The sequence below is a fragment of the Panulirus ornatus genome, chromosome 68 (genome assembly GCF_036320965.1).
Source record: "Panulirus ornatus isolate Po-2019 chromosome 68, ASM3632096v1, whole genome shotgun sequence".
Lineage (NCBI taxonomy): Eukaryota > Metazoa > Arthropoda > Malacostraca > Decapoda > Palinuridae > Panulirus > Panulirus ornatus.
The window spans coordinates 21,906,777-21,978,865 of record NC_092291.1 but is presented as its reverse complement, the minus strand read 5'-3'; the positions used below and the strand labels follow the sequence as shown (position 1 = coordinate 21,978,865).

General features: G+C 44.3%; 2 protein-coding genes across 3 annotated transcripts in view; both read left to right on the top strand.

Moving 5' to 3' along the window:
* Window positions 1-15,795, top strand: part of LOC139747472 (thrombospondin type-1 domain-containing protein 7B-like) — a 752,245-nt gene extending 736,450 nt beyond the window's left edge. For both annotated transcript variants that reach the window (XM_071659834.1, XM_071659835.1), the window contains 2 exons: window positions 6,032-6,135; window positions 15,551-15,795. In XM_071659834.1, the coding sequence (XP_071515935.1) occupies window positions 6,032-6,135; window positions 15,551-15,786 (340 nt within the window). In that variant the 3' untranslated portion in view covers window positions 15,787-15,795. The remainder of the gene's footprint in view (window positions 1-6,031; window positions 6,136-15,550) is intronic.
* Window positions 15,796-31,358: 15,563 nt separating this feature from the next.
* On the top strand, window positions 31,359-48,253 carry LOC139747358 (thrombospondin type-1 domain-containing protein 7B-like). Its single transcript, XM_071659565.1, has 16 exons — window positions 31,359-31,432; window positions 31,984-32,097; window positions 32,434-32,634; window positions 33,319-33,540; window positions 33,798-33,933; window positions 34,260-34,423; window positions 34,785-34,938; window positions 35,924-36,171; window positions 37,158-37,282; window positions 38,682-38,830; window positions 40,209-40,361; window positions 40,792-40,885; window positions 41,293-41,481; window positions 42,175-42,381; window positions 43,209-43,293; window positions 44,635-48,253. Exons 1-16 carry the CDS (start codon window positions 31,359-31,361, stop codon window positions 44,708-44,710), a joined length of 2,391 nt encoding a protein of 796 aa, XP_071515666.1. The 3' UTR covers window positions 44,711-48,253.
* Window positions 48,254-72,089: the final 23,836 nt, after the last annotated feature.

The following is a 72,089-nucleotide window of genomic DNA, read 5'->3' as shown; positions in this document are numbered from 1 at the left end:
TACGTAGAGGTTTATTCATCACATCCTAGTTTAGAAACGGGTTTCGTGACTGCTAAAGAACATTAAAACAGATTCACCGACTTCCTTGGCAGTTTATGACCGTGCTGACTAAGTGGTGAGTGCCCAGATAGCACTGTGCACGTGCAGTGTAAAAAAAAAAACCCTTTGGATCATTTCTGAATCTGACACATTCCCGAGAGAAATGCGTCGGTGCAACTATGAACCACATATCGCTCAAATACAGACACGACTGTCGTTCACTTGCCGTCTGTCTGACATACGGCATTAATGGTCATTTCGTCGCGGTTATCCTACTCGCTGACGGACGAGTTCAAACTCCCTGTGGTGGATTTTGATGATATCATCATCACAAACGTTGAATCACAGATGGTACAGACCCCCACACACGTGATGTGGTTGTAGATTAGCCGCGTCTTCGAAAGTGAGTTGCTCCTCCTCGAGGTCGGTCGTCCAGGCTCTCACGACCTCTCCAGGCTTCTCACAACTCTCTCAAGACACACTCAGGACCTTCATCAGGGCCTTGTTTGCCTCTGTTGGACTTGCTCGTTCGCCTCCAACTCTCTCTCTCTCTCTCTCTCTCTCTCTCTCTCTCTCTCTCTCTCTCTCTCTCTCTCTCTCTCTCTCTCTCTCACACCCAAGCCTAAGTCACGCACTAACCGTGAGTCACTTACGGGCCCGTATGGGGTTGGATGCGCATGGGTTCGAATCCTGGTCGTGTCAGTCTGTCCACACCCATCCCAGATGTTCATCCACCCCTTCGGAGCTAGACGATAAATGAGAACCTTCCTTAGGCATACACACACACACACAGAAGTAAAGACATGGCTACATTTTGTATATATATATATATCTATATATATATATATATATATATATATATATATATATATATATATATATATATATATATATATATATATAACAAGGTTAAGAGACTGTACAACACTAGTGTAAAACTCTCTCACCCCGTAACACACAAGTAGCCGTCACACACACACACACACACACACACACACACACACACACACACACTGCTTGATCAGAGATGCTGTCGCCGTCGTGTTACTGGTGTTGTCACCTCTCGGTTGGTGATGTGGTTATCTTCATTTGAATAACCAGCTTCCTCCCCCTCAAGTGGATTACCACACCACGTCTGTACGGCACTCGAGAAAATCCTCCCCAATCTGAGCGAAAGGTCACCACACTGCCCTGCTGCTGTCCGTAGCATCGTCTCTATATTACGGACCCTATTTTATTGTAGTTTTACTCTGTTTTCGTGTCCTAAAATGCGTATTGAATCCGAAAACACTGAAATTAAATTCCATATCTTTTTTTATTGTAGTTTCACTCTGTTTTCGTGTCCTTAAATGCGTATTGAATCCGAAACCACTGGAATTCAATTCTATATCTTTTTTCATAAGTTCCACATCTCCGGCGTATGTAAATATACGATTCGTAATTTCTTACGACTGAAAGTTATTGTTTTTTTTGGACGAGGGAATCAGGTCGTAACACAGATTAATAATTAGGTAATTCTTTAGTGTCTTTCTACTAATTACTCATGAGTTAGATGTACGATGGATCCCAGTGTATCGTGAATCATCCAGCACAAAATTGATGATACTCATCATCCTGTGTTGTGTGGGTGGGTCTCTTGTTAACAGCTATTGTTGTGAGGTGGCGTACGATACTGCTGGGCATAGGGTGGTTACGAGAGAGGTGGACAAACGTTGGTTTACGATCGTACAGGACACATGATGGTTGCACACATGCTGGATACGATACTTGCTGGACACATTACGATACTTCTGGACACATGATGGGTACGATACTGCTGGACACTTGATGTTTACGATACATCTGGGTACATGTTGGTAGCTTTACTCTTGGACACATACTGGTTACGGGGATGCTGCACACATGCTGGTAATGCTACTGCTGAACTGCTATCCATTTTCCCTCCTTGGCCCACATTGTTGACTTTTCCTTTGACCTAATTCACACGTGGGTTTCTGGCATTCGGTCTACAAACACCACAACTCTAACTCTCTCTCTCTCTCTCTCTCTCTCTCTCTCTCTCTCTCTCTCTCTCTCTCTCTCTCTCTCTCTCTCTCTCTCTCTCTCTCTGCATTCATCAGTAACGACTCGTGTGATCTATCTCCCACTCTTGTACCTAGCAGATTGCCTCAAAATCAATCAAATAGAATTTGTATTTATTCTTTTTTTTTACATTTATAACTACCCTAGTAGTAATCTCTACGAAAGAGTCCTGGTTTATACAAGACCTCTTTGAAGATTCCTGCAGCTTAAGGCTACACTAATTCCAGTAGCTGGGAGATGTAGGCTCCTTGGTAGTGTGAAATACATTGACGAGACTGTACTCCCACTGATGCATCCTTGCCAAAGGAGACTTTTCACACTGAAGGCCATGAATACGTATATAAGCCTTTTCGTAATCAGTCCATTAGCCTAATTGTTCTGTGCGCTTTCATTCATCGTCTTCAACGTGATTTAGAGTTCTTAAGATAAATTACATCCTAATTACCTATCACATGAAATAATGACCAAGAGAATTAATTTATCAAGGACCGAAAAAGAGTTTGACTATGATATAAACCCTTGCTTAAATTTAAAACAGGTTGGAAATTAGATTTTAAATGGTATTATAAACGCTCCTGAAAATATTTTGAAGTAAGAAAAGAAAATGGGTGATATATTCAGTCATAAAGAAGATGCATTGCTCTACCCTCCACGAAGAAGTAGACCAGAGACTCTCTCATTCACCTGTGCATTTATGAGGAATACATCTTCAGTACTTGCTCGAGAAATTTGGCTCAGAATCCGAGGAGAAATGAAAGACTTCCAGATGTGATTATGGGTAATTAACTCCGCTGATACACAGACCATTACGCAGACAAGTGTGTACGAACACACACATGCCCATTACACACACACACACACACACACACACCCACACACACACACACACACATACAAACAAACAAGCACATAGATACGTAGTGGTACGTTATTATAACGGTTAGTTATGTTTATAAAGAGAACTAAGCTGAATCTACATTTTTGATCGTTGGTTAAAGGCAAAACTTTGCTGGGTTTGTGTTTGTATATATATTAACGCTTTCTCCTACTCATGATAGGAAGTTTGAAGAGCTTGATCTCCTATGCACATTATTAGATATCCTTTCTCCTTTGTGCATGACAATCTCACGTACTGTATTTACATGTTTGGGCATTATCTCTTTACTGTACTTCGGCAAAGACGTGTGATTCCTTCAGCACCAACATTCATCACCTGCTCAGCGAAATAAAAATTCTTCCAATCTTGCTTTTTATGCTCGGCACCCGTCTCCCCACACCGGCCCTGGACATCTATCACGCAACACGCACAGTGATCAACGATCAATCCCCAAGCCGAATCAAAAAGTTTATTCCCTTATCACACTTTAGCATTCTATACCCACAGATCCCCCTCCTCTCCTCCTATTAAACCAAACGTGACACTTTCTAAACACACACACACACACACACACACACACACACACACTCACACATACACACACACACACACACACACACACACACACACACACACACACACACACACACGCACACACACATAAGAATGACTCGACCAGCACCAAACATACGACCTCCCAATGCAGTCTTCAATTCTAAACTGGTACACTTCCGTATGAACCCCCACTCCCCAGACATGTAAGAGTGACACTTTCTCCTCTGTGTCGTGGACTATACCTGTCTCTACAGTTCTGCAAGCACACCTTCAGTATAGGGCAAGTCCCGCCAGACTCGAGATGTAACATCCATCATGAAGAAGCTGAACACTCACTCCATAACTCATCCTACACTCAGTACATCACTACACACATATAAACACACTTTACCACACTATGTGACCTGATGTCTCACCCGGTGGACGTGGCCAGCTTCCTGTGCGTTGCAAGAACTCCATAAAAGGGGATTTTGGGATAGAAAGTAAGCATGGAGCCTATACGTATAATCATATAGTACAATATTAAGAGAAATAGATCGACCAGGTTTTGTAGCAATATCTTGGTAGTGATTTCTGGATCTTGTTTTTTTTTTCCATCCTAGGTCAGAAGTTATATATTATCCTAGTGTGTTATCGGTCGAGTAGATCAACGTAACTAGCAAATCAATATCTTCTGGGATGCCGCCAAATGGCTGTCTCCAGCAGCTGAAGAAGAACCATCCCAAACCTCAAACAACATCCAATCATGGACACCTATAGAATCTGATCATGACTCCATCAATAATACGTTACAACCAATAAAGCGGAACAAGTATGATGCCATATGAAACCTGATCTCCCCTCCTGATGTCACCTCCATTACCCGAGGTCAAAGGTCAAAAGAATCCCTGCGGTCGACCCCACATTGTTATGAATGTCATAACTTTCCTGTAAAAGTGTTCCCGGACACGGCGAGATGAAATTCCGCTCGCATTTTCCTCCCCCCTCACCCTTTTCCCTCGGCGGTGTAAATCTTGGCCGACCTTCTCTCAAGCGTACGTATATTTTCCCCTTGATCGTAGCTGCTATGCGATCTCGTCCCTCCCTCCCTCCCTGATTTAAGGCGCCGCAATCTAACTTCCTGCACGAGATCGGCGATAAAGTATGTCGTAAGTGGGACCTGCGATCGCCCCTTGACACCGAACACCGATCAAGCGTCAGAAGTCGTTGAAGAATCCATTTGAAGCTCAGAAGAGAACGGGTCCTCTACCGCTCAGAGAGCCAATTGTAGAAAACGGGAGATGTTAGAGGGGGGACGCTCCTGTTTATGGTGGTTCTCTGGATATCGACCTTTTGGCAAATAATTGGTTGGATATCGGTGAGACCTTGGTCATTCTTTTTCTTTTTATGACCTCCAATACCTTTCTCCTTTCTCTTGCTGACTCAGTCCCACTCAGACGTTATTTGAGATCGCCCTCAGGGAAGAGGAGGTATTCCTTTCTGACTCAACTGAGGGATAATACTTTTCATACTTCGTAATACTTTCAGATTTTCATCATTTTGCTAAGAATTATAGAAAGCCAATTCTCACTACAAAGGAGTCTACATTTCCCTTCTCCTGGAAGTAGCGCCAGAACTCTTCACAAATTAGTTTTGGCGTTATTTTGTATCATTATTTGAAAGCGACTGAAGTGTATTCCCAATAGATAGAAAAACAGTTAAACCCTTGCAACTTTACTCCATGGATTCGAATGAAGCAATGTTCGAACAGCGATTACCCGATGCATCCGTATTCGAACTCTTCGTATGCGTTCGGAGCACAGGGTATAACAGAACTTGAAGTGACCAATCAGCGACCAGCAAGAGTTCTCAGGTTGTTTTATCATGTTTATCTAACATTACCTTGTTCAACCAGCGTTACCATGTTCAGCCAGGGTTGTCACGTTTAGCTTAGGATGTCATGTTCAGACAGTGTTACAATGTTCAGCTAGTGTTGTCATGCTTAGCGCTACAGGATGTCGTGTCTTTGCTACACACTATTAAATGCTTCTAATGAAAAAAATATTTATATCCATCACTTTAATGAGTGATGTTTGATAGATACCAAACTTTCCAAGGCTTTCTAATGTGCAGTAACCATTGTATTTCTACGTAAATCAACTCATGTATTATGTATGTAAGGTGTGTACAATGAGGAAATGACTTGGTATGTGATATACAGCCAAGTAAGTCTCGATTATTTGATATTTTTGTTAATCCTTACAGTTCATAATGCTATGTATTCTCCCTTTTTCATCATACAATATTCAAAGATCTTCATCTTTAAGGTATAATAGTGATTTGAACTGAATATTCATACAGATTGTATAAGTAAACAGATGTTTGCTATATTCAAATATCTGTAGTATATTTCTCAAAGAAGTGATGAAAAGTAGATATAGATATCAAGGAATGTGTTTTGAGTGTTTACGTGGGCTGAGGTAGTCTGTGTGTCGGCAGGTGTGAGGTGGGCTGTGAGCGGGACTGTGTCGTGGGGCCCTGGTCCGCCTGGGGTGTCTGTACACCGACGGATTGTACCGCCTCGCCTCCCCCTGCCACGCCAGGTGAGTACCCCCTGCCACGCCAGGGGAGGTGAATATTCCTGCCACTCCAGGTGAGTACCTCCTACCACGCCAGGTGAGGTGAATATTCCTGCCACGCAAGGTGAGTACCTCCTACCACGCCAGGGGAGGTGAATATTCCTGCCACGCAAGGTGAGTACCTCCTACCACGCCATGTGAGGTGAATGTTCATACCACACCAGGTGAGGTTGATATTCCTACCACGCCAGGTGAGGTGAATATTCCCGCCACGCCATGTGAGGTGAATGCCTCCTGCCACTTCAGGTGAGGCCAGGAGTGCCTCCAGCAGCACTAGGTGAGCTCCCAACTCCCACGTCAGGTTGGAGCACCTGCTCCCACTTCCCCAGACATGTAACTTCAACTAATGCAGCACTGGACACATACTCCGTGTCCCCGCTACACTACGTGGGTACAACCGCTCTCCCTTTTTAAGTCTCATTCAAACTAGTTTAATGGAATTCGAACTCCTTTTTATCTTGTTTAGTCCACTTTAATCATGATATGGCTACGCCCGGCATACTGATTATCAAAGTAACTCAAATATGGGTTTTTTTAATGTTTCACTTTAGTGTAGGAATATACATGATGCATTACAGCTGTTAAACGTGTTAACTAAAAACGTGAAAAGTCTTTTCAGCATAGGATTGCGAGAGGCGTGCATACATAAGCACAGAAGACAATTAGGAAGCAAATTTGTATTTCGAAAGTTGGTTTTTTATGGTTTCGGTAAACTGGACAATGTGGACAATTTTGTTTATAGCTTTCTCGACGTAGACATTATAATTCTTCTAAGACTTATTTTGGAAACTTGTGTTCCATAATGCGTCATTTGTTTACTGCTGCGTGAGACATGATTATGGAGACAAATGAGCCTTTAGAAAAACGTATTTCATTTCTTGTTTATAAACTGTGTAAAGAGAAGTTACTCACTCCGCATTCATGTGAGTGGATTTCCTCTGTGAGTTTGAATTGCTTGTTAGAGTCCTTTTCAAGGCCAAGAATATATCACAAAGCTTTCTTTTCAAGTTTAGCGATATCCTACTTTGGGAATGATAGTCGTCTATAATTTATACATATAATCACAAGGACCACAGCGTGTTGTGGTGGTATTAAGTCATAGCCACCACACCTTCGGACACGCATCCCGAAGCCCTCTCCTGGGACTTTCTGCTCACACACACACACACACACACACCCTCCCACCCACACCAGCCTACTACCAAACTGTCATTATCTCGACCATCACTAACCAGGCGCCTGACAGTGGCTCCCCCAAGGACTGTGTCCTTTCCCACAGTGTCTCACGGTCTAGCCAAGTAGCTCTTCGGACCTGGTACTGTTAACACTGACGTGCGCGTCAGAACCAAGTGTATTAATGGAGATCCCGGAGTTCCTCTGTAACTACTGTGGGTGGAACTACTGTGGGTGGACAAGTACGTGTTGGTGTACATTTACCATGTTGAGAACGTATTCTGACTACTTCGTTGAAGTGTTGTGTATTGTCGTAAGTAGAATGTTCTTGCTTCCTCTTATGCCTAGTGGGTTTAGATACTGGAGTGATTGTTTTCATAAATTGTCAATGGTCTTTTTCCTTGTTCCCGTTTTCTTCTTGTGGTTTTCTTTTGGTCACACATACATATACGTATGCACTTGCATGGGTCGATGATGTAAGTTTGGCCTCGGGGTAAATGGTTTTGGTCAAAAATAATTTGGTTTACAGTCATAAAAGGATTTAATGTTTTATTAGTTTATATGGTAAATCGTTATAGTTCAAAAATCTTTTTGTTTACAATCATGAAAGGTTTAATGTTTTATCAGTTTATATGCACATTAATTATTTCAGATTATAAACGTATTTGCTGTATTTATACTTGCAAAATTTGTTAACATTATGAAACCTAATTATCAAAACTGTCACGAACGAACAAAATATTGAGGCTTGAATTGTCAACACTCATGTACGCATATATAAGACCACATGATTTTGAGTGGTTAGACATAGGGAGATAGGAAATTCTTCATCTATTCCCAGAACGCTAGGGTTCAAGCAGTGATATTATGTTTTGAAAGATGTGTAGGTTCAAAATCCGTTAGAATATGATTTTGATTAAGTGAGGGATTAGAGAGAGTTATCTGAGAAGAAAAAGGAAAATAATTGTAGTGGAAAGGTTGATTGATACAGGCGCGTGTTAGTGCATGGAGTCTGAGGTGGAGGGTGGTTGATAAAGTGACATGTATGGATGAAACACTGGCTGTGGGCGCAGAAAATGTGGACATCTGGTTAAAAGCCAACTATACCGGGACTACAAGACAGGGAACGTAGGGACTTTTAAGTCATTTACATAGAATATTTCATTCTAAGGAGCGGAAATACTTGTGAATTGAAGACGTGTTAAGTAAATACGGTGAAGAGAACCAATTGCCGCTGGGAAATTTCAGAGAAAGATGTTAGAGGACTGATATAAGTGCAGCGGAGGTGATATTTTGTGCATGGAGGTGGTGTGAATAGAGACGTTGGCCACTTGAAGTACCAACACTTGAGCGTTTAAAGTTGAAGCGTAAGACACTAGTTCATAAGTGTGGACGTTCATCCTTCACACACACTGAGGGTGGGATGAGGACGTGTATGAATGATCTCCGAGGTCTTTTACCGTTTGATATAGCCCATGGTCCTGTGAACAGAGTTGATAGATGGATAGATAAATAGATAGTATTTGTGAGAGGATACGTCTGTATAAAGACGGAGGAATAATTGACGAAAGTTTTTTATAGTTTCCTTTCCGAATTACCTTGACCTACGTTAGGATAGTTTAACTTCGCTATTTGTTCGCCTCTGTGGTTCCTTGTGATTCGTATCCCTTCCCACATATCAAATTAAAGGATAATGAAAAGAAGTTAACCTTTTGTGATCGAACCCAGGGAATGTGAAGCGAAAATGTTAGCTTCGATTTTACCTAGATTGAAGCCGTCTCAACGCGTTATATATATTATATACTATCGATTCCATTGGATTCTTTCTATCATGAGAAAATTATATTTCAAGAGAAATTATATAACATTGGAGATTACGAGTTGTAGATGTAGTATCTTCCAAATGAAGAAACATATTACATTGAAATGTAGATGATAATTCCATATCTTAAATGTAATATTGTCGTAGGTGTATTTCCATGATGCAAGTGTATCCCCATGTTGCTAGCGTTATTCCATGTTGCAAGTCTACCACCATGTTGAAAGGGCATACCCATGTTGCAGGTTTAACCCAATGATTTGGTTATGCCACTGTGTGGTAAGTGTGTGATCATGTCAATGTATCATGTTGTAAGTGTATGATTATGTCAATGTATCATGTTGTAAGTGTATGATCATGTCAATGTATCATGTTGTAAGTGTATGATTGTCAATGTATCATGTTGTAAGTGTATGATCATGACAGTGTATTATGTTGTAAGTGTATGATCATGACAGTGTATTATGTTGTAAGTGTATGATCATGACAGTGTATTATGTTGTAAGTGTATGATCATGTCAATGTATCAGGTTGTAAGTGTATGATCATGACAGTGTATTATGTTGTAAGTGTATGATCATGTCATTGTATTTTGTAAGTGTATGATCATGTCAGTGTATTATAAGTGTATGATCATGTTATAAGTGTGATGTCATACTGTAAATACATTGTCATATTCCAGGGGTAATCTCATGCCGGAGGTCAACAAACGCAGGGTCCTGGGACTAAAGCCAGGCTTGGGGTGACTTTTCCCCTCGTAAAGTGCATGAGTGTAAGCTGATCCTGGAATGGTACAAAACCTCTTAGATCAATGTGTGTGTGTGTGTGGGTATGTGTGTGTGTGTGTGTGTGTCATATAAGAGCCCTAACCATTTTTCAGTAAGTTTCACAATATTGAGTAGAAACAAAAATTAGGACATATAGTTTCTCTTTATTTTTTTTAAAGGGGTCCTTCTGTATTGCTTGGGGCCCTGGGCTAGAACCCGGTTAGACCCTGCCTCGATCTATCCCTGGTTTAGAAGTGTACCATCATATTGCATGTGTTACACCATGTTTGCAAACGTCTCCCCATGGTGCAAGTGTAACACTGTGTCACCAGTCTATCCTCAGCTGCAAATTATCCTCTTAGTACAAGTCTGTCCTTGAAGCACAGGCGTAACACTGCGTTCCAAGTGTAGACAAACAGGATCTTTCCAAAACTTTGGTGAATCCTTCCTGGTAGAGTCCAGCCCTCCGACGCGCAGCACATGCGAAACATCCATTTAGCAAGCCTGAGGGACATTGGACACAAGTGTACACTAGAAAAGTTATTGCTCAAATCCTTTCTTGTTTTGTTTGATTCTTTGTGCCATTTCCATGCTGGCTGTAGTGGTTATGGGGATTAAGCGTAAAGATTTATGGATATAGGGCTTAGTCGGCTGTGGTTATCGTGTGAAAAAGCTTACGAAACGCTCGAGAGCAGGGTTCGATACCAGTAGTGATTCATGGATGAGAAACGTGAGCAACGAATGCCTTGAGTCGCCAACATTGTCCACATTTGGATGGTTCTTAATGAGGGAAATGTCTTGAAATCATATTATATTCACAGTAACGCTGAGGTGAAATGCATATTGTCAATATCGTATATTATCTCTTGAAACAGTGAATCTATCTCGGATGTCTCGAACTTCTCCATAACTCCATCATTACGTTGGACCCGTTTAAGATATTCTCCCAAACGAAACAGGGAAGATGGTTATCCCGAAGCCTGTACATTGGTGCACAGTGCCCCTCCATACTAGCCACAATGTGAATGCGAATCGCCTAAAGTTTGACCAATTGAAGCACCTGAGGGAAGACACAGTCCGGACCCCCTGAGGTTCGATAGAATGAAGCAGCTGAAGAAATTACCCTATGGCTCAATAGATATCGCACCGGACAGCATGTATGAGAAGGAGGGTGGAAGGAAGAGGGAGGAAGGGCGGGGGAGGAAGTGAGTGCAAGGTCGTGTGTGTGGGTGGCGAATGGCGTCACGAAATCCCCCATACACTGCGAGACGTAGGAACGTACCGGCCCGGCTGGCCGGCTATGCCTCACAACACAACGAGCGTTGAGTGTAACGATGGTCTTGATTGGACGATTTTAAGAAAGTACGCCGCCGTTATTGGCTCCGAGGGCGGAATTGAAGATGATCCGGCGTGGTAGTTACCCCGTGTTGGGTTGGTGCTTTGGTCAAAGGTCGTGAGAGTCTTTTACATATACGTTGTGCTTCATTTGATGTCTAGTATTGAACACTGTATTGAAGATACTGTGGTGTAAGTTCGTATGACACATAACAATTTATCGTGGGGGTCGTTAGCACAGTAATTGTAGCACTACATTGTTATCTGGCCTACTGGAATTGGTGAACGGGCTCCTGGTTCCATCGCGGCGCCAGTCTCGCCCCATTTAGCTCCTCGTGTTGTTATCTGATAAGGTTTAGAGAGTCTTATCAGCGTGTATCCGGTCTTCATAAGGAGGCTCTGCCTTTGTATAAGCTTTGACCATCTCCCTGTGATACACGTAGTTGTATCTGGTCGTAGATAAGAGGCAATAGTTGCTTAAATAAGTAAGATAAGTGGATAAGTAAGCAGGATAAGAGATGACGGCTAACCCCTTGGCTTAGAGAGAGACTCGTCACATGGCCCCTTTCTCTGTTCCTTAAAGTAGAAAACGAGAGGGGAGGATTTCCAGCTCCCTCCTCTTTTAGTCGCCTTCCACGACACGCAGAGTATACGTGGGAAGTCTTCTTTCTCCCTTATCTTCCTAAAGTATGGGAAAACATAAAGTTGTAATACTGTCATAGAAAAAAAATCCTTACACTGGAAAAAATAGCGGATAGAAATGTAAATGTATGGGATATTGTGTTTCAGGAAGACACGAGGGTTTTACCCCACATTTACACAGATTTCCCTGGAGTCAATGCGAAAAAAAAATGATACATAGTCATACTGGGATATATATATATATATATATATATATATATATATATATATATATATATATATATATATATATATATATATATATATATATATATTCTAAAATGAATTTTAGTATTTTCATGAAATTCGTCAGTAATTTGTTCCAGAGTAAACTTCAGCGATTTTATCACACTTAATAGTCTATTCTGAATCAGCTTCAGTAATTTTAAGCATACACTTTTATACATTCATTCCACAATAAACTACGGCATCTTAAAGATACTCGTTAAATCATTTATTCTCGAATAAATCTTCGACATTTTGATGGTACGTCACCGTGAAAAATACCTTCTGTGCAGCTGGGTCTGGACCAGATGGACGCTCACCCATTAACACTTGCAGCCTCGCGCTCATGGTGGCGCTACGAGCGTCGTGAGTGCTTCCTCCTTCGGCCGGGAAAAGTGGCTTTAAGAGTTGTCAAGTGTGGCGCCTGGTGGTGGCCTGGAGTTACTCTCGCACTGGGGCAAGATTACTATTTAACTTCCTGAATATTGCATACGTTGGCGGGCGGTGGCAAAGCTGTTGAGGGAAGGTTGGGAGCGCTGGGTGACGGAGGAGGAACTTACTCTCTCAGTGGGGTGGGTGGTACGACCCACGTACATAGGAGGGCCACCATAATAACCCACCTGTTCATAGGAGGGTAACCAGCGTAGCCCAAGAACAGTGGGAGTCTCCAGTACAATTCGCCTGCTAATGGGTCAACCAGTGCGACCCCCGTACACAAGGGGTAACTAGTACAATCCACTTGCTCAGGAGGCAGCCAGTATAACCTCCGTACACAGGGGGGTAACCAGTGCAACCCACCTATTGTGGGGGCAAAAGTACAACTAAGCACTTCGATGATTTACACCTGTAAATCTTGGTTGGAAAACGAGATAATTCACTGTAAATCCAAGTCAATATTTACGTCTTCCTTCATATGATTTAGGGTCTTTTCTTTTTAGGTCATCGTGTTCCCGTCTGCAACTAATGTCTATATTTCAGTATTTCTTAGCAACGAAATATAACTCTTCTCATTATAGCTCACCGTTTTAGAATACCTGAAAGAAAACTTGCATGTCTATGCTTATTTACAAAATATCCATCAAATGACCTAAGAGATGTGTAGTCATCGCTCGTGTGAGGGATAACTCGAACGAGTTTATTTCCTAACTGCATTTTGTACGAGTAGAGTGACTGGCTGTATTGAGAATGTGTTGTGTATGATACAGAACACACTTCGCGTAATTCTGATAAGTTGACTCGCGAGACTAAAACCAGGACAGCAAGAATAGCTTTTGCTATTCACAGACAGATGACGGATTTCAGGTTTCTGATTGGTGTGTGTCTTGACTGTTTGTGGCAAATGGATCATCATTTGTAGACGACACAACACTACAGGAATGACAGCGAAAGAGAAGGATTTTAGTTGTCAGATAAATCAGACTAATGTATATATATATATATATATATATATATATATATATATATATATATATATATATATATATATTTTATTTTTTTTTTCTATTTGGTTTGTCGCTGTCTCCCGCGTTTGCGAGGTAGCGCAAGGAAACAGACGAAAGAAATAGCCCAACCCACCCCCATACACATGTATATACATACGTCCACACACGCAAATATACATACCTACACAGCTTTCCATGGTTCACCCCAGACGCTTCACATGCCCTGATTCAATCCACTGACAGCACGTCAACCCCGGTATACCACATCGATCCAATTCACTCTATTCCTTGCCCTCCTTTCACCCTCCTGCATGTTCAGGCCCCGATCACACAAAATCTTTTTCACTCCATCTTTCCACCTCCAATTTGGTCTCCCGCTTCTCCTCGTTCCCTCCACCTCCGACACATATATCCTCTTGGTCAATCTTTCCTCACTCATTGTCTCCATGTGCCCAAACCATTTCAAAACACCCTCTTCTGCTCTCTCAACCACGCTCTTTTTATTTCCACACATCTCTCTTACCCTTACGTTACTTACTCGATCAAACCACCTCACACCACACATTGTCCTCAAACATCTCATTTCCAGCACATCCATCCTCCTGCGTACAACTTCATCCATAGCCCACACCTCGCAACCATACAACATTGTTGGAACCACTATTCCTTCAAACATACCCATTTTTGCTTTCCGAGATAATGTTCTCGACTTCCACACATTCTTCAAGGCTCCCAGGATTTTCGCCCCCTCCCCCACCCTATGATCTACTTCCGCTTCCATGGTTCCATCCGCTGCCAGATCCACTCCCAGATATCTAAAACACTTTACTTCCTCCAGTTCTTTTTCTCTCTCTCTCTCTCTCTCTCTCTCTCTCTCTCTCTCTCTCTCTATATATATATATATATATATATATATATATATATATATATATATATATATATATATATATATATATATATATATATATATATATAACCATGGGACAACGGTCATGGCAAGATACATCGTGTGTTTGAGGCTACACAAATGTATGTGAATAATTCCATCACTGCTAAATTCTCTTATGGTTCATTTACTTCTCCAACACCATTCACACACGTGTGTACCCTTTTATGTTAGGTCTGTCCTGTAATCCATCCTATGAGAAACAAATAAACATTTCGTACTGTCTAAATTCACTTAATCCACAACTGTATGGTAAAATATTGTATGTGTGTGTTTGTGTGTGAATTAACGCCTGTTTACGATATTAATGTTGGAGCTGACACAAACTGAATCCTCTGTACACAATGTCAGGTGCAATTAACTTCTAAAATCCCAACTGGGAAAACTACTTGAATGTTGTACGATTCGCCATGACTCGTTGAATATTCATTCGGTTTATGTATTTATGATAATCCCATGATCGTTTTCTATGAAAGGATCCTGGTGTTACCCCAGGATTCTTTCTAAAGGCTCTTGTAGCCCAAGGCCGCGTTACATCCAGTTGTAGAGAAATGTAGACACCTTTGAGGTTTTGAGAAGTTCTTTTGAGGAGACTGTACTCCCGGTGATACAACCTCGCCCAAGGTGGTTTTTCATTCGCGGTGTAGCCATTTGCCAGCGGAGCCCGGTAACACCATAAGATATATGCATATGAAATTGCGTTTGTGTGTTTACTGTTTGTGTGTTTGCTATTTATGTGTGTTTGTTATTTATGTGTGTGTGTGTTTGCTATTTGTGTGTGTTTGTCTGTTGGCCATTTGTATGTTACGGGGCGAGCTGTACACTCTTGTTCCCGTGTCTCTCAAAACTTTCGTTTATGTACCATATATTCACCCTGTGTGTGTGTCTACCTCAGCCTAAGCCAGGTGCACGTGTGTGTGTGTGTGTGTGTGTGTGTGTGTAGGTACGTCTCTGCGAGTTCACGGTGGTTAAGCAACTCGTTCTTCCGCAGGTTTCCAGCGTCGCCGTCGTCAGGTGGTGGTAACGCCCAGCCTCGAGGGTACAGAGTGCCCTCCCCTGGAGGAGCAGAGCGAGTGCCACGAGGCACAGTGCCACCAGTGGGTGCTGGGTGACTGGTCCGCCTGCGTCCTCACTAACCCCTCCCGCTCCTGCGGTTCTGGACACCAGCTCCGGAACGCCTCTTGTCTGGACAGTGCTGGCGTGAGTAACCCCTCCTGCCATGCCTGAGACCCATTTCCCTCTTTCGTCCACTCCATTATATGTGTATGTAATACAGCCAGAATGGGGTTACTTTAGCGTCAGGTTTATCATATAGTAACACTACGTGCACCTGTGTCAGTTCTCAAGGTATTGTGTTGCTTGAATATGTTGTCTTGATGTATATGGAGTACTGTGGCCTTTGTGGCTTGCTTACTGGAAAGAGACTGTCTATGGGGAGTCGACTGCATGTTACGTTGAGGTGCCATAGGCTTGATTTGATCCGGTAGAGGATAACAGTAAAATGTTGTTATTAATAAGTTTCCTTATAACGATGAAACCGCCTTCATATATATATATATATATATATATATATATATATATATATATATATATATATATATATATATATATATATATATATATTGGAAAGGATCGGAATTTTGCGCGTGATCAAGATATTCCTATGAGTCCACGGGGAAAATGAAACACGATAAGTTCCCGAGTGCACTTTCGTGTAATAATCACATCATCAGGGGAGACACAAGAGAGGAATATAAGTCATTTGCTATACATCGAAGAGAGGAAGCTAGGACGCCATTTGGTTGTCCAAAACAATTGGACAATCACATGTTAACCAAATGGCGTCCTAGCTTCGTCTCTTCGATGTATATCAACTGACTTATACTTCTCTCTTGTGTCTCCCCTGATGATGTGATTATTACACGAAAGTGCACTCGGGAACTTATCGTGTTTCATATATATATATATATATATATATATATATATATATATATATATATATATATATATATATATATATATATATATATATGAGGCGGGAGCCTCGTAAACATACAAGGAACTCCTGGGTCAGGAAGCAGGCATGACACAAATCTATGTTTGTCTGCCTCTGTTTTATCTGATTACTCCCAGGTCAGTGAGCCAGTCTCCTTTTGTGGGATGATAACTGGGAGCAAAGGGGCATGTTCATGGTGGGTTCATAACCCACTCCTTCCCTCATCTTCCATGTGTGGGTAACATATGGCTGTATGTACTTGGGGTGATACTCTGGTTGATATTACAGTAATAAGTCGCATCTTGATATTAAGATAATATTCATTTCTGTATCTAGACGAAGAGCTGCTGAATATTGTATGTAAGTGATACTCTAAGAATGTGACAGAGCCTTGGAGTCTCATGGTATACATTAGCTGTAGTACCGGCTCAATCTGTTGGTGCTCCAGTATATACATACGTCTGAGAAGATCCAAAATGAAATATGATATGGCTCATTTCGCCGACTATCCAACACAGGACTTCTACCTTAAGTGGCGAGTGAGTCGTCCAGTGATTACCACACTTTTCGACCACCTTTGTACTGCATTTCTATCCGCGAAACGTGGCCTGCCTGACCCTTGCCTACATACGTCCTCTTGATAGTCTGCGAAATGTTTTATGTTGCTCAAGCGAGTTTTGAAGTCGTTGATTCACGGAAATCAAAGTTTGCATGAGAAACTGCTACAAGAAAAGAGCTGCGAGACGCTCAACATAGCGAGGGAGAGCTGGAAAAATGAGCAAGAAACGGTTGATGGAACTGGTGCCAGATAAGGAAATCATAACAGAATTACCAGAAAAACCCAAGAATCGGCTGGAGAATTAAATTCCTATATTCAACCCTCTAATGATATAATTAGATTGTGATAGTCTGAATTGTTGCGTTATTAACTATGGCACCAACTTTTATATCGTTTTCTTTTACTATAGTTCGTAACCTTGATAAAGAATGGGTACTTCAGCTCCTGCATATATATCGAGAGAGGAATAAAGGCCACCTGCACACCATCCAGAGATTCAATACTTTGCTTAATAACAGTTCAAGGTCGTAATTGGAGTCAATTTCTTTCGCTATTTGGGAAGCTACTGTCGGGTTCATTGTCAATACAGTCCATTGACCGGGTCGTGTTAGCAGCCCAACGATTATCAAACACCGTAACTGATGCCCCACATACAACTGACGGTCAACACATTCATTCGACCCCCCCCCCCCAAAAAAAAAAGCCAATCTGAATTATATAGCATGAAAACTGCAATGCCATTAAAATAATTGCCGGCACGCACTGCAGCAGCATGAGATCACCCATATAATTGCAAAAGCGTTTAAATATGCTATTTATTCTGGTCGTTTTGAGGCAGCCTATTTGGGAATGAGAATGAACCATTCATGGCTCGTTCATGTCAGTCGAAGGTCGATCTGTGCGTGACTGGAAACAGTGTACAGGGATTGGGTACGCGGTCTTGGTGGTGATGACAGCCAAATGAGAATGAGCTTCTTTGGTGAACACATCGAGGGGAGGTGTCCATGTACACTGGTGGAATGCACGGGTGCGTATTTATGTACTTCTATAACATTTCCCCTAATTCGATTAGCATACCAAGAGATCCATTAGCGAGTTTCCGTTCAAGCTTTGACATACATAGCGAGGTTCCCCACGAGTGTAGCACGCCGTACAGTGTATTACAAATTTGTAATTAGGTGATGCTGTATGTACGAGTGTCCGTCCACCCCAGTTGGATAAGTGTAATTTGTAGTATATCTACATCTGGCACTAGCACAGCCTTACTGACTTAGTGCATGAAGTTTTAAAGTGAAACGTAAAAGTTTTAAAGCGATAGTCAACTTCGTGTATTTTACATGCTGAATAGTTATTTTCAGAGCGTGCCAAATTTCCATCTGCCTGTGGCCAAACATTTTGATCAGGTCGTGAATATTTCCATTGCCATTACTCCGACAACCAGTCACCTCAGTGTTGTTGGCATGGCTTGCACTGAACGACACAAGTGGTTCATACACTCTCTTAAGCCTCGTGCATGGGAACAAATACGTACACATTACACGACTCTCGTCACTTGGGTAGAATGAGACAAGACCATGTAAGGAATGAACCACGTCATGTGTTCCACATGTCATACAATAAGCTAATGTTGTATACATGTCACTGCATACTGCAGTATGTTGACTTGTGTTTTATGTATTTGCAGTGAACAATGCAACGATCGTTTGGTTGAATATTTTACCACTGCATAAGCTTTTGTTTATTACCAGTGCATAATACACAGCTTATTCATGTTTACCAAAACACCATACAATAATCTTTTATATGTTTACCGTTTCATTATACAAGCTTTTATTTTTTTTTTGTATTCATCAATACATCATTCGGTAATCTATTTATGGTTGCCTATACGTAATGCAGTGAACTTTTGCACACCAACCTATGTATCATGTATTAAGCTTTTGTGTATATATATATATATATATATATATATATATATATATATATATATATATATATATATATATATATATATATATATACCATACATTTTACGAACAACTATTATAAAATGATCATACGTCTTACGATAAGCTTTCGTGTGTATATACCAGTACGTCACAAACAAAGAGCTTGGCATATTTCCTAAGACACAATACGATTAGCTTCTCGACTGATCATGGAAGTTCAGATGGTCTCGACTAATCATGGAAGTTCAGATGGTCTCGACTGATCATGGAAGTTCAGATGGTCTCGACTGATCATGGAAGTTCAGATGGTCTCGACTAATCATGGAAGTTCAGATGGTCTCAACTGATCATGGAAGTTTAGATGGTCTCGACTAATCATGGAAGTTCAGATGGTCTCGACTGATCATGGAAGTTCAGATGGTCTCGACTAATCATGGAAGTTCAGATGGTCTCGACTGATCATGAAGTTCAGATGGTCTCGACTAATCATGGAAGTTCAGATGGTCTCGACTGATCATGAAGTTCAGATGGTCTCGACTAATCATGGAAGTTCAGATGGTCTCGACTAATCATGGAAGTTCAGATGGTCTCGACTAATCATGGAAGTTCAGATGGTCTCGACTGATCATGAAGTTCAGATGGTCTCGACTAATCATGGAAGTTCAGATGGTCTCGACTGATCATGAAGTTCAGATGGTCTCAACTGATCATGGAAGTTTAGATGGTCTCGACTAATCATGGAAGTTCAGATGGTCTCGACTAATCATGGAAGTTCAGATGGTCTCGACTGATCATGAAGTTCAGATGGTCTCGACTGATCATGGAAGTTCAGATGGTCTCGACTGATCATGGAAGTTCAGATGGTCTCGACTAATCATGGAAGTTCAGATGGTCTCGACTGATCATGGAAGTTCAGATGGTCTCGACTAATCATGGAAGTTCAGATGGTCTCGACTGATCATGGAAGTTCAGATGGTCTCGACTAATCATGGAAGTTCAGATGGTCTCGACTGATCATGAAGTTCAGATGGTCTCAACTGATCATGGAAGTTCAGATGGTCTCGACTAATCATGGAAGTTCAGATGGTCTCAACTGATCATGGAAGTTCAGATGGTCTCGACTAATCATGGAAGTTCAGATGGTCTCGACTGATCATGAAGTTCAGATGGTCTCAACTGATCATGGAAGTTCAGATGGTCTCGACTGATCATGAAGTTCAGATGGTCTCGACTGATCATGGAAGTTTAGATGGTCTCGACTAATCATGGAAGTTCAGATGGTCTCGACTGATCATGGAAGTTTAGATGGTCTCGACTAATCATGGAAGTTCAGATGGTCTCGACTAATCATGGAAGTTCAGATGGTCTCGACTGATCATGAAGTTCAGATGGTCTCGACTGATCATGGAAGTTCAGATGGTCTCGACTGATCATGAAGTTCAGATGGTCTCGACTAATCATGGAAGTTCAGATGGTCTCGACTAATCATGGAAGTTCAGATGGTCTCGACTGATCATGGAAGTTCAGATGGTCTCGACTAATCATGGAAGTTCAGATGGTCTCGACTAATCATGGAAGTTCAGATGGTCTCGACTAATCATGGAAGTTCAGATGGTCTCGACTAATCATGGAAGTTCAGATGGTCTCGACTGATCATGGAAGTTCAGATGGTCTCGACTGATCATGGAAGTTTAGATGGTCTCGACTAATCATGGAAGTTCAGATGGTTCTCGACTAATCATGGAAGTTCAGATGGTCTCGACTAATCATGGAAGTTCAGATGGTCTCGACTGATCATGGAAGTTCAGATGGTCTCAACTGATCATGGAAGTTCAGATGGTCTCGACTGATCATGGAAGTTCAGATGGTCTCGACTGATCATGGAAGTTCAGATGGTCTCGACTGATCATGGAAGTTCAGATGGTCTCGACTGATCATGGAAGTTCAGATGGTCTCGACTGATCATGGAAGTTCAGATGGTCTCAACTGATCATGGAAGTTCAGATGGTCTCGACTGATCATGGAAGTTTAGATGGTCTCGACTAATCATGGAAGTTCAGATGGTCTCGACTAATCATGGAAGTTCAGATGGTCTCGACTGATCATGGAAGTTCAGATGGTCTCGACTGATCATGAAGTTCAGATGGTCTCGACTGATCATGGAAGTTTAGATGGTCTCGACTGATCATGAAGTTCAGATGGTCTCGACTAATCATGGAAGTTCAGATGGTCTCGACTAATCATGGAAGTTCAGATGGTCTCAACTGATCATGGAAGTTTAGATGGTCTCGACTAATCATGGAAGTTCAGATGGTCTCGACTAATCATGGAAGTTCAGATGGTCTCGACTAATCATGGAAGTTCAGATGGTCTCGACTGATCATGGAAGTTTAGATGGTCTCGACTGATCATGAAGTTCAGATGGTCTCGACTAATCATGGAAGTTCAGATGGTCTCGACTAATCATGGAAGTTCAGATGGTCTCGACTGATCATGGAAGTTCAGATGGTCTCGACTAATCATGGAAGTTCAGATGGTCTCGACTGATCATGAAGTTCAGATGGTCTCGACTGATCATGGAAGTTTAGATGGTCTCGACTGATCATGGAAGTTTAGATGGTCTCGACTGATCATGGAAGTTTAGATGGTCTCGACTGATCATGAAGTTCAGATGGTCTCGACTGATCATGGAAGTTCAGATGGTCTCGACTGATCATGGAAGTTCAGATGGTCTCGACTAATCATGGAAGTTCAGATGGTCTCGACTGATCATGAAGTTCAGATGGTCTCGACTGATCATGGAAGTTCAGATGGTTCTCGACTGATCATGGAAGTTCAGATGGTTCTCGACTGATCATGGAAGTTCAGATGGTCTCGACTGATCATGGAAGTTCAGATGGTCTCGACTGATCATGGAAGTTCAGATGGTCTCGACTAATCATGGAAGTTCAGATGGTTCTCGACTGATCATGGAAGTTTAGATGGTCTCGACTGATCATGGAAGTTTAGATGGTCTCGACTAATCATGGAAGTTCAGATGGTCTCGACTAATCATGGAAGTTCAGATGGTCTCGACTGATCATGGAAGTTCAGATGGTCTCGACTAATCATGGAAGTTCAGATGGTCTCGACTGATCATGAAGTTCAGATGGTCTCGACTAATCATGGAAGTTCAGATGGTCTCGACTGATCATGGAAGTTCAGATGGTCTCGACTGATCATGGAAGTTCAGATGGTCTCGACTGATCATGGAAGTTCAGATGGTCTCGACTGATCATGGAAGTTCAGATGGTCTCGACTGATCATGAAGTTCAGATGGTCTCGACTGATCATGGAAGTTCAGATGGTCTCGACTAATCATGGAAGTTCAGATGGTCTCGACTAATCATGGAAGTTCAGATGGTCTCGACTAATCATGGAAGTTCAGATGGTCTCGACTAATCATGGAAGTTCAGATGGTCTCGACTAATCATGGAAGTTCAGATGGTCTCGACTAATCATGGAAGTTCAGATGGTCTCGACTGATCATGGAAGTTCAGATGGTCTCGACTAATCATGGAAGTTCAGATGGTCTCGACTAATCATGGAAGTTCAGATGGTTCTCGACTGATCATGGAAGTTCAGATGGTCTCGACTGATCATGAAGTTCAGATGGTCTCGACTGATCATGAAGTTCAGATGGTCTCAACTGATCATGGAAGTTCAGATGGTCTCGACTGATCATGGAAGTTCAGATGGTCTCGACTGATCATGAAGTTCAGATGGTCTCGACTAATCATGGAAGTTCAGATGGTCTCGACTAATCATGGAAGTTCAGATGGTCTCGACTAATCATGGAAGTTCAGATGGTCTCGACTAATCATGGAAGTTCAGATGGTCTCGACTAATCATGGAAGTTCAGATGGTTCTCGACTGATCATGGAAGTTCAGATGGTCTCGACTGATCATGAAGTTCAGATGGTCTCGACTAATCATGGAAGTTCAGATGGTCTCGACTAATCATGGAAGTTCAGATGGTCTCGACTAATCATGGAAGTTCAGATGGTCTCAACTGATCATGGAAGTTTAGATGGTCTCGACTAATCATGGAAGTTCAGATGGTCTCGACTGATCATGGAAGTTCAGATGGTCTCGACTAATCATGGAAGTTCAGATGGTCTCGACTGATCATGAAGTTCAGATGGTCTCGACTGATCATGGAAGTTCAGATGGTCTCGACTGATCATGAAGTTCAGATGGTCTCGACTGATCATGGAAGTTCAGATGGTCTCGACTAATCATGGAAGTTCAGATGGTCTCGACTGATCATGGAAGTTCAGATGGTCTCGACTAATCATGGAAGTTCAGATGGTCTCGACTAATCATGGAAGTTCAGATGGTCTCGACTGATCATGGAAGTTCAGATGGTCTCGACTAATCATGGAAGTTCAGATGGTCTCGACTGATCATGGAAGTTCAGATGGTCTCGACTGATCATGGAAGTTTAGATGGTCTCGACTGATCATGAAGTTCAGATGGTCTCGACTGATCATGGAAGTTTAGATGGTCTCGACTAATCATGGAAGTTCAGATGGTCTCGACTGATCATGGAAGTTCAGATGGTCTCGACTTATGGTGGAGGTGATTGTGGTAATGCTGATTATGGTGAAGAGGTGATTGTGGTAATGCTGATTATGGTGAAGAGGTGATTGTGGTAATGCTGATTATGGTGAAGAGGTGATTGTGGTAATGCTGGTTATGGTGGAGGTGATTGTGGTAATGCTGATTATGGTGAAGAGGTGATTGTGGTAATGCTGATTATGGTGAAGAGGTGATTGTGGTAATGCTGGTTATGGTGGAGGTGATTGTGGTAATGCTGGTTATGGTGGAGGTGATTGTGGTAATGCTGATTATGGTGAAGAGGTGATTGTGGTAATGCTGATTATGGTGAAGAGGTGATTGTGGTAATGCTGATTATGGTGAAGAGGTGATTGTGGTAATGCTGATTATGGTGAAGAGGTGATTGTGGTAATGCTGATTATGGTGAAGAGGTGATTGTGGTAATGCTGATTATGGTGAAGAGGTGATTGTGGTAATGCTGATTATGGTGAAGAGGTGATTGTGGTAATGCTGATTATGGTGAAGAGGTGATTGTGGTAATGCTGATTATGGTGAAGAGGTGATTGTGGTAATGCTGATTATGGTGAAGAGGTGATTGTGGTAATGCTGATTATGGTGAAGAGGTGATTGTGGTAATGCTGATTATGGTGAAGAGGTGATTGTGGTAATGCTGATTATGGTGAAGAGGTGATTGTGGTAATGCTGATTATGGTGAAGAGGTGATTGTGGTAATGCTGATTATGGTGAAGAGGTGATTGTGGTAATGCTGATTATGGTGAAGAGGTGATTGTGGTAATGCTGGTTATGGTGGAGGTGATTGTGGTAATGCTGATTATGGTGAAGAGGTGATTGTGGTAATGCTGATTATGGTGAAGAGGTGATTGTGGTAATGCTGATTATGGTGAAGAGGTGATTGTGGTAATGCTGATTATGGTGAAGAGGTGATTGTGGTAATGCTGATTATGGTGAAGAGGTGATTGTGGTAATGCTGATTATGGTGAAGAGGTGATTGTGGTAATGCTGATTATGGTGAAGAGGTGATTGTGGTAATGCTGATTATGGTGAAGAGGTGATTGTGGTAATGCTGATTATGGTGAAGAGGTGATTGTGGTAATGCTGGTTATGGTGGAGGTGATTGTGGTAATGCTGATTATGGTGAAGAGGTGATTGTGGTAATGCTGATTATGGTGAAGAGGTGATTGTGGTAATGCTGATTATGGTGAAGAGGTGATTGTGGTAATGCTGATTATGGTGAAGAGGTGATTGTGGTAATGCTGATTATGGTGAAGAGGTGATTGTGGTAATGCTGATTATGGTGAAGAGGTGATTGTGGTAATGCTGATTATGGTGAAGAGGTGATTGTGGTAATGCTGATTATGGTGAAGAGGTGATTGTGGTAATGCTGGTTATGGTGGAGGTGATTGTGGTAATGCTGATTATGGTGAAGAGGTGATTGTGGTAATGCTGGTTATGGTGGAGGTGATTGTGGTAATGCTGATTATGGTGAAGAGGTGATTGTGGTAATGCTGGTTATGGTGGAGGTGATTGTGGTAATGCTGATTATGGTGAAGAGGTGATTGTGGTAATGCTGGTTATGGTGGAGGTGATTGTGGTAATGCTGGTTATGGTGGAGGTGATTGTGGTAATGCTGGTTATGGTGGAGGTGATTGTGGTAATGCTGATTATGGTGAAGAGGTGATTGTGGTAATGCTGATTATGGTGAAGAGGTGATTGTGGTAATGCTGGTTATGGTGGAGGTGATTGTGGTAATGCTGGTTATGGTGGAGGTGATTGTGGTAATGCTGGTTATGGTGGAGGTGATTGTGGTAATGCTGGTTATGGTGGAGGTGATTGTGGTAATGCTGGTTATGGTGGAGGTGATTGTGGTAATGCTGGTTATGGTGGAGGTGATTGTGGTAATGCTGGTTATGGTGGAGGTGATTGTGGTAATGCTGGTTATGGTGGAGGTGATTGTGGTAATGCTGGTTATGGTGGAGGTGATTGTGGTAATGCTGATTATGGTGAAGAGGTGATTGTGGTAATGCTGGTTATGGTGGAGGTGATTGTGGTAATGCTGGTTATGGTGGAGGTGATTGTGGTAATGCTGATTATGGTGAAGAGGTGATTGTGGTAATGCTGATTATGGTGAAGAGGTGATTGTGGTAATGCTGATTATGGTGAAGAGGTGATTGTGGTAATGCTGATTATGGTGAAGAGGTGATTGTGGTAATGCTGATTATGGTGAAGAGGTGATTGTGGTAATGCTGATTATGGTGAAGAGGTGATTGTGGTAATGCTGATTATGGTGAAGAGGTGATTGTGGTAATGCTGATTATGGTGAAGAGGTGATTGTGGTAATGCTGATTATGGTGAAGAGGTGATTGTGGTAATGCTGATTATGGTGAAGAGGTGATTGTGGTAATGCTGATTATGGTGAAGAGGTGATTGTGGTAATGCTGATTATGGTGAAGAGGTGATTGTGGTAATGCTGATTATGGTGAAGAGGTGATTGTGGTAATGCTGATTATGGTGAAGAGGTGATTGTGGTAATGCTGATTATGGTGAAGAGGTGATTGTGGTAATGCTGGTTATGGTGGAGGTGATTGTGGTAATGCTGATTATGGTGAAGAGGTGATTGTGGTAATGCTGATTATGGTGAAGAGGTGATTGTGGTAATGCTGATTATGGTGAAGAGGTGATTGTGGTAATGCTGGTTATGGTGGAGGTGATTGTGGTAATGCTGATTATGGTGAAGAGGTGATTGTGGTAATGCTGATTATGGTGAAGAGGTGATTGTGGTAATGCTGATTATGGTGAAGAGGTGATTGTGGTAATGCTGGTTATGGTGGAGGTGATTGTGGTAATGCTGATTATGGTGAAGAGGTGATTGTGGTAATGCTGATTATGGTGAAGAGGTGATTGTGGTAATGCTGATTATGGTGAAGAGGTGATTGTGGTAATGCTGATTATGGTGAAGAGGTGATTGTGGTAATGCTGATTATGGTGAAGAGGTGATTGTGGTAATGCTGATTATGGTGAAGAGGTGATTGTGGTAATGCTGGTTATGGTGGAGGTGATTGTGGTAATGCTGATTATGGTGAAGAGGTGATTGTGGTAATGCTGATTATGGTGAAGAGGTGATTGTGGTAATGCTGATTATGGTGAAGAGGTGATTGTGGTAATGCTGATTATGGTGAAGAGGTGATTGTGGTAATGCTGATTATGGTGAAGAGGTGATTGTGGTAATGCTGATTATGGTGAAGAGGTGATTGTGGTAATGCTGATTATGGTGAAGAGGTGATTGTGGTAATGCTGATTATGGTGAAGAGGTGATTGTGGTAATGCTGATTATGGTGAAGAGGTGATTGTGGTAATGCTGGTTATGGTGGAGGTGATTGTGGTAATGCTGATTATGGTGAAGAGGTGATTGTGGTAATGCTGGTTATGGTGGAGGTGATTGTGGTAATGCTGATTATGGTGAAGAGGTGATTGTGGTAATGCTGGTTATGGTGGAGGTGATTGTGGTAATGCTGATTATGGTGAAGAGGTGATTGTGGTAATGCTGATTATGGTGAAGAGGTGATTGTGGTAATGCTGATTATGGTGAAGAGGTGATTGTGGTAATGCTGGTTATGGTGGAGGTGATTGTGGTAATGCTGGTTATGGTGGAGGTGATTGTGGTAATGCTGGTTATGGTGGAGGTGATTGTGGTAATGCTGGTTATGGTGGAGGTGATTGTGGTAATGCTGATTATGGTGAAGAGGTGATTGTGGTAATGCTGATTATGGTGAAGAGGTGATTGTGGTAATGCTGATTATGGTGAAGAGGTGATTGTGGTAATGCTGATTATGGTGAAGAGGTGATTGTGGTAATGCTGATTATGGTGAAGAGGTGATTGTGGTAATGCTGATTATGGTGAAGAGGTGATTGTGGTAATGCTGATTATGGTGAAGAGGTGATTGTGGTAATGCTGATTATGGTGAAGAGGTGATTGTGGTAATGCTGATTATGGTGAAGAGGTGATTGTGGTAATGCTGATTATGGTGAAGAGGTGATTGTGGTAATGCTGATTATGGTGAAGAGGTGATTGTGGTAATGCTGATTATGGTGAAGAGGTGATTGTGGTAATGCTGATTATGGTGAAGAGGTGATTGTGGTAATGCTGATTATGGTGAAGAGGTGATTGTGGTAATGCTGATTATGGTGAAGAGGTGATTGTGGTAATGCTGATTATGGTGAAGAGGTGATTGTGGTAATGCTGATTATGGTGAAGAGGTGATTGTGGTAATGCTGATTATGGTGAAGAGGTGATTGTGGTAATGCTGATTATGGTGAAGAGGTGATTGTGGTAATGCTGATTATGGTGAAGAGGTGATTGTGGTAATGCTGATTATGGTGAAGAGGTGATTGTGGTAATGCTGGTTATGGTGGAGGTGATTGTGGTAATGCTGATTATGGTGAAGAGGTGATTGTGGTAATGCTGGTTATGGTGGAGGTGATTGTGGTAATGCTGATTATGGTGAAGAGGTGATTGTGGTAATGCTGATTATGGTGAAGAGGTGATTGTGGTAATGCTGATTATGGTGAAGAGGTGATTGTGGTAATGCTGATTATGGTGAAGAGGTGATTGTGGTAATGCTGATTATGGTGAAGAGGTGATTGTGGTAATGCTGATTATGGTGAAGAGGTGATTGTGGTAATGCTGATTATGGTGAAGAGGTGATTGTGGTAATGCTGATTATGGTGAAGAGGTGATTGTGGTAATGCTGATTATGGTGAAGAGGTGATTGTGGTAATGCTGATTATGGTGAAGAGGTGATTGTGGTAATGCTGATTATGGTGAAGAGGTGATTGTGGTAATGCTGATTATGGTGAAGAGGTGATTGTGGTAATGCTGGTTATGGTGGAGGTGATTGTGGTAATGCTGGTTATGGTGGAGGTGATTGTGGTAATGCTGATTATGGTGAAGAGGTGATTGTGGTAATGCTGATTATGGTGAAGAGGTGATTGTGGTAATGCTGGTTATGGTGGAGGTGATTGTGGTAATGCTGATTATGGTGAAGAGGTGATTGTGGTAATGCTGATTATGGTGAAGAGGTGATTGTGGTAATGCTGGTTATGGTGGAGGTGATTGTGGTAATGCTGATTATGGTGAAGAGGTGATTGTGGTAATGCTGGTTATGGTGGAGGTGATTGTGGTAATGCTGATTATGGTGAAGAGGTGATTGTGGTAATGCTGGTTATGGTGGAGGTGATTGTGGTAATGCTGGTTATGGTGGAGGTGATTGTGGTAATGCTGGTTATGGTGGAGGTGATTGTGGTAATGCTGATTATGGTGAAGAGGTGATTGTGGTAATGCTGGTTATGGTGGAGGTGATTGTGGTAATGCTGATTATGGTGAAGAGGTGATTGTGGTAATGCTGGTTATGGTGGAGGTGATTGTGGTAATGCTGATTATGGTGAAGAGGTGATTGTGGTAATGCTGATTATGGTGAAGAGGTGATTGTGGTAATGCTGATTATGGTGAAGAGGTGATTGTGGTAATGCTGATTATGGTGAAGAGGTGATTGTGGTAATGCTGGTTATGGTGGAGGTGATTGTGGTAATGCTGATTATGGTGAAGAGGTGATTGTGGTAATGCTGATTATGGTGAAGAGGTGATTGTGGTAATGCTGATTATGGTGAAGAGGTGATTGTGGTAATGCTGATTATGGTGAAGAGGTGATTGTGGTAATGCTGATTATGGTGAAGAGGTGATTGTGGTAATGCTGATTATGGTGAAGAGGTGATTGTGGTAATGCTGGTTATGGTGGAGGTGATTGTGGTAATGCTGATTATGGTGAAGAGGTGATTGTGGTAATGCTGGTTATGGTGGAGGTGATTGTGGTAATGCTGGTTATGGTGGAGGTGATTGTGGTAATGCTGATTATGGTGAAGAGGTGATTGTGGTAATGCTGATTATGGTGAAGAGGTGATTGTGGTAATGCTGATTATGGTGAAGAGGTGATTGTGGTAATGCTGATTATGGTGAAGAGGTGATTGTGGTAATGCTGATTATGGTGAAGAGGTGATTGTGGTAATGCTGATTATGGTGAAGAGGTGATTGTGGTAATGCTGATTATGGTGAAGAGGTGATTGTGGTAATGCTGATTATGGTGAAGAGGTGATTGTGGTAATGCTGATTATGGTGAAGAGGTGATTGTGGTAATGCTGATTATGGTGAAGAGGTGATTGTGGTAATGCTGATTATGGTGAAGAGGTGATTGTGGTAATGCTGATTATGGTGAAGAGGTGATTGTGGTAATGCTGATTATGGTGAAGAGGTGATTGTGGTAATGCTGGTTATGGTGGAGGTGATTGTGGTAATGCTGATTATGGTGAAGAGGTGATTGTGGTAATGCTGATTATGGTGAAGAGGTGATTGTGGTAATGCTGATTATGGTGAAGAGGTGATTGTGGTAATGCTGATTATGGTGAAGAGGTGATTGTGGTAATGCTGGTTATGGTGGAGGTGATTGTGGTAATGCTGATTATGGTGAAGAGGTGATTGTGGTAATGCTGATTATGGTGAAGAGGTGATTGTGGTAATGCTGATTATGGTGAAGAGGTGATTGTGGTAATGCTGATTATGGTGAAGAGGTGATTGTGGTAATGCTGGTTATGGTGGAGGTGATTGTGGTAATGCTGGTTATGGTGGAGGTGATTGTGGTAATGCTGATTATGGTGAAGAGGTGATTGTGGTAATGCTGGTTATGGTGGAGGTGATTGTGGTAATGCTGGTTATGGTGGAGGTGATTGTGGTAATGCTGGTTATGGTGAAGAGGTGATTGTGGTAATGCTGATTATGGTGAAGATGTGATCGTGGTAACAATGATGGTGATCATCATATTCAGGTTAATGAAAGTGATGAATGTAGCTATAAGGGCGATGGTTGCCATTCGGGTGAAAATAATGGTGAGAGATGGAGGCGAAATTAGTGGTTTATGTTGTCATTGCGATTTTCATGATGTTAATTATGCAAGTCGTAGATTTTTTATCTGAGTGGCGTGATGAGAGTGGTGATAATGGCCCTCTTTTCAACGTCCACGAAGCTTCCATTGATGTTAATTTCTGCGGATGCAAATAAGTTTGATGATTTCACATGAAAAGCAGAACATTTTCAATTACATTCGTGGAGTCTCCGGGTCTTTTAATGTGCTGCTAATGTCAATACGAATATCAGGCCTTCATTAGAAAAAAAAAATTAGCAATATTTCTGTGGCATTCGCTGTTCTAACTTTTTCATTCATCTTTCATGGTGGAAATCAGGTATTAATTACTGTTAATCTATGAGCTAGCTTGAATAGAAAGTAGAATTTCTTTCAATAAATGTAACTGAAGTGTTCTTCGTCGTCGTGAGAAATGTATTCTCAGATGAATACTATATAGATAAGCTAAAGAGAAATATTTTCTATGCAAAGATGGGATCAGGGCAGCACCAGATCCATTACCTCAGCAGTATAGTGCTATACTATATTATTTTATATCGTGAAAAGTAATTCTTGCATTACCCCGAAACCCGTAGCCTCGGGGTGTGTACTACAGCGAGCCATGTGTAACACAGTGCTAGGTACCCTTGTGCCAGGTGTGACCTCTGCTCCCTCCACAGGTGCAGCGGCCTGAGTCGACCAGAGCTGGAACGTCAGTGTGAGGTGTCATGTGGCACGGCCTGCACCGTCACCTCCTGGAGCGAGTGGTCTCCCTGCCTCGCCCCAGATCCCTGCCCCATGGGTGAGTGTCCCCCACGACTCTCTCGTCCCTCCTCACTCCTCACTTTACCCCCATCTAGCACTGCCTGCCGTGGTGGAGGGTTACCTGTCCCACTCCCTGGGAGTGTGCCTTCCCAATGAGTGACTAACTTCTAAACCTGATCCCGAGGTCCTTGTCTGGCCCTAGATCCTGTATGACCCTAGGCACCTGCCTGGCCCTAGAAACCTGCCTGCTCTGAGATTCCTGCATGACCCTCGGTGTCTGCTTAACCACCAAAGCCTAGAACCCTCCCCTCTTGAGACGATGACAACTGTTGCACCGTAGGCCCTTCTCACACAGGCCTCCGCCATATGGACAAGTGTCCTCTCTGCTGCTCTTCCATTCTTGTTCCACTGAGGAGCGTCCTTTGTTCCACCTGCGGCCTTCTAGATGAATACTCTCTCTCTCTCTCTGTTAGTCTATACCCCTGACTCATGGTATCCCCTGTTCCAGCCTGACATCCAACCCATGCTCTTGCCTTACATTAACCTCCTGTCGTTCATGTTCTGGTTCATTTTTGTTCCCTTTTTCAGACAACAGACTCTGAATGACCCTAACACCTTTAATCACCCAGGACTTGCTCTAGTCCGCCTTCTCGTCACAGATGGAGTGCTGGTGTCGTCGGTGCAGCGGCGGTGGAGGAAAGTGTTGGTGGAGGCGAGTGAGGGAGGAGAGCCGTGCCCACAGCTGGAGGAGGAGCGAGGGTGTGCCCACGCCCCTGTCTCCTGCACCACCCACCACTGGCGCACGGGGCCCTGGTCTCGCTGTGCCCTGGCTGACGATGTCGAGTGTGGCATAGGCTTTCGAGTCAGGCGTAAGTTATCATCAGAGTTCTATCATGATACCATGCAAAACCTTCTACTGATCCCCTGTATCGTCATGCACTCTAGACAGACATTCATGAGACACTGGATAAATCACAAGTCTTAAGCCTCCTTCGTACTTTATCACGATAGCCTTGTGGTGGTTGTCTTGCCCACCAGGTGTGGAGTGTGTGGACGCCGTGGGGAAGGTTGTGGAGCCGACCCATTGCCTGCTGGGGGACAACATCGTGCCCGAGAGCAGCGTGGAGTGCCAGGTGTCGTGCAGGGAGGCATGTGTCACCTCGTCTTGGAGCGTGTGGACCCCGTGTCCCTCCCATCCGCCTTGTGGCCTCACCTCCGCAAGGACCCGCCACCTCCTGGGTAGGTACACACACACACACACACACCATAGAGAAATCTAAATCTGCCTCACCCTCGACGAAACACATCCTCACCACACCCTCGGCAAGCTCGTTTTCATTTCATGCTTGACCTCGCCCTCAGGGTCAGGTCATCATCACTATAACGTCATCACCACTGGTCATCCTTCATCCTTAATAGATTTATATGTCTGAGGATAAGTTCAGCCTTGTACAGCTAGAGAGAGGAGAGAAGAGTTTAATGAATATCCTTTGTTGTCCATGGGGATTGGGGAGACGTCGGCTAAGATGGATGGGAGCAGAGGGCTGGATATCCTCCCGTCTGTATCATTATTTCTAAGAAGAGGGAACGAGGGGATCTTTTTTTTCCCCCCCATACAAGGTTCGGTCAACTTCTCCTCACTAGACTCCTCTGAAGAGGAGGGGGAATCAGGGCAAGGTTTAGAGGGTGGCTCACGCACACACACACCAAGACAAAATAAAAGTTACATACGTTTCAAGTGTAGCAAAACTATTCCAGAATTGTGGTGACTACGACGATACGCTACCTCATACACTGATTGCGTTGTATGAATAATTATCAAATGACATTACCACTTCAGCCATTACAAGTTATTAACATCGTGATGCCGTGTTTACAGACGGCAGCGAGAACAACCACCGTTGCCACAACCTGACGCTGCAGGAGAGTGAAGAGTGTCCTTGCCATAACTTTTACTCCACCTCCGCTGGCTCCTGGTCCTCTTGCCTTGGTGGGCGGAGTGGAGCGGGACCAGAAGGCGGGCGTAGGTGGTGTGGGTGTGGTGGGTGTAGCAGCTCCAGGAGAGAAAGCCGGCCTGTGTGGTGTGGGGAAACGATACCGGGCGCTGCTGTGTACCAGAGACGATGGTGTCCTGGCTCACCCGAGGTAAGCGACTGTGTTGTGTATGGCTTGTGGTATGACTCTGTCTGTCGTACGACTGGCATCCCTGAGGACAACATTGCCATCATCTTGTCTTTTACCTTAATTATTCTGATGAGATTTTACTTTGATACCATTAAATTACTCCTGATCTGACCTTGTTGAAATGAGTAATGACTACAGATAATCTAAAGTTGATATACAAGTTCCCCTTTTTTTTTTTGGTGGGAAAAATATAGTCTCTGTACGTTTCATGTGTGCAGATGGTGTGGGCATGTGGGTCTGCAAGAAGAGCCGTGCATGGTCGAGTGCCCCTCTGACTGCCGCCTCGGATCCTGGGGTCCTTGGAGCGCCTGTAACGCCTCCTGCGGCGCCGGGCTGCAGCTCAGGACCAGAGAGGTGAGTAGGTTCACCCGAGGTTCTATGGAAAGACAACATCTTCGACGGATATGGATGGCGGAGTTAAACCCAGAGAATACACGGGATTTTCGAACAGTTGAATTGATTCGTCAAAATCGATGGCACTTTGTGAACACCCAGAGTTTGTTTTTTTTAAGATTGAGACTACTTAAAACTTGTCATTCCCTAAAAGAGCCTCTTTGTGGGCACTTAAATATCTAGTGATCTGACCCTTAGGGGTAAGGTTAAAGATCTCAAAATATAGTGAAGAAGTCTTAGACTTGACCCCTTCTTCCATCGCAATCTAAGCGCTTTCCCTCCTTCAGATCCACGAGCCGAGCCTGTGGGGAGGACGTCCGTGTCCGGAGACGGTGCAGAGTCGCGCCTGTTGGGGGTCCTGCAGCTCGAGTTGGGTACCAGGCGGATGGTCCGAGTGCCAGGTCACCCACATGCAGGACTGTGGCACCGGCACGCAGACCAGAAGTGTCAGGTCAGCACCTCAAATGTCCTTAACCTGCTGCAGGTCAGAACGTCCAGTACCCCTCTCTCTTGTCCAATTTTTTCCCCGAATTCATTTGCGAAAATTTTACACGTTATTGCTGATAGATTGTGCGAGTCACTGTTATGAAGAATACGTTATAGAACTGAGTAATAGTCTCGTATCACAGTATCATACTGATAGATTAATGAAATCAGACGTGTTCTTATGCTAATACAACTTTTATTGATATGGTGACACGCAGGTTCATATAGAGAGGGACCTTTTAATACTAAGATGATAAGCCATGAAATCTTATTCTTTCAGCCAGATTTTGTTTACCATGATTACTACCCGACTTGCTGTCCTCCAGGTGTATGAGGGAGGCACCGACGGGGCTGCAGCAGCAGGTATCTGAGAGCGAGTGTGACACTTCTCTAAAGCCACCTAACCAGCAAGCCTGTCACATCTCCTGCCCAGGGGAGTGCGTCGTGTCCTCGTGGTCTCCTTGGTCCTCCTGTTCCCAGGTAGATTTTATATGCGGCAGATTAGGGTAATAACAAACCAACCCCGGCAAGTCAGTCTTGTGTATTGCACCGACCCATACCAGCGGGTACACTGACGAGCCAGGGTATAGTGTGACTATCCGTGTCTGGTCTCATGGCCACCTGGTAATCTTGAGAAACTGCAGAAGTTTGTCTCTGGGTCTGGGAAAGGTGAAGCGGTGGAAAAAGGCAGGTTAGTTGGACTGCGAGTTTGACTGGAGGGGAACCTTGAGGAAATGGGGCGTTTGATACTTGAGTGGAAATGGCAGCGAATGGAACGACGGAAGTTGAAGAGAGCCATCGTGGTTGGTGAGAGGACTAAGGTTCTGTGTTCAGTGAGGAGTGTGTGGAAAGAGGTCGCTGTCTGGGAGAGCAAAGATGGGTATGTTTGATGGTACAGTGGTCCCGACGATGTTTTAAGAATACGAGGCACAAGTCCCTAGGTAAAAAAAAAGTACGGAAGAGTGTGGATGTGTTGGAGATTATAGGTTAAAAGGAGAGTAGTCATGATAGAGCTGAAGAGGGTGGATAACTTGAAGAAAGTACATGTCTGTAGGAAAAGGGAACAGTGCAGATGGGGAAATCGAGGAGGTGGAAAGATGGAGTGGAAGACGCTTCAAGCATTCAAAGCCTGAACATACAGGAGGGTGCAAGGCATGCAAGTGATAGAACGAATTGGTTCACAAAGGGGCCACGTGCTATCAGGAGGCTGAACCAGAGCATATGACGCAGTCAAGGGAAACCACAAAAGTATCTGTGGGTAGGGGCTTGATCTCTGCTACTGAGTGTAACGCAGCCTTCGAGCTGCAGACACCCTTGGAACTTTTTAAAGGGGTGTTGGGGATCATATGATAATAATAAGTTGATGATAATTAGCAAGTTTTTAAGAATTTTTGTCGAAAATGTGACTGTCGAATGACGCAGTAAATCTGTTGGCCAGGTTACCAAATAAGTGCTACTGTTGCAGGGCTGCCCGGAACACAGCCGACGGAACAGGAGCCGTGAGGTGGTGCGCCGTCCTGCAGGGAACGTAGCTACGTGTCCACCACTGACAGAAGACGAGCCATGTTTTCAGGGAACCTCCTGCTGGATCTACACGTGGCAGGTGTCCAACTGGACCTCGTGTGTACCGCTGGGTCATTCCTCGTGCGGCGAGGGGGTGAGGAACCGCCCCGTCACCTGCGTCAGGTCGGGGGGCGTGGCCGTACCGGACTGGTGAGATGCTGGCTCTAGTTTTGCAGTTTTCTTTCTCTGTTCAGTCTGTACCTCTCTCTCTCTCTCTCTCTCTCTCTCTCTCTCTCTCTCTCTCTCTCTCTCTCTCTCTCTCTAATATATATATATATATATATATATATATATATATATATATATATATATATATATATATATATATATGTGTGTGTGTGTGTGACCCAGTAATCAGACAATTGCAGACTAAGGAGGAAGCAAGTGACCTGATTTGAAGATATTAGAATTAAACCGAGACCACCTCGGTTGGATCGTAGGTCTGTGTATCTATAGAACTTTCCTATCCAAGTAAGGACACGCCTCCTGAAATACTTGAACAGCTTAGTCATCCACCCAGGGCTACAAGAAGCAGTGATGCACTTTTCGTGATCAACTGTATACCATCCATCATGAAATTAGATGTAGTGATGTGTCTTACCAGACATGATTCTACAATTAAGTGTTCTGGTTCTATCCTGGACTCTTTGTATTAGCATTATACCGGTCAATCCTGTGATCTTCAAGACTCGCATGTATGAAAAAAGAAACTGTTGAATAACTCCGTTCTAAGATCATTCTTGTAGTTAGCCTTTTCTTCTTTTCCACGTTGTCCTACATAACATTCGTTACTGTTTTGCAAGATGTTTGATATACACCACCATCCACAGGTGGACTTGTCAACTGACGTGATTTTTTTCATGAATCTTATTCAAAAACATTAGTTATACGGTAGAGTCAAAGTGTCTTTCTGATGTTCATAATGTTTGATGGATGTGCCATAGAATGACTGTTTTGCTTTTTCCATGCACTTGGCGATCATTTTTTTTCTAAATACCACATCCTTGTTACTATTATGTACAAAAATTCTTCATCTATATATTTTGGAGCACATACTCTTAATGTTCTCAAAGACATTCCTAAATTGACTGACAGTTTGATGGATTGGTGACTGTGACTTGGTTTAACTGTTACAGGATGTGTCCACGGGACTCGCGGCCATCACCCATCGAGACCTGGTGCTACGTGGACTGTCCCATCGACTGTGAGGTCACGCCCTGGACGCCGTGGAACGACTCCAAGTGTTCCTGTGGCGAGAAACGTGGGTCCAACTCGCTAGCCGGGTTCTTCGGTCTCTCTCCTTCCGGCAACTGATCTACTCTCGGCTTGACTCTCCGCCTCCCTTTCTTTTATATCTCCTCGACTTTCCCCGCCTTGAATATGGGCACGACCTCTACCCTCTTCGCATCTTTAGCACTACGTACTTGACGAGTATTATTATATCAAGTGGCTTCTCGGGTGTTTTTGCACTCATTGATACTTCAAAGCTGTCTTCTGGCTCTCTTCTTGTCACAATCCTTCCTTCTTGAGCTAGAATATGGTCTTAATCCTTACCAAAAAATCGACCATAACATGTATCCATCAACCTCCAATTTTACCAACTCTCTATTGGTGCAGCCCACTTTCCTGCTGGATCCTGCAGTAGTAATTCGTCCAGCCCATTGTATCTTGTCTTGTCCAGAATCTTCATTTTCGCCAAGATGCATAGATTCTGAATATTCCGAATTTCCTGAAGCATTTCGTTTAACTCTTCCCGATTGTTTTCTGTCTGGTACAGTACGCTATCTCTCGGTTGCGTAACGAAGTAATTCATACAGTTCTACTAAATGTATTCAAAGCTCTCTATTGCCCTGTTACAGTAAATATTCTATATACATCCTCCCCAGCCCAAAAATTACTTTGTAGTTTCTACCTCCTCTTTCCTCGCATCGTCTCTGACTTGTGTTGTCGGGCAAGTCTTGTGTGTGATCCTTTGTTTGGTTTCCCAGAGAAGACCCACATCCTTCAACATTCTTTGCCCTTAACTCTATGATTACCCACGTTTTTTTTTTCTGGTTAGCTTCGATTCCCTCAGTCGTTTTGATGTTGGCATGATCCTGACATTTCATCAATTCCCTGACCTTTACATTAACTTCCTGAGACTTTTAAAGATCTTTGACTATTGACTTATTTTCCCGATTTTCACTTCAGTCTGTTGTGCATAGAAAATGCTACAGCTCCTCCATGCCCATCAACATTTCGAGTTTCCACTGTTTAATGGGCTCTTCTCACCCTGCTTCCCTACCACTATATATTCCTCTTGACAGATTACATCGCATCTCTGTAGCAAGTTTCGGCCCCCCATCACTTTTTATCCTCTCCCACTTAAAGTGAGTTCGATGCTCATAAGTTAGTGTTATTGTTTTTCTTCTTAGTGGTTCAGATGTTTTCATATTACTGCATTGTTTCCGCGGGTGTATTTCAACTGCGTTACTTAAAGATGTCCTATTTTGCAGAGTCCATTGTATAAGTGCTTCATCTAAGTGTATCGACTAACTTATGGTCTGCATTGGTTAGAGTATACGAGTGTAACTTACAAGTCCTTTACTCCCCTGAGTGTGTGTGTGAGGTGTACTCAGACCCCAAGACAACGTACTAACACAAGCTTCAACCCTCTTTAGCTGGAGAGATGACGCGACGTCGGTTCCTGTCTGTCAACCCCAGTGAGTCTGGTCGTCCGTGCCCGGCCCACCTGCAGCAATCCCGTCCTTGCCCGGCCATCCCTTGCTACACGTGGGAACGCGGCCCCTGGTCACAGTGCCACCTCCAGGTACCTCCCTCCCTCTGTAGTCTTCCTCCCACAGGCTGCAGTCAAGACATTATTAATCCATTTAGTCTCGCATGTATAGCTTAGCACTCTTATGCCTCGTTAAGTTTATCCGTTAAGTATATCGTGTTTATGATAACTTGAAGGCATGAATTTTACATATAGGAGTGTACAGTCTTTAGGAATTTAAGTTTATCTTTAAAATGAGATGAAAAGGTAGTATTTATACAAAGCAATTATTTGTGAAATATAGTAACTTTGTGGGATTTAGACAAACCAATAGAAACTTGCCTACGTCAGTCTGAAAAACAGGTTGAGATAAACTCTTTCATGAACAAGGTCGAGTGAAAGTATGCGATATAAATCTGACTGTAGCGATGATAGTGTTTCAAAAGTGATAGAAATACTGATATTTGATTCATCATATCCTGTATCAGTAAGGGGGCTTAAGTATCTAATTTGCTCCAAAGTGAAAATACCACATGAGAATTATGGTGTGACCAACTTTTTCACCATCTTTAGTATTATGATCGAACTAGGTCTGTGTGCGTCCAAGATGACAATAGTTTGTGTGTGGCACAGGAAGTAACGTCAATAGTTTTCAGTTTAAAGACTGGTCTCTTGGACTAACCAAGCATACATGACTGTGATAGGCAACTCAACGTATGACTTTGTGTAAGGGAAGGAAGTTAAAGCTGTATTGTCCCTGACAGACGAACACAGGTGAACACCACGAGGAGCTGAGAGTACGAGAAGTACTCCTGGTGAGGGAGGAAGCAATACTAATCATGATGCTGTACATCGACCGAGATGCTTCCTATATTTCGGTTACCTCGCTCAGGTTGTCAGTCCTGGGTATGCAATGTGCCTCGCAGACATCTGGAACCATTCATGATTTGTTGTTGGTGTTTTATCCTCTTCTTTCATCAGAAACGAGGCAGAGATGCCTTAAAGTCGAGGCTGTAGAGAGACTTCAGATGTGTTGTGGAAATGGAACATTAAATCAATTCCTTTCGAAAGAGCTCATAGCCCATCCTCACCTTGGGTGATGAGAGACATGTTTGAGAAGTACGCTACATAACACTCAGCCTGTGCAATTTACCACTGATATGACTTTGCCTTTCCTAGTTGCAATTAGGAAAACCCCGACCTTTTCCTAGTTATAGCCAGAAGAACCTAACCACAATAGAAGTTATAGTTAAATTAGTCTTTGAGCTATATGCAAGGACAGCACAAAATAGTGTCAGCGAAAATTGTCTTACCACCCTAACATCCTTTGTTGCAGAAAAGTATTCCACTTTGAAACCAGTTTAATTGTCATTTGATCGTTTTTGGCTCCACTATAGATCATGTTAGTCTAATATGGTAATACTGTTGGCAGGGTGGAAGCTGTGGTCATGGCTACGTGGAGAGGAACGTGTCGTGTGTGGGACCAGGTGGCCAGACAGTCGACCCCAAGCTGTGTTTGGCACTTGTCCACGTCGGAGGCCACACGTGGCCCTACCTAGCAAGAGCCCTGGACCTCAACACTAGGGTGAGTCCAGTAGTGGTGACAGTTACTTCTTCAGGAATGGTTTGTCAATAAGTTGTCCCCCTTCAGGAATATGATGGCTATTCATGATGAGAAAGATGTGGGAAACAGAGATAGCCCAGCAAAGACTCCACATTCTTTATATATTCATTATAGATTTGAGATAGGTAGAGGTTCATTATATCCTCCCCATTTGTACAGAGAGCTGCAGGAAATTATAAACAATTTATCTCGATAGTTGATGGAGACAAAGTCTTGGAGACTAATTATAGACTGGATCATCGTATCTAAATGTTGCATGTTGGTTAACCTGAGGTCGAAATGCATGAATTATAGCAACTGTGATGGGAGCGAAAGGAACTCCTACCCAAAAATGACAATGTCTTGGGATATCCTGAAGGAATACGTTAGTGACGTGTTCTCATCCCGGCAGGACGGGTGCTACGTGCCGTGTGAGGGCGACTGCGAGCTGACGGAGTGGGCGCCCTGGTCCCACTGCCACAGGGACTGCTCCAGGGGCCACCAAGGTACGACTTCCACACACAAATAAAAACAAGAGTATTACAGAGATACTCGAACCTGTAACAATTAGTCATTCAGCAGACGCCCGATACACATGGAGTTCTATTACATATTTCTTTTTGTGCTCATTCCACACTTGAGGTAGCATAACACGCCACTGTCTTGGTGTAAAATCATACCCATAGCGCAAAGTACGTGAGCAGTTGCTACTGATCCAATTGTGAAATTTAGATTGTACATTTTGGGGGTAACTTAACAGTAAAGAGTTACCCTATTTGTGCAAGATTGAGTCTTAGAATTTAAGTGAGAGAAAGAGAGAGGATAGGATTTCATCTCCGTGCCTCTAAAGATGTACCTAATATGAGATCTTGCTCCCAAGGCTTTCATTTGTTTTTCTTCTTTTCCTCATCAGGCGGCACTCAGGCCCGGTCCCGAGCTGTGCTGACGGAGGGGTCGTCAGAGAGAGGAGGTGGGAAACCCTCTTGTCCTGGGCCACTGTGGGAGACGCGGCCCTGCCTGGCGGGGCCCTGCCTCAACTTCACCTGGGAGGTTCGCAATGGCACCGTCCAGTGTGTCCGTAGCGACGGGCTCTTCGTGACAGGTGAGGGGCCCTCCAGGTGGGTCTTGGTGCTCCTTCCTCGCTCTCTTCTTCCGTTTCTCCACCATTTGCCTTGTCGACCATATTTCCTTCTGAATTCTAAACTCTTCCCAGTTCCATCGCCCCACGATGCTGCTGAACACGATGGAGAACAAGACCAACAGCAAAAAACTGTGACGAAAGATAAAGAACAAGTCACCCCCTAGACCCCATACATGAAGCACTTCTAACATCAAATAACATCTCCCAAAGAACATGCAAACACACATAAAATACTTCTCAGAAATCAGCCATAACCCTCAAATTAGTTGAAAAAAAAGCACACAAAATCCACCATCATGACACAGCAGCTCATCCAACCCTCATGACGACACAGCGCTCTAACTAAACACAGTAACACACTACTGATGTCACTTAGTATTTGAGATCATCTGAGGGTGGACATGAATCCGTTGCCTCTCAGAAGGCAGCAGAACCAATTTACAAACATTTATATTTCAGGTTTCTTGTAAGAAATGGGACGGATATCAAAGTTACAGACGCTTTGTATATCGGATGTCTTGTTCTGAAAGATAACATACATAGAAATATATATCCTGATCATCTAATGAATGTAGTCAACATAGTTATGACAGCAGTGACCAGAGAACATAAAGAGGACGTTAGGCAAGATGGTAATTCCCATTTCCCTCCCAGGTGGGTGTGAAGGCCAGCCACGACCGTGCGTGCCGGAGTGCACCGTCCGTGGCTCGCTATGCTCAGCCGTGGGCGCCTGCGTCTGCCGGACTGGGCTGCGGCCGCTCTACTCGGAGAAGCAGCGGTTCCGACTCACCAGCTGTATTCCCGTCCGCAACCTCACTTTCCCTCTGCCCCAGCCACTCTCTGGCGCCAAGTACCTGCCCGGTGAGTGTGTTCGTGGGTGTCGTACTGTTTCCTGGTATTGTTGAAGGCCCGTTATTCGGCAAGAGGCGTATCAGTCTCCCTCCAGAAGTCTGGTATACATTCTTGCTTTTTCACCGTGCATGACTTGAGATAGCAAGGGAAAAAACTCTTCTAGTGTTTACGGTTACATACAAGGAGAACTCTTTACGCTTGATCCACCACAACATTCCATTCAGCTGAGCGAATTAGCTCTACTGGCGAGGGAGTGGTGTCGAGTCTGTTATTAACTGAATACTGTTGTCATTTCATTGAGTAATTAAACTCTGATACAGACCACTCATGGTACAGCAGTTGCACTTTTTTGTGAATCACTAACAGGATTGTCTCATTTTATTAAACTCCTTTGCCCTTCAGATTTCTACGCATAACCTCGTATGTTATTCTGTATCTGAACTGATGAGCGATATAGTTTTAGAAACTTTGTCTCTATACTGTGAGTAAGCCGAAGATGTTCCGCAAGTGACAGTGTATTCTACGTCCAAAGGATGGTTAAGATCCTTTACTTGTGTTATGCACATATAATGCCATTTCTCGTCATCTGATTGCCATTATGTTCCTTAAACTTTCATGACATTTTAGTCTTTTCTTAATCTTGTACTTCAGCCTTTTCAACTTTTTCTTTCATCTCCATTCACTTCTTTTCCATCCTTATGCTTCCAAGATTATCTCATTTAAACTTGCAGTGTTTGATTTCGCTCTTTGATCAGTGTATTTACCACACTTAGTGAGCACAGTCTCCAATAATGACCATGATCTCATGTGTGTCTTGCTTTCCCCTTGGCCAGCAGAAGACATCAACGTCTGGATGTTCGCTATGGTGGGCGTCGGCAGCGCCTTCGTCGTATTCGTCGTCATCTCCATGTATCTCCTGTGGTAGGTGGCTTCGTATTCGTACTTCCTGTTATAGAAAGACTCCTGTTGGTACTTCCTAAGGTAGGTGACTTCATGTTGTATGGTTTTCTATAACAAAGACTACGGTCGGTGACGGAGGTCTTCATGTAGGCCAGACCTTGAATGAAATAGAAAAAAGGGACTAAAAAGAAAAACTTTTCCTTCTTGGAAACATGCATTGGTACTTTCTTTGCCATAGAACGATGACCGTTCAAACCCTTCCAAATATCGTCCTGTTGCTTTGACTATTTCCTAAGTCATTGAATCATTTCTGAACTCCCGTATCCTTTTCTATCCAGCTAGTGCTTGGGATTCGTATCCAAGACAGTTTGGAGACCCCTATGCTGTTGACCGTGATATATCCAAAGCTCTTAAACGGATGTGGCACTGGGATCTCTTCTCCAAGCTTTCCTCTTTTAGCTCACTCCCCACTTTAATCCCTCTCATCTAGTTTCTCCTCTGGCCGCTCTGTCTCCGTAATTGTTTATGGATAAACCTCTTCCCTATCTACAGGATTGTCCCCCATGGTTCTGTCTTTTCTCCTGCACTCCTCCTTTTTGATCAACAATTCACTTTTTTCAACAAATAAACCAAATGCATTCGTATACTAACGACCGAACACTGCATTCATCCACTTCCATCAAAGTCGCTCCTTCATACCTCTCCCAATCTACATTTCAAATCTGTATAAGTTCCTCTATAAATTCAGTCTTGGACGAGGTTATTCTAGTATGGTAAGCGTACCGTTCAATGCCTCCAGAACCAAATTTCTGCCCAGATCCTAATGTCTAAAGGTAGGTAACAATGCTTTTGGCACCACATGTGGTAGATTACCTGCTGTTTGAGAGTTCCGAGAAACTGACCTGATAATGGCACCTATTGCGGTAGGTGGCCTGCTGCTGGCACATCTTGTGGGAAATGGTCTCATATTGGCATCTTCTCCAGTATATGGTGTTTTACTGGAACCTCCTTAGATATAAAGGCGTTCCATCTGTACCTTTTCAGGTAAGTGTTCTCATACTGGCATCTTTTATGGCATAGATGACCTGCAACTGAAGCCTCAGGCATTAAATGTCCTCCCAAGTTTTCAATTCCTGCAGCAAGCGGCCTCCTATTTGTGCCATTTCTGGTCGGTGGCTCCTCATGCAAGCTTCTGCGTCAGGTAACCTACCATTTCTGCGGTAGATGTCACTGGTAGTGGGAGAACTCCACGATCATTGTTACGGCCTGAAATGTACGATGTAAGAGTCTCTTTACTCATACCATTACCTAGAGACTAACACTTGTATCGACAGTAGAGATTTATTCACTATTTTCCAACAGCCAAAGTCCCCGCGAGCAGACGACGACGCCTATGACGCTAAGACGCCAGAAGAACCTCCGTCACCGACCTGTATGAGTGAAGACGGCGAAGACCAACAACCACCATGTGTATACGTCGCTCTGATGCAGAATCTCGGTCCAGAACGCTTCTCCAGCTTCCTATCCCTGTGCTCGCTGTACAGGCCTGAAGAAGACTCGCCACCATAGACCGTACACAGAGAGTGTGTTGTGTAGCGACGAAAAGTGGAAGTACTAGTTTCTTGTGGATCCTTCAGCGTATTCCTCTCTGGGCTTTTTAGTATACTGCGACCGACAGGCGGGCAGGAAGGGAGGGAAGGAGGCAGGCGAGCAGGCAGGGAGATGCTGAGGGTAGCAGGAATCGTGTTGCCATTTGCTGCTGTTGACCTAATACCATAAGTAGTAGATTCTATACATTTACGAAAAGAAGACACAGAATCTATCATTCCTTTTTGTTTTATATATATACATATAAATATATATATATACATATACATAGCCTTGTTCCCATGTAAACTAGAAGAAACATCGCCATTCGATTACGTGTTCTTTGCCAAATTGAGCATAAATGGTCCAGCCTTCCATAGGAATCATGCGTTGCTCACTCGCAACTCAAGGTGTCGTCACTGTGTATATTTTTGCATTTTATACCATTGTCATTGAGTAGGAGGTGGTCGTCACGCCCCCACACACAAGGTGGGCAGCAGTCAGTCCCTCATTCATAGAGCTCGTGTGTAATTACGTGTTTCTCATTTGTCATTCTTCTGGGTTTTTAAGCTGTGTGAGCAGTGCAGTTTGGGTTGCTGAGTTTTTGGTCCTCTGAGCAGCATGGGAGGAGTGAGGTTGTGTGTGTGTGTGTGTGTGTGCTTCAGTTTAAGAGACAAAAGAAAGAGACAGAGACAGAGAAATGGAAGAAAGCTACAAGTTATATCTAGTAACTGTGTACACATTATCTTGCCGTAGGCCCATAGGGTGGTGATAGGTGGTCAACATGTGTTCATTATATTGTGGCAACGTGGTTTCCAGGCCAGCATACCCTGACCTGCTGCAGTTTTGCCACTAGTTTACTCACCCCAGAGGTAATATCACAGATTTTTCTCATGTATAGCAGATATATATATTGTTCATTCTCATTGATTGTTATACATTACATACCCTAAAAAATCAGATTGTAACGTGAACCCAAATTCCATTTTATCGTCTATCATTAATGAGGGAGATGTGGTAGACTAGGACATGTATGTAAGCTTTCTATACTCGCTGGTCGACAGGGAAGCATACGAAATCTATCCCTTCCACTGGAATGGCCACTTGACTCCACTGATCCATGCTATTAAGGCAAAGCTTCCCTGCTCCTAACATTATTAATTAAGATTCATCATAATCTGAACCTAGTCAGATATTTATATATATATATAAAAAGCCTTGCTGAAAAACGTGATGTGAATACTCTTGTCATGAAATAATGGAAAGCTAAAGATGAACTCTCAATCAAATTTCATAAAAGATATATACACTTACTTGAACATAGAAACAGCTGTCGCCTGAGTTTGTATATTGTCGGTTCTTCCATATGTCTACTTACATACACACACATACCAATGATAGGTCTACGTTCATATCTTGTCTCCCAGCTCTTACCTCTGGTGGCTCGTTGGTCCCCGAATGTTTCCACTGCGATCCTGTGCCCTGTAAGGGGTACCAGAGATAGTCACTTGCTACTTCAGACCATCAGTTAAAACCACGCCGATTACAATTCACAAGATAACGTGGGCTACGTAAAGAGTTTCTCAACAATTCCTAGATATTTTCCCATTCCTAGTCACACGAGAAACTTTGTAAGTACAAGCGCCGTTCACTTATGGTACGTTTATATAAGTAGATCCTGTCATGGCTACGAAGACGGGATTTTTTTACCTCCTTTCCCCTCAAAGAATTTGTGATGAAACTGTATTCTGACCACGGAAATGTGGACGGCGTTGATCCTTTTACCAAAGAAATGATTATACTTCGATATTCATTTTGAAAATAGACATGAAAACACGTACCTAGTCATTAAGTGATATGAAACATATCTTAGGGCTAGTTGGAGGAGGAGGGCCTTTCGAGAGGGTTATATGATGACCCCGGGTGAGTTTACCATCGCGGAGTCGTGAGGGACTATGAGTCTGGTCTCTTCTCATAGAAGAGTCGATGTATATCGTACGTGGTGTTGAACATGGTTCTGCCATCACCTGGATGACTAGTCTTGACTGCAGTTAACTTTTATACTCAAAGTTGATAGGAATAATGTTGGAATATTAGCCATAGGTGAAGACTGATGTAAAACGCGAGATATTTCGTCTCTTAGAACATTCCGTAGCACAATCTGTTAACGCTACCGAATTGTTAAGTTGCTACATTTACGAGTGATGCGCTGAATATGACGTTGTCTGTTAGGAAGTTGCTTCTATATCCCATTGTCTGTCACGGCTTTATCATGATTATATGTTCGTTATCAGTCTATAATGATATCGGCAATGCTGTTAAGGGAGATAAGCTGTTATTGCCACCACCAACACCACCCAGAGGAATGCATTTGGCCCCGGGATCTCAAGAGGGAACACAGAGATTAGAATGTGTCATGTGTCATACAAGTTACAGGAGAAGGACTGCTATATCACTAGGTCAAAAGAAAACCATCCAGGTTCTATTGTCACAAGTGTAAATATACATATTTAGCTTTTACGTCTTGGGAAACACCACTCCTTTTCCTCTGTAGGTACAAACCTACCAAGTGTCAAAATACAAATTAGCAATGATATCAGTAAAAGGGATTATGTTCCTAGCTCTAACAACCCTGGGGAGGTCATGACCTCGTGTGGAAAGTGGGTCATGATCCTGGTGTCATTTGTTAAATGAACGACTGTAATCACTCTGTCTTATGAAAGGTCTGTAGTTCTTATTCCTCCGTATTCAGTGAATGTACATTTGTCATTTGCATAGAAGTTTGTATCGTGTTTATACTGTAAAAAAAAAATGAGAGAACATGTGAGTTAAGTTGATAGAATTAAAGCACCCAGAGCAAGAAGACAAAATGCAATGCATTGTCCTCATCATTGTCTCTCACAGTGTGTTCAAGATGGTATATGCTGTTAACCAATATCTGGAATATAATTTCCTTCCTCTCTCCATTACCTCGTGAACAAATAAACAGTATAACTAGTCAGGGTGTATGATTAGGCATTGCCAAATGATCTTATATGTATTTTAATAGAACATAAATTACTGCAGGTAAGGGTGTTCACTAAAACATATTGGTCTCTTCAGTTCTATACTGATGACTGTCAAATGAATCATTGCTTGCAAATCTAACAAATTAGAGATGAAATGTGTCGGGTATCTGGTTGACTTCTTCCGATTTCATTGTCCTTTATTTTACAAGGGAGAGTTTTAGCGTCGACCCATTGTTTATAGATGTCCATTACTGATTGTACTGTAAATACGACATACTTTATCCCCCCCCGCCTCCCAACAATGATGGTCCTACCTTGAAGTCGACATCAGAGTGTAACATAAAGGACGCGACATGTGTAACATGAATTAAATGTTTTAAAGTTTACCGTTTTATTTCTTACCCCCATCGACGGTTGAGAGGTGTCATGTTGTGCAATGTAAACGCACTAAACTTAAGATTAAAGAATGATTTTTCTTCACTCATCCTCTCCATATATACGAATCAATTTCAACGCCACCCCAGCACAGGTCTATCAGCCAATATGCAGTGACTAACACCTCTTTTACACTGGCATTATATATACTATTAACCTACGGCTCACACCACGTACTTTCTTCAGGCATTTTCGTTTTACAACACGTCCATTCTCATACTTTTTTCTCTATTCAGAGCGAAGACTGACTTCCGTGGAACACTAACAGATTGTCTTATCCTTCCACATACATCTTGATTTACCCTGAACCTGTTACTCAGTTCCCATGGTTCCATCGGCTGTCATGTACACTACTTGGTGTTTCGAGGATTCCAGGTAGTCAGTTCAGACTTAAACCATCTCGTTTCATCCTCCTGCTGCATATCTCTACGTTTGTCCATAGTTGCTCCCAACTTCTACATACACTCTAGCAAAGTGTGTCGCCAACTTCTGGAATTTTTCTCAAGAACCTGGCATCAGATCCGCGTCATCAGCAAATAGCAAGTGATTTCCCTTCCATACCTCTCATGTCCTCGAAATACCGTAATCCCCCGACCCTTCAACATCAGTCTATGACCCTTGTATCAGACTTCCTCACCACCCCGTCCGTAGACAGAGTAAAGAACAATTACATCACAGCTCCTTGAAGCAAATAACCTTCATGGGGAACGACTTGCTATCTTTCATTCAGAACCTTCATGCATGCCTTGCTCTCTTATATAAAACGTCACTGTTTTAAGTCCTGCAGGTGGTCCTACTACTGGATAGTGTCCTACAGGTGTTCCCACTCGTGGTAAAAGTCCTGGAAGTGATCCTGCTGCTGGAACGAAGTCCATCAGGTAGTGTTGCTACCAGGAGTAGTCCTGCAGGTATTTTTAATACTAAAGGGTCCTGCAGATGCTCTTGCTATTGATGAGAGTCCTGCAGTTGTCCTTGCTGCTGCTGATAGAAACTCTGAAGGTGATCCTATTAGTAGTGGGAGACCTACAGGTATTCCTGATATCAGTGGAAATCCTGCAAGTGTTCCTGCTACTGGGGAAAGTCCTGCAGGCGTTGCTGCTACTGAGAGAAGTCCTGTAGCTGTTATTAACACAAAAGAGTCCTCCAGGTGCTCCTTTATGTGATTTTACGACTGGATAAGAATCCTACAGGCGTTCCTTCTATTGATGGAAACCCTAAAGGTGTTCCTGCCAACAGTGAAAATCCTGCAGGTGTTTCCGATACAGATGAGAGTCCAAGTGTCTCTGCACTTGGTAGGAGTCCTGCAGGTGTTTCATGTTGCCGGTGATAGTCTTGCTGGTGTTCCTGCTTTTGATGAGAGGATAGCATGTGTTACTGCTACTAATGAGAGGATAGCATGTGTTACTGCTACTAATGAAAGTTATGCAGGTGTTTCCGCTCTTGCAGGTCCTACAAGCGCTGCAGCTACTTGTGGGAATCCATACAGTAGTATACACTCCTCCAAGACGCCTACAAGTAGCAAAGACACCTACAGTACACCCATCAGAAGTAAACACAACTGCAAGACCTCCATCAGCAACAGGAGCACCTGCAGGACTCCCATTAGAAGTAGGAATACCAGCAGGACTGTCCATATATAGCAGGAACACTATTGATACTTCCACCGATATCAGAAACGCCTGCAGGATCCTCACCAGTAACAGGATCATCTTTAGGATTCCCACTAATAAAAAAGGACCGTATGCAGGACTTCCTCCACCATCAGCAGGAATAGCTGCAGGATTCGCAAAAATAGCAGAAGACACCCACCAGCAGCAAGACTCTCACACTCCCATCAAAAGTAGGAACTCCTGCAGGAACCCAGTTATCAGGAAGAACACCTACAGGACTCACGCCAGAACCAGCAACACCAGTAGGACTCCAATCGGTAGATAGAACATCTGCAGGACTCCCATTAGAAGAAGCATGAATGTCTGCAGGAATAGCATCAGCAGCAGGAACACCTGCAGAACTCCTAACAATAACATCTGCAGGACTCCCACCAGTAGCAGGAACACCTTCAGGACTCATCATCAGGAGGGACGCCTGCAGGAATCCCCAGCAAGAAGAAAGGTCACCTGTTGGACTCCCACCATTAATAGGATCATAGGCATGACCTTCAACACTAGCAGGAACACCTGCAGGGATCCTAATAAGTAGCAAGGTTACCTGTTGGACTCCTACCAGCCTCTCACGAAATCTCATAGTATGCTAAATCATTACCGCCCCTTCCATGACCAACCAACCCATGCATAATTTGCCTAAGCATTACATGACATCTGCAGCACACAACTTGCCTCTAAACTCACCCATACCTCTCCCTTCAATTGCGTTCCCAGAAATAGCAAAAATTCCTACCATCTGGTTCTTATTCGCGCGTTCGGACTCTGTTCACGTAGAGTGGGTGACTGTGACGCACAGAAAAGTAGCCAACTTCTACAATTTTTCTCCGGAACTTTGCATCGGATCCGCGTCATCAGCAAATAGCAAGTGATTTCCCTTCCATACCTCTCATGTCCTCGAAATACTGTAATCCCCCGACCCTTCAACATCAATCTATGACCGTTGTATCCGACTTCCTCACCACCCCGTCCATAGACAGAGTAAAGAACCACGATTACATCACAGCTCCTTGAAGAAAATCACCTTCATGGAGAACCACTCGCTCTCCTTCATTCAGACCTTCATGGATGCCTTGCTCTCCAGTGTAAAACGTCACTGTTTTAAGTCCTGCAGGTGGTCCTACTACTGGATAGAGTCCTACAGGTGTTCCCACTAGCGGTAAAAATCCTGGAAGTGATCCTGCTGCTGGAACGAAGTCCAACAGGTAGTGTTGCTACCAGGAGGAGTCCTGCAGGTATTCCTAACACTAAAGGGTCCTGCAGATGCTCTTGCTATTGATGAGAGTCCTGCAGTTGTCCTTGCTGGTACTGATAGAAACTCTGAAGGTGATCCTATTAGTAGTGGGAGACCTACAGGTGTTCCTGATATCAGTGGAAATCCTGCAGATGTTCCTGCTACTGGGAAAAGTCCTGCAAGCGTTGCTACTACTGAGAGAGGTCCTGTAGATGCTCCTAACACAAAAGGATCCTCAAGGTGCTCCATGTGATTTTACGACTGGATAAGAATCCTACAGGCGTTCCTTCTATTGGTGGAAACCATGAAGGTGTTCCTGTCACCAGTGAAAATCCTGCAGGCGTTTCCGATACAGAAGAGAGTCCTACCAAGTGCAGAGGCACTTGTAGGAGTCCTGCAGGTGTTCCGTGCTGCCGTTGATAGTCTTGCTGGTGTTCCTGCTTTTGATGAGAGGATAACACTTGTTACTGCTACTGATGAAAGTTATGTAGGTGTTTCTGCTGATGCGAGTACTACAAGCGCTGCAAGCCACTTGTGGGAATCCATACAGTAGCATACACTCCTCCAAGACGCCTACAAGTAGCAAAGGCACCTACAGTACCCCCATCAGAGGTAAACACTACTGTAAGACCTCCATCAGCAACAGGAGCACCTGCAGGACTCCCATTAGAAGTAGGAATACCAGCAGGACTGCCCATATATAGCAGGAACACTATTGATACTTCCACCGATATCAGAAACGCCTGCAGGATCCTCACCTGTAACAGGATCATCTTTAGGATTCCCACCAATAAAAAAGTACCGTATGCAGGACTTCCTCCACCATCAGCAGCAGGAATAGCTGCAGGATTCGCAACAATAGCAGCAAACACCCACCAGCAGCAAGACTCACACTCCCATCCAAAGTAGAAACTCCTGCAGGAACCCAGTTATCAGGAAGAACACCTACAGGTCTCCCGCCAGAACCAGCAACACCAACAGGATTCCACTCAGATACAACATCTGCAGGACTCCCACCAGCAGCAGAATCACCTGCAGGACTCCCACCAGAAGCAGGAATGTCTCCCGGATTAGAGTCAACAGCAGGATTACACTAACAATAACATCTGCAGGACTCCCACCAGCAGCAGAATCACCTACAGGACTCCCACCAGAAGCAGGAATGTCTGCAAGGACTAGCATCAGCAGCAGGAACACCTGCAGAACTCCTAACAATAACATCTGCAGGACTCCCACCAGTAGCAGGAACACCTTCAGGACTCATCATCAGGAGGGACGCCTGCAGGAATCCCCAGCAATTAGCAAGGTCACCTGTTGGACTCCCACCATTAATAGGATCATAGGCATGACCTTCAACACTAGCAGGAACACCTGCAATGATCCTAAAAAGTAGCAAGGTCACCTGTTGGACTCCTACCAGCCTCTCACGAAATCTCATAGTATGCTAAATCCTTACCACCCCTTCCATGACCAACCAACACATGCATAACTTGCCTAAGCAGTACATGACATCTGCATCACACGACTTGCCTCTAACCTCACCCATACGTCTCCCTTCAATTGCGTTCCCAGAAAAAACAAAAATCCCTACCCGCTGGGTCGGATTCACGCGTTCGGACTATGTTCACGTAGAGCGGGTGACTAACGCGCAGAAAAGTCGCCAACTTCTACAATTTTTCTCCAGAACCTGGCATCGGATCCGCGTCATCAGCAAATAACAAGTGATTTCCCTTCCATACCTCTCATGTCCTCGAAATACTGTAATCCCCCGACCCTTCAACATCAGTCTATGACCCTTGTATCAGACTTCCTCACCAACCCGTCCATAGACAGAGTAAAGAACCACGATTATATCACAGCTCCTTGAAGCAAATAACCTTCATGGGGAACGACTTGCTCTCTTTCATTCAGACCTTCATGCATGCCTTGCTCTCCACTGTAGAACGTCACTGTTTTAAGTCCTGCAGGTGGTCCTACTACTGGATAGTGTCCTACAGGTGTTCCCACTCGTGGTAAAAGTCCTGGAAGTGATCCTGCTGCTGGAACGAAGTCCATCAGGTAGTGTTGCTACCAGGAGTAGTCCTGCAGGTATTTTTAATACTAAAGGGTCTTGCAGATGCTCTTGCTATTGATGAGAGTCCTGCAGTTGTCCTTGCTGCTGCTGATAGAAACTCTGAAGGTGATCCTATTAGTAGTGGGAGACCTACAGGTATTCCTGATATCAGTGGAAATCCTGCAAGTGTTTCTGCTACTGGGGAAAGTCCTGCAGGCGTTGCTGCTACTGAGAGAAGTCCTGTAGCTGTTATTAACACAAAAGAGTCCTCCAGGTGCTCCTTTATGTGATTTTACGACTGGATAAGAATCCTACAGGCGTTCCTTCTATTGATGGAAACCCTAAAGGTGTTCCTGCCAACAGTGAAAATCCTGCAGGTGTTTCCGATACAGATGAGAGTCCCACAAGTGTCTCTGCACTTGGTAGGAGTCCTGCAGGTGTTTCATGTTGCCGGTGATAGTCTTGCTGGTGTTCCTGCTTTTGATGAGAGGATAGCATGTGTTACTGCTACTAATGAGAGGATAGCATGTGTTACTGCTACTAATGAAAGTTATGCAGGTGTTTCCGCTCTTGCAGGTCCTACAAGTGCTGCAGCTACTTGTGGGAATCCATACAGTAGTATACACTCCTCCAAGACGCCTACAAGTAGCAAAGACACCTACAGTACACCCATCAGAAGTAAACACAACTGCAAGACCTCCATCAGCAACAGGAGCACCTGCAGGACTCCCATTAGAAGTAGGAATACCAGCAGGACTGCCCATATATAGCAGGAACACTATTGATACTTCCACCGATATCAGAAACGCCTGCAGGATCCTCACCAGTAACAGGATCATCTTTAGGATTCCCACTAATAAAAAAGGACCGTATGCAGGACTTCCTCCACCATCAGCAGGAATAGCTGCAGGATTCGCAACAATAGCAGAAGACACCCACCAGCAGCAAGACTCTCACACTCCCATCAAAAGTAGGAACTCCTGCAGGAACCCAGTTATCAGGAAGAACACCTACAGGACTCACGCCAGAACCAGCAACACCAGTAGAACTCCAATCGGTAGATAGAACATCTGCAGGACTCCCATTAGAAGAAGCATGAATGTCAGCAGGAATAGCATCAGCAGCAGGAACACCTGCAGAACTCCTAACAATAACATCTGCAGGACTCCCACCAGTAGCAGGAACACCTTCAGGACTCATCATCAGGAGGGACGCCTGCAGGAATCCCCAGCAAGAAGAAAGGTCACCTGTTGGACTCCCACCATTAATAGGATCATAGGCATGACCTTCAACACTAGCAGGAACACCTGCAGGGATCCTAATAAGTAGCAAGGTTACCTGTTGGACTCCTACCAGCCTCTCACGAAATCTCATAGTATGCTAAATCATTACCGCCCCTTCCATGACCAACCAACCCATGCATAATTTGCCTAAGCATTACATGACATCTGCATCACACGACTTGCCTCTAAACTCACCCATACGTCTCCCTTCAATTGCGTTCCCAGAAAAAGCAAAAATTCCTACCATCTGGTTCTTATTCGCGCGTTCGGACTCTGTTCACGTAGAGTGGGTGACTGTGACGCACAGAAAAGTAGCCAACTTCTACAATTTTTCTCCGGAACTTTGCATCGGATCCGCGTCATCAGCAAATAGCAAGTGATTTCCCTTCCATACCTCTCATGTCCTCGAAATACTGTGATCCCCCGACCCTTCAACATCAATCTATGACCGTTGTATCCGACTTCCTCACCACCCCGTCCATAGACAGAGTAAAGAACCACGATTACATCACAGCTCCTTGAAGCAAATAACCTTCATGGGGAACGACTTGCTCTCTTTCATTCAGACCTTCATGCATGCCTTGCTCTCCACTGTAAAACGTCACTGTTTTAAGTCCTGCAGGTGGTCCTACTACTGGATAGTGTCCTACAGGTGTTCCCACTTGTGGTATAAGTCCTGGAAGTGATCCTGCTGCTGGAACGAAGTCCAACAGGTAGTGTTGCTACCAGTAGTAGTCCTGCAGGTATTCCTAACACTAAAGGGTCCTGCAGATGCTCTTGCTATTGATGAGAGTCCTGCAGTATTCCTTGCTGCTACTGATAGAAACTCTGAAGGTGATCCTATTAGTAGTGGGAGACCTACAGGTATTCCTGATATCAGTGGAAAGCCTGCAGATGTTCCTGCTACTGGGAAAAGTCCTGCAAGCGTTGCTACTACTGAGAGAGGTCCTGTAGATGCTCCTAACACAAAAGGATCCTCAAGGTGCTCCATGTGATTTTACGACTGGATAAGAATCCTACAGGCGTTCCTTCTATTGGTGGAAACCATGAAGGTGTTCCTGTCACCAGTGAAAATCCTGCAGGCGTTTCCGATACAGAAGAGAGTCCTACCAAGTGCAGAGGCACTTGTAGGAGTCCTGCAGGTGTTCCGTGCTGCCGTTGATAGTCTTGCTGGTGTTCCTGCTTTTGATGAGAGGATAACACTTGTTACTGCTACTGATGAAAGTTATGTAGGTGTTTCTGCTGATGCGAGTACTACAAGCGCTGCAAGCCACTTGTGGGAATCCATACAGTAGCATACACTCCTCCAAGACGCCTACAAGTAGCAAAGGCACCTACAGTACCCCCATCAGAGGTAAACACTACTGCAAGACCTCCGTCAGCAACAGGAGCACCTGCAGGACTCCCATTAGAAGTAGGAATACCAGCAGGACTGCCCATATATAGCAGGAACACTATTGATACTTCCACCGATATCAGAAACGCCTGCAGGATCCTCACCTGTAACAGGATCATCTTTAGGATTCCCACCAATAAAAAAGTACCGTATGCAGGACTTCCTCCACCATCAGCAGCAGGAATAGCTGCAGGATTCGCAACAATAGCAGCAAACACCCACCAGCAGCAAGACTCACACTCCCATCCAAAGTAGAAACTCCTGCAGGAACCCAGTTATCAGGAAGAACACCTACAGGTCTCCCGCCAGAACCAGCAACACCAACAGGATTCTACTCAGATACAACATCTGCAGGACTCCCACCAGCAGCAGAATCACCTGCAGGACTCCCACCAGAAGCAGGAATGTCTCCCGGATTAGAGTCAACAGCAGGATTACACTAACAATAACATCTGCAGGACTCCCACCAGCAGCAGAATCACCTACAGGACTCCCACCAGAAGCAGGAATGTCTGCAAGGACTAGCATCAGCAGCAGGAACACCTGCAGAACTCCTAACAATAACATCTGCAGGACTCCCACCAGTAGCAGGAACACCTTCAGGACTCATCATCAGGAGGGACGCCTGCAGGAATCCCCAGCAATTAGCAAGGTCACCTGTTGGACTCCCACCATTAATAGGATCATAGGTATGACCTTCAACACTAGCAGGAACACCTGCAATGATCCTAAAAAGTAGCAAGGTCACCTGTTGGACTCCTACCAGCCTCTCACGAAATCTCATAGTATGCTAAATCCTTACCACCCCTTCCATGACCAACCAACACATGCATAACTTGCCTAAGCAGTACATGACATCTGCATCACACGACTTGCCTCTAACCTCACCCATACGTCTCCCTTCAATTGCGTTCCCAGAAAAAACAAAAATCCCTACCCGCTGGGTCGGATTCACGCGTTCGGACTATGTTCACGTAGAGCGGGTGACTAACGCGCAGAAAAGTCGCCAACTTCTACAATTTTTCTCCAGAACCTGGCATCGGATCCGCGTCATCAGCAAATAACAAGTGATTTCCCTTCCATACCTCTCATGTCCTCGAAATACTGTAATCCCCCGACCCTTCAGCATCAATCTATGAGCCTTGTATCAGACTTCCTCACCACCCCGTCCATAGACAGAGTAAAGAACCACGATTACATCACAGCTCCTTGAAGCAAATTACCTTCATGGGGAAGGACTTGCTCTCCTTCATTCAGACCTTCATGCATGCCTTGCTCTCCAGAGTAAAAACGTCACTGTTTTAAGTCCTGCAGGTGGTCCTACTACTGGATAGAGTCCTACAGGTGTTCCCACTAGCGGTAAAAATCCTGGAAGTGATCCTGCTGCTGGAACGAAGTCCATCAGGTAGTGTTGCTACCAGGAGGAGTCCTGCAGGTATTCCTAACACTAAAGGGTCCTGCAGATGTTCTTGCTATTGATGAGAGTCCTGCAGTTGTCCTTGCTGCTACTGATAGAAACTCTGAAGGTGATCCTATTAGTAGTGGGAGACCTACAGGTGTTCCTGATATCAGTGGAAAGCCTGCAGATGTTCCTGCTACTGGCAGAAGTCCTGCAGGCGTTGCTGCTACTGAGAGAAGTCCTGTAGCTGTTATTAACACAAAAGAGTCCTCCAGGTGCTCCTTCGTGTGATTTTACGACTGGATAAGAATCCTACAGGCGTTCCTTCTATTGATGGAAACCCTAAAGGTGTTCCTGCCAACAGTAAAAATCCTGCAGGTGTTTCCGATACAGATGAGACTCCTACAAGTGTCTCTGCACTTGGTAGGAGTCCTACAGGGGTTTCATGCCACCGGTGATAAGTCTTGCTGGTGTTCCTGCTTTTGATGAGAGGCCAGCACGTGTTACTCCTACTGATGAACGTTAGGCAGGTGTTTCTGCTTATGCGAGTCCTACAAGCGCTGCAGCTACTTGTGGGAATCCATACAGTAGTATACACTCTTCCAAGACGCCTACAAGTAGCAAAGACACCTACAGTACCCCCATCAGAAGTAAACACAACTGCAAGACCTCCATCAGCAACAGGAGCACCTGCAGGACTCCCATTAGAAGTAGGAATACCAGCAGGACTGTCCATATATAGCAGGAAAACCATTGATACTTCCACCGATATCAGAAACGCCTGCAGGATCCTCACCAGTAACAGGATCATCTTTAGGATTTCAAGCAATAAAAAAGGAACGTATGCAGGACTTCCTCCACCACCAACAGCAGGAATAGCTGCAGGATTCGCAACAATAGCAGCAAACACCCACCAGCAAGCAAGACTCTCACACTCCCATCCAAAGTAGGGACTCCTGCAGGAACCCAGTTATCAGGAAGAACACCTGCAGGACTCCCGCCAGAACCAGGAACACCAGCAGGACTCCAATCGGTAGATAGAACATCTGCAGGACTCCCACCAGCAGCAGAATCATCTGCAGGACTCCCATTAGAAGAAGCATGAATGTCTGCAGGATTAGCATCAGCAGAAGGAACGCCTGCAGAACTAAGAAGAACATCTGCAGGACTCCCACCAATAGCAGGAACAACTTCAGGACTCATCGTTAGGAGGGACGCCTGCAGGAATCCCCAGCAATTAGCAAGGTCACCTGTTGGACTCCCACCATTAATAGGATCATAGGCATGACCTTCAACACTAGCAGGAACACCTGCAATGATCCTAAAAAGTAGCAAGGTCACCTGTTGGACTCCTACCAGCCTCTCACGAAATCTCATAGTATGCTAAATCATTACTGCCCCTTCCATGACCAACCAACCCATGCATAATTTGCCTAAGCAGTACATGACATCTGCATCACAACTTGCCTCTAACCTCACCCATACGTCTCCCTTCAATTGCGTTCCCAGAAAAAAACAAAAATCCCTACCTGCTGGTTTGGATTTGCGGGTTCGGACTCTGTTCACGTAGAGCGGGTGATTGTAGCGCACAGAAAAGTCGCCAACTTCTACAATTTTTCTCCGGAACCTTGCATCGGATCCGCGTCATCAGCAAATAGCAAGTGATTTCCCTTCCATACCTCTCATGTCCTCGAAATACTGTAATCCCCCGACCCTTCAACATCAATCTATGACCCTTGTATCAGACTTCCTCACCACCCCGTCCATAGACAGAGTAAAGAACCACGATTACATCACAGCTCCTTGAAGCAAATAACCTTCATGGGGAACGACTTGCTCTCTTTCATTCAGACCTTCATGCATGCCTTGCTCTCCACTGTAAAACGTCACTGTTTTAAGTCCTGCAGGTGGTCCTACTACTGGATAGAGTCCTACAGGTGTTCCCACTCGTGGTAAAAGTCCTGGAAGTGATCCTGCTGCTGGAACGAAGTCCAACAGGTAGTGTTGCTACCAGGAGGAGTCCTGCAGGTATTCCTAACACTAAAGGGTCCTGCAGATGCTCTTGCTATTGATGAGAGTCCTGCAGTTGTCCTTGCTGGTACTGATAGAAACTCTGAAGGTGATCCTATTAGTAGTGGGAGACCTACAGGTGTTCCTGATATCAGTGGAAATCCTGCAGGTGTTCCTGCTACTGGGGAAAGTCCTGCAGGCGTTGTTACTACTGAGGGAAGTCCTGTAGGTGCTCCTAACACAAAAGAGTCCTCCAGGTGCTCCTTCGAGTGATTTTACGACTGGATAAGAATCCTACAGGCGTTCCTTCTATTGGTGGAAACCCTGAAAATGTTCTTGCCACCAGTGAAAATCCTGCAGGTGTTTCCGGTACAGATGAGAGTCCTACAAGTGTCTCTGCACTTGGTAGGAGTCCTGCAGTTGTTCCGTGCTGCCGGTGATAAGTCTTGCTGGTGTTCCTGCTTTTGATGAGAGGCCAGCACGTGTTACTGCTCCTGATGAAAGTTTTGCAGGTGTTTCTGCTGATGCGAGCCCTACAAGCGCTGCAAGCCACTTGTGGGAATCCATACAGTAGCATACACTCTTCCAAGACGCCTACAAGTAGCAAAGACACCTACAGTACCCCCATCAGAGGTAAACACAGCTACAAGACCTCCATCAGCAACAGGAGCACCTGCAGGACTCTCATTAGAAGTAGGAATACCAGCAGGACTGCCCATATATAGCAGGAACACCATTGATACTTCCACCGATATCAGAAACGCCTGCAGGATCCTCACCAGTAACAGGAACATCTTTAGGATTCCCACCAATAAAAAGTAGGGACTTCTGCAGGAACCCAGCTATCAGTAAGAACACCTGCAGGTCTCCTGCCAGAACCAGAAACACCAGCAAGATTCCAGTCGGTAGATACAACATCTGCAGGACTCCAACCGGAAGAAGCAGGAATGTCTGCAAAGATTAGCATCAACAACAGGATTACCTGCAGAACTAACAAGAACATCTGCAGGACTCCCACCAGTAGCAGGAACACCTTTAGGACTCATCATCAGGAGGGACGCCTGCAGGAATCCCCAGCAATTAGCAAGGTCACCTGTTGGACTCCCACCATTAATAGGATCATAGGCATGACCTTCAACACTAGCAGGAACACCTGCAGGGATCCTAATAAGTAGCAAGGTCACCTGTTGGACTCCTACCAGCCTCTCATGAAATCTCATAGTATGCTAAATCATTACCGCCCCTTCCATGACCAAACAACCCATGCATAATTTGCCTAAGCAGTACATGACATCTGCATCACACAACTTGCCTCTAACCTCACCCATACGTCTCCCTTCAATTGCGTTCCCAGAAAAAAAAATCCCTTCCCGCTGGGTCGGATTCGCGCGTTCGGACTCTGTTCACGTAGAGTGGGTGACAGTAACGCTCAGAAAAGTCGCCAACTTCTACAATTTTTCTCCGGAACCTGCCATCGGATCCGCGTCATCAGCAAATAGCAAGTGATTTCTCTTCCATACCTCTCATGTCCTCGAAATACTGTAATCCCCCGACCCTTCAACATCAATCTATGACCCTTGTATCAGACTTCCTCACCACCCCGTCCATAGACAGAGTAAAGAACCACGATTACATCACAGCTCCTTGAAGCAAATTACCTTCATGGGGAAGGACTTGCTCTCCTTCATTCAGACCTTCATGCATGCCTTGCTCTCCAGAGTAAAAACGTCACTGTTTTAAGTCCTGCAGGTGGTCCTACTACTGGATAGAGTCCTACAGGTGTTCCCACTAGCGGTAAAAGTCCTGGAAGTGATCCTGCTGCTGGAACGAAGTCCAACAGGTAGTGTTGCTACCAGGAGGAGTCCTACAGGTATTCCTAACACTAAAGGGTCCTGCAGGTGTTCTTGCTATTGATGAGAGTCCTGCAGTTGTCCTTGCTGCTGCTGATAGAAACTCTGAAGGTGATCCTATTAGTAGTGGGAGACCTACAGGTGTTCCTGATATCAGTGGAAATCCTTCAGGTGTTCCTGCTACTGGGGAAAGTCCTGCAGGCGTTGCTGCTACTGAGAGAAGTCCTGTAGCTGTTATTAACACAAGAGAGTCCTCCAGGTGCTCCTTCGTGTGATTTTACGACTGGATAAGAATCCTACAGGCGTTCCTTCTATTGGTGGAAACCCTGAAGATGTTCCTGCCACCAGTGGAAATCCTGCAGGCGTTTCCGATACAGAAGAGAGTCCTACAAGTGTCTCTGCACTTGGTAGGAGTCCTGCAGGTGTTAAATGCTGCCGGCGATAGTCTTGCTGGTGTTCCTGCTTTTGATGAGAGGGCCAGCACGTGTTACTGCTACTGATGAAAGTTATGCAGGTGTTTCTGCTCTTGCAGGTCCTACAAGCGCTGCACCTACTTGTGGGAATCCATACAGTAGCATACACTCCTCCAAGACGCCTACAAGTATCAAAGACACCTACAGTACCCCCATCAGAGGTAAACACAACTGCAAGACTTCCATCAGCAACAGGAGCACCTGCAGGACTCTCATTAGAAGTAGGAATACCAGCAGGACTGCCCATATATAGCAGGAACACCATTGATACTTCCACCGATATCAAACGCCTGCAGGATCCTCACCAGTAACAGGATCATCTTTAGGATTCCCACCAATAAAAAGTAGGGACTTCTGCAGGAACCCAGCTATCAGTAAGAACACCTGCAGGTCTCCTGCCAGAACCAGAAACACCAGCAAGATTCCAGTCGGTAGATACAACATCTGCAGGACTCCAACCGGAAGAAGCAGGAATGTCTGCAAAGATTAGCATCAACAACAGGATTACCTGCAGAACTAACAAGAACATCTGCAGGACTCCCACCAGTAGCAGGAACACCTTCAGGACTCATCATCAGGAAGGACGCCTGCAGGAATCCCCAGCAAGTAGCAAGGTCACCTGTTGGACTCCCACCATTAATAGGATCATAGGCATGACCTTCAACACTAGCAGGAACACCTGCAATGATCCTAATAAGTAGCAAGGTCACCTGTTGGACTGCTACCAGCCTCTCATGAAATCTCATAGTATGCTAAATCATTACCACTCCTTCCATGACCAACCAACCCATGCATAATTTGCCTAAGCAGTACATGACATCTGCATCACAACTTGCCTCTAACCTTACCCATACGTCTCCCTTCAATTGCGTTCCCAGAAAAAACAAATCCCTACCCGCTGGTTCGGATTTGCGCGTTCGGACTCTGTTCACGTAGAGCGGGTGACTGTAGCGCACAGAAAAGTCGCCATCTTCTACAATCTTTCTCCAGAACCTGGCATCGGATCCGCGTCATCAGCAAATAGCAAGTGCTTTCTCTTCCATACCTCTCATGTCCTCGAACTACTGTAATCCCCCGACCCTTCAACATCAATCTATGACCCTTGTATCAGACTTCCTCACCACCCCGTCCATAGACAGAGTAAAGAACCACGATTACATCACAGCTCCTTGAAGCAAATGACCTTCATGGAGAACCACTCGCTCTCCTTCATTCAGACCTTTATGGATGCCTTGCTCTCCACTGTAAAACGTCACTGTTTTAAGTCCTGCAGGTGGTCCTACTACTGGATAGAGTCCTATAGGTGTTCCCACTCGTGGTAAAAGTCCTGGAAGTGATCCTGCTGCTGGAACGAAGTCCAACAGTTAAGTGTTGCTACCAGGAGGAGTCCTGCGGGTATTCCTAACACTAAAGGGTCCTGCAGATGGTCTTGCTATTGAGGAGTCCTGCAGTTGTCCTTGCTGCTACTGATAGAAACTGAAGGCGATCCTATTAGTAGTGGGAGACCTACAGGTGTTCCTGATATCAATGGAAAGCCTGCAGGTGTTCCTGCTACTGGCAGAAGTCCTGCAGGCGTTGCTGCTACTGAGAGAAGTCCTGTAGCTGTTCTTAACACAAGAGAGTCCTCCAGGTGCTCCTTCGTGTGATTTTACGACTGGATAAGAATCCTACAGGCGTTCCTTCTATTGGTGGAAGCCCTGAAGATGTTCTTGCCACCAGTGTAAATCCTGCAGGTGTTTCCGAGACAGATGAGAGTCTTACAAGTGTCTCTGCACTTGGTAGGAGTCCTGCAGGTGTTCCGTGCTGCCGGTGATAGTCTTGCTGGTGTTCCTGCTTTTGATGAGAGGCCAGCACGTGTTACTGCTCCTGATGAAAGTTTTGCAGGTGTTTCTGCTCTTGCAGGTCCTACAAGCGCTGCAGCTACTTGTGGGAATACATACAGTAGCATACACTCCTCCAAGACGCCTACAAGTATCAAAGACACCTACAGTACCCCCATCAGAGGTAAACACAACTGCAAGACCTCCATCAGCAACAGGAGCACCTGCAGGACTCTCATTAGAAGTAGGAATACCAGCAGGACTGCCCATATATAGCAGGAACACTATTGATACTTCCACTGATATCAGAAACGCCTGCAGGATCCTCACCAGTAACAGGATCATCTTTAGGATTCCCACCAATAGAAAAGTACCGTATGCAGGACTTCCTCCACCACCACCAGCAGGAATAGCTGCAGGATTCGCAACAATAGCAGCAAACACCCACCAGCAAGCAAGACTCTCACACTCCCATCCAAAGTAGGGACTCCTGCAGGAACCCAGTTATCAGCAAGAACACCTGCAGGACTCCCGCCAGAACCAGGAGCACCAGCAGGATTCCAGTCGCTAGATAGAACATCTGCAGGACTCCCACCAGAAGCAGGAATGTCTGCAGGATTAGCATCAGCAGCAGGAACACCTGCAGAACTCCTAACAAGAACATCTGCAGGACTCCCACCAGTAGCAGGAACACCTTCAGGACTCATCGTTCAGGAGGGACGCCTGCAGGAATCCCCAGCAAGTAGCAAGGTCACCTGTTGGACTCCCACCATTAATAGGATCATAGGCATGACCTTCAACACTAGCAGGAACACCTGCAGGGATCCTAATAAGTAGCAAGGTCACCTGTTGGACTCCTACCAGCCTCTCACGAAATCTCATAGTATGCTAAATCATTACCGCCCCTTCCATGACCAACCAACCCATGCATAATTTGCCTAAGCAGTACATGACATCTGCAGCACACAACTTGCCTCTAACCTCACCCATACGTCTCCCTTCAATTGCGTTCCCAGAAAAAAAAATCCCTACCCGCTGGGTCGGATTCACGCGTTCGGACTCTGTTCACGTAGAGCGGGTGACTGTAACGCGCAGAAAAGTCGCCAACTTCTGCAATCTTTCTCCAGAACCTGGCATCGGATCCGCGTCATCAGCAAATAGCAAGTGATTTCTCTTCCATACCTCTCATGTCCTCGAACTACTGTAATCCCCCGACCCTTCAACATCAATCTATGACCCTTGTATCAGACTTCCTCACCACCCCGTCCATAGACAGAGTAAAGAACCACGATTACATCACAGCTCCTTGAAGCAAATGACCTTCATGGAGAACCACTCGCTCTCCTTCATTCAGACCTTCATGCATGCCTTGCTCTCCACTGTAAAACGTCACTGTTTTAAGTCCTGCAGGTGGTCCTACTACTGGATAGAGTCCTACAGGTGTTCCCACTCGTGGTAAAAGTCCTGGAAGTGATCCTGCTGCTGGAACGAAGTCCAACAGGTAGTGTTGCTACCAGGAGTAGTCCTGCAGGTATTCCTAACACTAAAGGGTCCTGCAGATGATCTTCCTATTGATGAGAGTCCTGCAGTTGCCCTTGCTGCTACTGATAGAAACTCTGAAGGTGATCCTATTAGTAGTGGGAGACCTACAGGTGTTCCTGATATCGGTGGAAAGCCTGCAGGTGTTCCTGCTACTGGCAGAAGTCCTGCAGGCGTTGCTGCTACTGAGAGAAGTCCTGCAGCTGTTCTTAACACAAAAGAGTCCTCCAGGTGCTCCTTCGTGTGATTTTACGACTGGATAAGAATCCTACAGGCGTTCCTTCTATTGGTGGAAACCCTGAAGATGTTCTTGCCACCAGTGAAAATCCTGCAGGTGTTTCCGATACAGATGAGAGTCTTACAAGTGTTCCTGCACTTTTTAGGAGTCCTGCAGGTGTTTCATGTTGCCGGTGATAGTCTTGCTGGTGTTCCTGCTTTTGATGAGAGGCCAGCACGTGTTACTGCTACTGATGAAAGTTATGCAGGTGTTTCTGCTCTTGCAGGTCCTACAAGCGCTGCAAGCTACATGTGGGAATCCATACAGTAGCATACACTCTTCCAAGACGCCTACAAGTAGCAAAGACACTTACAGTACCCCCATCTGAAGTAAACACAACTGCAAGACCTCCATCAGCAACAGGAGCACCTGCAGGACTCCCATTAGAAGTAGGAATACCAGCAGGACTGCCCATATACAGCAGGAACACCATTGATACTTCCACCGATATCAGAAACGCCTGCAGGATCCTCACCAGTAACATCTTTAGGATTCCCACCAATAAAAAAGTACCGTATGCAGGACTTCCTCCACCATCAGCAGCAGGAATAGCTGCAGGATTCGCAACAATAGCAGAAGACACCCACCAGCAGCAAGACTCTCACACTCCCATCCAAAGTAGGGACTCCTGCAGGAGCCCAGTTATAAGCAGAACACCTGCAGGACTCCTGCCAGAATCAGGAACACCAGCAGGACTCCACTCGGTAGATACAACATCTGCAGGACTCCCACCAGAAGCATGAATGTCTGTAGGATTAGCATCAGCAGCAGGAACACCTGCAGAACTCCTAACAATAACATCTGCAGGACTCCCACCAGTAGCAAGAACACCTTCAGGACTCATCATCAGGAGGGACGCCTGCAGGAATCCCCAGCAAGTAGCAAGGTCACCTGTTGGACGCCTACCAGCCTCTCACGAAATCTCATAGTATGCTAAATCATTACCACCCCTTCCATGACCAACCAACCCATGCATAATTTGCCTAAGCAGTACATGACATCTGCATCACACGACTTGCCTCTAACCTCACCCAAACGTCTCCCTTCAATTGCGTTCCCAGAAAAAAACAAATCCCTACCTGCTGGGTCGGATTCGCGCGTTCGGACTGTTCACGTAGAATGGGTGACTGCAACGCGCAGAAAAGTCGCCAACTTCTACAATTTTTCTCCAGAACCTGGCATCGGATCCGCGTCATCAGCAAATAACAAGTGATTTCCCTTCCATACCTCTCATGTCCTCGAAATACTGTAATCCCCCGACCCTTCAGCATCAATCTATGACCGTTGTATCAGACTTCCTCACCACCCCGTCCATAGACAGAGTAAAGAACCACGATTACATCACAGCTCCTTGAAGCAAATTGCCTTCATGGGGAACCACTCGCTCTCCTTCATTCAGACCTTCATGCATGCCTTGCTTTCCACTGTAAAACGTCACTGTTTTAAATCCTGCAGGTGATCCTACTACTGGACAGAGTTCTACAGGTGTTCCCACTTGTGGTAAAAGTCCTGGAAGTGATCCTGCTGCTGGAACGAGGTCCATCAGGTAGTGTTGCTACCAGGAGGAGTCCTGCAGGTATTCCTAATACTAAAGGGTCCTGCAGATGCTCTTGCTATTGATGAGAGTCCTGCAGTTGTCCTTGCTGCTACTGATAGAAACTCTGAAGGTGATCCTATTAGTAGTGGGAGACCTACAGGTGTTCCTGATATCAGTGGAAAGCCTGCAAGTGTTCCTGCTACTGGAAGAAGTCCTGCAGGCGTTGCTGCTACTGAGGGAAGTCCTGTAGGTTTACCTAACACAAAAGAATCCTCCAGGTGCTCCTTTATGTGATTTTACGACTGGATAAGAATCCTACAGGCGTTCCTTCTATTGGTGGAAACCCTGAAGATGTTCCTGCCACCAGTGGAAATCCTCCAGGTGTTTCCGATACAGATGAGAGTCCTACAAGTGTTCTTGCACTTGGTAGGAGTCCTTGGTAGGAGTCTTGCAGGTGTTCCGTGCTGCCGGTGATAGTCTTGCTGGTGTTCCTGCTTTTAATTAGAGTCCAGCACGTGTTACTGCTACAGATGAAAGTTTGGCAGGTGTTTCTGCTCTTCCGGGTCCTACAAGCGCTGCAAGCTACTTGTGGGAATCCATACAGTAGTATACACTCTTCCAAGACGCCTACAAGTAGCAAAGGCACCTACAGTACTCCCACCAGAAGTAAACACAACTGCAAGACCTCCATCATCAGGAGGGACGCCTGCAGGAATCCCCAGCAAGTAGCAAGGTCACCTGTTGGACTCCAACCATTAATAGGATCATAGGCATGACCTTCAACACTAGCAGGAACACCTGCAGGGATCCTAATAAGTAGCAAGGTCACCTGTTGGACTCCTACCAGCCTCTCACGAAATCTCATAGTATATCAAATCATTACCACCCCTTCCATGACCATCCGATCCATGCATAATTTGCCTAAGCAGTACATGACATCTGCAGCACACAACTTGCCTCTAACCTCACCCATACGTCTCCCTTCAATTGCGTTCCCAGAAAAAAACAAAAATCCCTACCTGCTGGTTTGGATTTGCGGGTTCGGACTCTGTTCACGTAGAGCGGGTGACTGTAGCGCACAGAAAAGTCGCCAACTTCTACAATCTTTCTCCAGAACCTGGCATCGGATCCGCGTCATCAGCAAATAGCAAGTGCTTTCTCTTCCATACCTCTCATGTCCTCGAACTACTGTAATCCCCCGACCCTTCAACATCAATCTATGAGCTTTGTATACGACGTCCTCACCACCCCGTCCATAGAGTAAAAACCCACGATTATATCACAGCTCCTTGAAGCAAATTACCTTCATGGGGAAGGACTTGCTCTCCTTCATTCAGACCTTCATGCATGCCTTGCTCTCCAGAGTAAAAACGTCACTGTTTTAAGTCCTGCAGGTGATCCTACTACTGGATAGAGTCCTACACCTAATCCAGACATCTCCCTATAAATTTCGCAACCATGCAACATTACTCTACTCTCAGACATGCCCTAGATCGCCCCCTTCCAAATCATGAGCTCTTCACATCAACAGAGCTCCAAGTACCAGCCATTCCTATTCTTCCATTTGCCGCCATATTCACTCTCGGGTATGTAAAACACTCCACCTTCCTCTAAGTTATCCCAATTCAAACTCTCATCCCAACTAACCTACGTCTTTCCAGTGCTATGCTAAATAACCTTAATCTTATTCAAGATTGCTTTCCACTTTTACATGTTCTAAACTTAGAAAGCAAACTTCGGTAGCTTTTCACTCTACTCCACCATCTGTACCATGTTATCAGCAAACAGAAACCGACTCTCCTCCTATTTCCTCCCCCATAAGCCAGACTGCAGACCTGCTCAACTCTTCAAGACCGGTTTTGAATATAGGGGACTCTGGTGTCGGAGCGTTACACACATGACAGCTAGATAGTGGAAGGAGAGCTAATGAGACCATATCCTCGTTTGAACCTGGCGCTACCTCGCTAGCGAAGGAAAAGATACGCATGTGCCCCAATAGTTTTGCGTCATTGACGTTACAATACATGGTAAACTTATCATCAGTCTACAAGATATGCCTAACAATATATCACAAATCATAACGCCAATCTACAAAATACTTGATATAACAAATTCATATCTCATCACAGTGTTTGAAATACCTAATCGGGGATTTATCCAAAACAATGAAATAGAATATAGATTCAGTTACTTTTTCTACGATAGATTAAGACAAATTCAAAGACCGTTACTTAAAGCAATCTTTATCGAATATAAACAAGGCTTCCCTTACGAGATTCATTATCATCTATGCATTCAGAAGCAATTCTTTTTATTCACTGTTAACATACATTTCATGTATTCATCACTAGTACATCAAGTATTGATTATACGATCATCTCTAATGAGTGGATAATCATAGCTTCTGCTGAGATTTCTAACAACAGGCAAACTCGGACTTTTGAACTGGGAGTTAGTATGTGGTGCTAACACAAAGTTAATGATCCGTTCTCAACCAGACTTGGTACGTGATAACAACACACAGGCGATAATTCACTCAGTTTGAAATTGGTGCTTTGAACTCCATGAATTGGTTTATTTTCACCAATGCATTTCAAACCCTATTACTGACATACATGTGGCATACATGTCTCGAGAGTGAGTTAATCGAAAAGCTGTTGATGATAACTTACGAAATAATCACTTGGTAGGTAAGATTTACACGAGGACTTTGCTCTCTTAATGATTTCATACTGAAATATGACATAACTCGAAACTTGACCGAAGCCAAAATGATTGTGTACTTTACCTGCTCCTGCTGAGGATTCGGTTCCTAGGACAATAGCAGTTGCTTCATATATATATATATATATATATATATATATATATATATATATATATATATATATATATATATATATATATATATTTTTTTTTTTTTTTTTTCTTGCTTTGTCGCTGTCTCCCGCGTTTGCGAGGTAGTGCAAGGAAACAGACGAAAGAAATTGCCCAACCCACCCCCATACACATGTATATACATACGTCCACACACGCAAATATACATACCTACACAGCTTTCCATGGTTTACCCCAGACGCTTCACATGCCTTGATTCAATCCACTGACAGGACGGCAACCCCGGTATACCACATCGATCCAATTCACTATTCCTTGCCCTCCTTTCACCCTCCTGCATGTTCAGGCCCCGATCACACAAAATCTTTTTCACTCCATCTTTCCACCTCCAATTTGGTCTCCCACTTCTCGTTCCCTCCACCTCCGACACATATATCCTCTTGGTCAATCTTTCCTCACTCATTCTCTCCATGTGCCCAAACCATTTCAAAACACCCTCTTCTGCTCTCTCAACCACGCTCTTTTTATTTCCACACATCTCTCTTACCCTTACGTTGCTTACTCGATCAAACCACCTCACACCACACATTGTCCTCAAACATCTCATTTCCAGCACATCCATCCTCCTGCGCACAACTCTATCCATAGCCCACGCCTCGCAACCATACAACATTGTTGGAACAACTATTCCTTCAAACATACCCATTTTTGCTTTCCGAGATAATGTTCTCGACTTCCACACATTCTTGAAGGCTCCCAGGATTTTCGCCCCCTCCCCCACCCTATGATCCACTTCCGCTTCCATGGTTCCATCCGCTGCCAGATCCACTCCCAGATATCTAAAACACTTTACTTCCTCCAGTTTTTCTCCATTCAAACTTACCTCCCAATTGACTTGACCCTCAACCCTACTGTACCTAATTACCTTGCTCTTGTTCACATTTACTCTTAACTTTCTTCTTTCACACACTTTACCAAACTCAGTCACCAGCTTCTGCAGTTTCTCGCATGAATCAGCCACCAGAGCTGTATCATCAGCGAACAACAACTGACGCACTTCCCAAGCTCTCTCATCCCCAACAGACTTCATACTTGCCCCTCTTTCCAAAACTCTTGCATTCACCTCCCTAACAACCCCATCCATAAACAAATTAAACAACCATGGAGACATCACACGCCCCTGCCGCAAACCTACATTCACTGAGAACCAATCACTTTCCTCTCTTCCTACACGTACACATGCCTTACATCCTCGATAAAAACTTTTCACCGCTTCTAACAACTTGCCTCCCACACCATATATTCTTAATACCTTCCACAGAGCATCTCTATCAACTCTATCATATGCCTTCTCCAGATCCATAAATGCTACATACAAATCCATTTGCTTTTCTAAGTATTTCTCACATACATTCTTCAAAGCAAACACCTGATCCACACATCCTCTACCACTTCTGAAACCACACTGCTCTTCCCCAATCTGATGCTCTGTACATGCCTTCACCCTCTCAATCAATACCCTCCCATATAATTTACCAGGAATACTCAACAAATTTATACCTCTAATTTGAGCACTCACTCTTATTCCCTTTGCCTTTGTACAATGGCACTATGCACGCATTCCGCCAATCCTCAGGCACCTCACCATGAGTCATACATTAAATAACCTTACCAACCAGTCAATAATACAGTCACCCCCTTTTTTAATAAATTCCACTGCAATACCATCCAAACCTGCTGCCTTGCCGGCTTTCATCTTCCGCAAAGCTTTTACTACCTCTTCTCTGTTTACCAAATCATTTTCCCTAACCCTCTCACTTTGCACACCACCTCGACCAAAACACCCTATATCTGCCACTCTATCATTAAACACATTCAACAAACCTTCAAAATACTCACTCCATCTTCTCACATCACCACTACTTATCACCTCCCCATTTGCGCCTTTCACTGAAGTTCCCATTTGCTCCCTTGTCTTACGCACTTTATTTACCTCCTTCCAGAACATCTTTTTATTCTCCCTAAAATTTAATGATACTCTCTCACCCCAACTCTCATTTGCCCTCTTTTTCACCTCTTGCACCTTTCTTTTGACCTCCTGTCTCTTTCTTTTATACATCTCCCACTCAATTGCATTTTTTCCCTGCATATATATATATATATATATATATATATATATATTATATTTTGCTTTGTCGCTGTCTCCCGCGTTAGCGAGGTAGCTCAAGGAAACAGACGAAAGAATGGCCCAACCCACCCACATACACATGTATATACATACACGTCCACACACGCAAATATACATACCTATACATCTCAACGTATACATATATATACATACACACAGACATATACACATGTACACAGTTCGTACTGTCTGCCCTTTTTCATTCCCATCGCCTCCTCGCCACACATAAAAT

Coding starts and splice junctions, on each gene's coding strand:
- LOC139747358 (XM_071659565.1), top strand. CDS start 31,359: ATGTGGCACGGCCTGCACCGTCACCTCCTGGAGCGAGTGGTCTCCCTG. Junction 32,635..33,318: donor AAGGACCCGCCACCTCCTGG/GTAGGTACACAC, acceptor CTGACGCTGCAG/GAGAGTGAAGAGTGTCCTTG. Junction 40,886..41,292: donor CTGCTCCAGGGGCCACCAAG/GTACGACTTCCA, acceptor TTTCCTCATCAG/GCGGCACTCAGGCCCGGTCC.